Source organism: Lampetra fluviatilis, chromosome 58 (assembly GCF_964198595.1).
Source record: "Lampetra fluviatilis chromosome 58, kcLamFluv1.1, whole genome shotgun sequence".
In the NCBI taxonomy this organism is placed as follows: domain Eukaryota; kingdom Metazoa; phylum Chordata; class Hyperoartia; order Petromyzontiformes; family Petromyzontidae; genus Lampetra; species Lampetra fluviatilis.
Genome location: NC_136332.1, coordinates 842,208 through 914,296, shown reverse-complemented (window position 1 = coordinate 914,296; position 72,089 = coordinate 842,208). Strand labels below are relative to the sequence as shown.

The window sequence follows — 72,089 nt, the reverse complement described above, 5'->3', positions numbered from 1 at the left end:
ATAACATCAACAGTTATAACCAAATCTTATTCAAGAGTTTAATAAAACAAGTGCCATAAGTCCAAGTGCATTAGTGTGCTTTAGGCTTTTCACTGTTAATAGTGACAGATGTTACCGTTCAAAACACTCAATTTCAGATTGATCAAGGAACAGATAACTTGCTGATACTAATGAGAAGGGTGATACTGAGATCTAGATTTCAGTAAAGAGACCAGGTCTGGCTTGAGGGCAGTGGTTGAGATGCATAAAATGCCACGCAAGTGGGAGTCACTCATCCTTGACCTCAATCGGTTCTTGTTTAAGTTCATGACTGAGAATGTTTGCTCACACAAATATGTGGAGCCGAATAAGCTCAGCATTTTCTTAGTGAATGACCGCAATTCTGGAAACCTGCTTTTGTCCAGCTGCCGGTAAACGTCAACAAGAGAACACTGCTGGTGTTTTCCGCGGCACTCATCGTCACACTGCAGCTCAATGAGCTCCAGCTGCAGCTGTGGAGGAGCATCATCAGGGTCCACGGAGAAGGGAGAAGAGAAAAGCAACATGTCCTTTTCAATAACTGCAAAGTCCCGAAAGCGTTTGTTAAATTCCACAGAAAGAAATGCGATAGCTGTTGCATAACTCTTCATTTGCGCACCGATGTTGTCCTGTGGGTAACTGTCAATGACCTCTTTCAAAGCTGGGAAGTGCGCGGTGCAGGGCTCTGTTTTGGACAAGTGTCTTTGGAAAAGTTGCAGTTTGGTTTCAAAGGCCTTGATGTGAGCGGATAGCTGGCTCACCACTGCATCTTTTCCTTGAAGATTAACATTCAGCGCATTCAGATGCTTCGTTATGTCAACCAAAAAAGCCAGATTTGCCAGCCATACAGGATCAGACATTTCTTCCATTGGTTGTCCCTTCTCACCCAAAAAATATCCAATTTCCTCTTTGAGAGAGAAAAATCGCTACAGTGCGGATCCCCGACATAGCCACCTCACATCGTCGTGATATATTATGTCACCGTATTCAGCCTGGATGTCACGCAAGAACTGCTGAAACTGTCAGTGGTATAGAGCTTTAGAGTGAATAGAATTGATTACCATTGCCACTGGTTTCATAACATCGTCAAATTTGAGATGTTTGGCGCAGAGAACTTGCTGGTGAATGATACAGTGAAGTTTAAAAGCGTTGCCTGCTTCTTCGCTGACTTTATTGCAGATCAGTGTGGACAATCCACTTCGCTCACCAGCCATGGCAGGTGCACCATCGGTAATGATCCCAGAAACTTTACTCCATGGTAGTTTCATATCATCAACAGCTTCACAAACAGAAACGAATAAATCTGTTCCTCTGGTTTGCCCTTTAAGGCTTTTGAGGTCAAGCAGCTCCTCTGTCACGTTCATGTTGTCATCAATTCCTCTTAAAAAATAAGTAGTTGTGCAGTTTAAAGCTTTCGTGACTGCAGGGATTCATCTTCTTGGTTCTTTCGGTAAAGTCACGTAGAAGGGAAGTAATAAAATAATAAAAATAAAACATAATAAAATAATTCTCACGACGTTTCGGCCACAACGCAAGCAGCCGTCCTCAGGTGAATAATGAAACACCACCAAGCTTGGAGCGTATATTTAAGCTGGGTTGGAGGGGGGGAGGTGGGAAGAGAGCGCCTAGACAAAATAATTTGCATATCAAGAGGAATTTAGCATATGGAGAATGCGTAGGAGGTGGGCGGGGGGGTTTCAAATTAATATTATGCCCGTGCATTATGCAGGATTATCAGCATCAAAGGGAGGGGGGAAGGGGGGTAGCATTAACAAAGGAAAGGAATGTTAATAGTATGTAGCTGCAGTTGCTAAACAACCACGTAAAAAACTAAAGTATAAACTACATAAACAACTAAAGTATAAACTACATAGCATCATAAGTATACTTACTATACTCTACAATACGCTGAGTTAAAGTAAGTAATACATTACAATTCTACGTCGTAAAAGTTATATAGTATGCTTCCATCTAAACTTTGTTCTCTTACATCACACGAGTCTACACCGTACTATATACTGCCATAGACAAACCCAACATTAAATTGTATACTGTATTGCTATAAACCACCTTATACATTTTAATATAACACTATGTATTATTCTACCCACCCTAATGTGTATCACACTGCTATATGTTTACTATACAATTACCATACTATATATTACTTTGTACATTGTATTAAGCATATAAATGTTAAACTATTTGTTACAAATAGTATAACAAATAGTATAACATTTATATGCTTAATACAATGTACAAAGTAATATATAGTATCGTAATTGTATAGTAAACATATAGCAGTGTCATACACATTAGGGTGGGTAGAATAATACATAGTGTTATATTAAAATGTATAAGGTATAGGGTGGTTTATAGCAATACAGTATATAATTTAATGTTGGGTTTGTCTATGGCAGTATATAGTACGGTGTAGACTCGTGTGATGTAAGAGAACAAAGTTTAGATGGAAGCATACTATATAATTTTTACGACGTAGAATTGTAATGTATTACTTACTGTTAGTAACTCAGCTTATTGTAGAGTATAGTAAGTATACTGATGATGCTATGTAGTTTATACTTTAGTTGTTTATGTAGTTTATACTTTAGTTATTTACGTGGTTGTTTAGCAACTGCAGCTACATCCTATTAACATTCCTTTCCTTTGTTAATGCTACCCCCCTTCCCCCCTCCCTTTGATGCTGCTAATCCTGCATAATGCACGGGCATAATATCTTCTTCCCACCTCCCCCCATCCAACCCAGCTTAAATATACGCTCCAAGCTTGGTGGTGTTTCATTCTTCACCTGAGGACGACTGCTTGCGTTGTAGCCGAAACGTCGTGAGAATTATTTTATTATGTTTTATTTTTATTATTTTATTACTTCCCTTCTACGTGACTTTACCGAAAGAACCAAGAAGATAGTTGTGCAGTGTCAGATGCATTGGTGGTTTCATCGCAGGCTGATGAGAAATAATCAAAAGCCACTCCCCTGTCCCCCAGTTGTCTCTGAATATCTGACGATATGTCCTCAACTCTCCGTGCCACAGTGTTGCATGCCATGCAAACATTAATAAATTCTTGCTTCTTCTCGGGGCAAATGTTCTCCACCATTTTCATGACACAGTCTTTGATAAATGCACCTTCAGTAAAAGGTTTGCCATGTTTAGCTATTAACATGGCCACTTCGTAGCTGGCTTTGGTGATGTTTTCCTTCGACTCACAGGCCCGCGTGAAGAATCGCTGTTGCGATGCCATAGCAGCATGGAGCTGCTTCATTTTTTCAGCACGGTCACTCCCTGTTAGCTTGTCATATGTTGTAGCATGTTTAGTCTCGTAGTGTCTCTTTACGTTGAAATCCTTAAACAAGGCATCCGTCTCTTTACAAATTAGACAAACACAATTGCCTCGATTTCCAGTGAAGAAGTATTGTAATTCCTACCGCTCCTGAAAGCGGCGGCCCTCACTGTCAACTTTTCTCTTTTTTTTTGCAGTCGCCATGGCAGAAATTATTCGAGAAGGGTTCACGGCACGGATGCAGAGCCAGAGAGCATTAGAATGGTGCTGCCACCGTGTGGTGAAAGGAGGAATAACATCTTTAAAGTTTTATGATTTATTTATTCTGACAGAGCTGGCGAGCCATAAATATCACATTATAAGACTGAAGCTGCAGGCCGTATGAAATCTGACCGCGGGCCGTGATTGGCCCGTGCGCCGGACTTTGGACATGCCTGTCTTAAGGGAATTAAATGTAACTGCTAGTAGCCAGGGGAGAAAGCGTTACATCGTGTAGATTTACTGTCATAAAACATTAGTTAATGTGTACGCTGTATTATGAAAAAAACAGTAATATAAATTAGAAAAATAAGATAGATGTATGTTTGAAGGGAGCTCTAAATTCGTGTGTATTACCTAGATCAGTGTCCGCACAAAAGAGTAATGGCCCCTCACCCCCACCAAACGTGTGTAACTTGGTAGGGACAGTCCCCTCCACCGAAGGCGCGTGAATTGATATGGTCGAACACTAAATCGCTAATTAAACTACTTTAAAGTTGACGGACGGGAAAACAAAATAGCGCTGGCTCACCATGGTGCTTACGGCGTGGTACCTGGCTCCTTTTTTTATCGTAAACCCCACGGTTCGGGAGCCAAATCATTAGCAAAAGTTTGGGCCGTACAAAGACAAAGATCTCCCGTATAGCCTTAACAGACTGTAGGAGCAAGTGCTGTTAGTGAGCACCTATGAAGGCCATAACGGTACACGAGGGGGTGGGTGGCCAGCACAACGCCCGACCGCCTTTGTCTCCCCAGTGGCGATGTTTACACACTGTACTGGGTACTCATTTGAGGCTGAGTCGACCTAGGGGAGGCCCAGGACCGGTTTAGATAATCGTCACTGGCGTTGGCCATGAGCGGGAATCGAACCCGGGTCACCGGGTTCATAGCGCAAAGCGCTAACCGCTACACTACCCCTCCCCACACACAGACAGACAAACAATGACATTTATAGGTTAAAGAAGATAGAGTCAAGTACCCGGCATTGCCTGGACGAAAAAGACATACACATCGACTTACACACACTTACAGACATTGACCCACACACACAAACACATCGACTTACACACACACACATATGGACTGACACACAGACATCAGCTTTAGATACACACACATATCGATGTACACACATACAGCGACTCACACAAAGATTCCCCGTATAGCCTTGACAGACTGTAGGGGCAAGTGCTGTTAGCGAGCACCTATAAAGGCCGGCACGGCACATGAGGGGGTGGGTGGCCAACACCACGCCCGGCCGCCTTTGTCTCCCTAGCGGCGATGTTTACACATCACACCAGGTATTCATTTCAGGCTGAGTCGACCTAGGGGAGGCCCAGGACTGGTTTAGATAATCGTCACTGGTGTTGGCCGTGAGCGGGAATTGAACCCGGGTCGCAGGGTTCATAACGCAGCTCGCTAACCGCTACACTACCGCTCCCCACACACAGACAGACAAACAATGATATTTATAGGTTAAAGAAGATAGCGGGAAGCACCCGGCATTGCCTGGGCGAAAAAGACACACACATCGACTTACACACACTTACAGACATTGACCCACACACACAAACACATCGACTTACACACACACACATATCGACGTACACACATACAGTGACTCACACACACACACATCGACTCACACACACACATACATATGTAGTGGTGATACGCGCTGGGGTAGGGATCGGGTGCCAGCGCGTAGTGATTGGCTGTGTGTGTGGTGACGCGCGCTGATGGTGAAGGATCAGGGGTCAGCGCGGGGTCGTGGGTTATGTGGTGCTGATTGGCTGTGTGCCGGTGACGCGCTTGAGAGGGAGTGATCGGGTGGCAGCGCGGCGTGATTGGTTGACGAGTGGAAACACGCGCTGGGGGAAAACGGATCGTAGAGATAGCACGTCGTGATTGGTTAACTAAGGAGCGATGCTCACGTCGAGGTCCGCATCCGCTCCGTCTCCCGTGAGGAGGGACTATATAAGGTGATGCACACAGGCGTACGGGGAGAGTGTAACCAGCGAAGACTGAAGACGGAGAGGAAGAGATAGGGCCCTGTGGTACCCAGTCCCGCTGTCCTGTGGGGACCGGGACTCTGTGTAACCCAGAGGCGGAGTGTAGGGTGAGCATGCAGTGTGAGCATGCAGCGTGTGTAGCCAGAGGTATAGGGTCTACACGAGACGAGTGAAGCGTGTGTAGCCAGAGGCATAGGGTCTACACGAGACGAGTGATGCGTGTGTAGCCAGAGGCATAGGGTCTACACGAGACGAGTGATGCGTGTGTAGCCAGAGGCATAGGGTCTACACGAGACGAGTGATGCGTGTGTAGCCAGAGGCATAGGGTCTACACGAGACGAGTGATGCGCGTGTAGCCAGAGGCATCGAGTCTACACGAGCTAAGGGAAGTGTGGAGTCAGAAGAATAGAGACCACACGTTGTATCGTGACAAGTAGTCAGAAGAATAGAGACCACACGTTGTATCGTGACAAGTCAAGATTTAATAAAAAGTGTGTTACCCGTCAAGGAGTTTCCTGCCGTCATTTCCAATACTTCAACTGGCGTCAGAAGTGAAACAGTCTTCCAAGCATGGATACAAGGAAGACCCGTCGGACCCACGGGAGTGACCGCGAGGATAACCTTGACGACTCGGGCCAGCTAGCATCGGGGGGTGAGGACGAAGAGTGGCCCACGCTGCAGGATCCGCCGACGGCGCCGGGCGAGCGACTGGGGACCGATGCCGTGCTCCGCGAGGCGCACTCCCATCTGGCGGAGCTGCTGCTCGCCGCCGCGTCCATCCTGGCGGAAATCAGCTCGTCGGCAGGAGCGGGGACGGCGGCGGACATTCTACAGGGTTGCCCCGCAGATTCCCGCCAAAATGACTTGGCGATTCCCGCCATTTCATCTGCGCCGACTTTTGGCGGGAACGGCGACCACCACGTGGCGGCGGTTCTCCAAGCGCGCCCGCTTACGTCATCAACGCGCGCTGCGGACCGCCATCAGACACCCGCCACTGGGGCCGCCATCTTACACACCGACGGGGCGGCGGAAAGGAACCACGAGGCAGAGGACGACTTCATTTTTCAACAGCGCCTTCCCGCATTGTCAGCCTTCAAGGCGGAAGGCGGGGACAGGGGCCAATTTCAGCGCAGGTTTTTGGCGCATCAGGAGATGTCCGCCTGGTCCGACGCTACGGCGCTGCGGGCACTGCCTGCCATGTTGGACGACAACGCGCTCGCGGCCTTCATGTCCGCACGGAGGTCGGACCGCTCCACGCTTAAGGCAGCGCTGGGTCTCATGGCCAAGGTCTACGGACCTCCCTCGGCGTGTCGCCATCATTTTTATGCAAGGCGAAAGGCGGACACGGAGACCGCGCTCGCCTATCGCACGGCGTTGCTGGCTCTCGCCGATGCCGCATTCCCTCGTATGGACGAGGAGGGCCAAGATGCGATGGTTTTGGAGCAGCTGCTTAAGTTGGCGCAGGACCTGGGGGTCCCCATCAACACGGCCGACGAGATCGATATTTCTTCCTTGCGGGTCGCAACGAGTATACAAGCGCACGAGGTCCTTCAACGCAAACAGGGGGTCGTCTGCAACGCTGCCGCGGCCTCAGCTCCGGGTCCGGTGATCACCGAACCCCAAGTCGTCAGCCCACGAGAGGAGGCGTTCACCGCGGGACGACCAGGGGACTGCATTGAACTACCATCGGGTCGCCGTATTTCATTTTTGACGAACCCTACTGAAATTCGGACGGCGTGCGCTACGATACAAGCGTTGGCGACACAGACCGTGCACGTGCCCCCGGGTTCACAGATGTTAATTCCCCTCCGGTTGCGGAAACCATGGGTGGGGGGGACTTCGGAACAAGGCATGCTTTTGGGTCCTTCTAACAGGGCTGTCGGGGGGGGTCGATTTGTCGGTGGCTCACACTTTGGTTCGGGCTGACAAGGATCCGTTTGTGATGGTTTTAAACGCTGGGTCGCGGCCAGCCGTCATTCAGCAGGGCACCGTGCTGGCTCACGCGGCACGGGTCCCTGCGGATGAGCAGCTGGTTGCGCAGGTTGATCCGAGCCCCACGCAGAACATTGAACCGAGGGAGGACCTTGAATGGGTCCATTCGCTGTGCGCGGACTCGGACGATTTGTCAGCGGTACAGTTGGGTGCGCTGCGCGAGTTGCTAATGGAATTTTCTGATGTGTTCAGTAAACATAAGTATGACATTGGGTGCACGGATTTGTTACGCCACCACATTGACACAGGCGATGCGGCACCGGTCAGGCTAAATCCCTTCCGACTGAGTCCTGCTGAGAAGGAACATGTTCAGTCGGCCGTTAACGATATGCTAGAAGCCGACATTATTTCGCCGTCCTCCAGTCCTTGGGGAGCACCTATTGTGCTGGTTAAGAAGCAGGACGGGTCCTTGCGATTTTGCGTAGATTTCCGTCGCCTGAATAAGATCTCTGTGGCTGACGCGTATCCGCTCCCCAGGATGGACGAGTCCCTCGATGCATTGTCTGGTGCGCGATATTTTTCGACTCTTGATTTATTATCGGGATTCTGGCAGTTGCCATTCGACGAAGAGTCTAAACCTAAGACAGCATTTCGGACTCCAGGGGGCCTGTTCCAGTTTAACCGGTTACCCATGGGACTTCACTCCTCTCCAGCGACGTTTCAGCGCCTTATGGAGTTGGTTTTGTCGGGCTTGCAATGGGATACGTGCTTGATTTACCTTGACGATGTCATTGTTTTCAGTAAAACATTTGAGGAACACCTCCAGCGATTGAGAGGGGTGTTCTTACGAATGCGATCGGCTAAATTAAAATTTAAACCGGCCAAATGCCACCTTTTTCGTAAGTCCGTAAGATACTTGGGTCACATTGTCGACTCTTCGGGGATCTCTACCGATCCCGCGAAGACGGACTGTGTCAGTTCATGGCCGACACCCACGTCAGTTTCGGACGTGCGCAGTTTCATCGGTTTTGCTTCGTATTACCGCCGATTCGTTGAGCACTTCGCCACTATTGCAAAACCCTTGCACGCTCTAACGGCGAAAGGAGTGAAGTTCCGATGGGGACCGGAGGAGGAGGCCGCGTTCTGCTCCCTCCGGGACGCCTTGGTGGGTGCCCCACCCTTGCGCTATCCGGATTTTGCGAGTCCCTTCTTGCTAGATACGGATGCTAGCAACACGGGCATTGGGGGGGTGCTATCCCAAGTCGTTGGGGGAGTCGAAAGGGTGGTCGCTTATGGTAGCAGGGTGTTGTCACCGGCGGAGCAGCGCTACTGCGTCACCCGTCGCGAACTGCTTGCCATTGTTTTTTTTGTACAACAATTCAGACCGTATCTCTATGGTCGTCACTTTACGGTCCGGACGGACCACGCGGCGCTACAGTATTCATTGAGGGTCGCCCAACCCTCGGGCCAATTGTCACGGTGGTTGGAAGTCCTCCAGGACTATCAGTTCACGACTACATACCGTAAGGGGTTGCGACACACAAATGCCGATGCCCTGTCGCGATTGTTGCCTTGTCAGAAATGTGCGTGTCTATCGGGATCGGCGCGCTGTAAACCGCCGGTTGTCGAAGATATGGGGGCATTGGCTGCGACCGCGGGCGCACCAATCGGGGATGTCCCCGCTACCTCTCAGGATCAGGACTCGCTGCTCTCACTGTCGCTGAGTGAGTGGGGCCGTCTCCAAATGGCGGACAGCTCCCTGCTAGCATTGCGCCGCAGGGTGGGGGGTCCCAAAGAGGACCAGGAGCGAACTGGCTCCTACGTACTTAAACAAGGCATGTTAATGAGATGGGACAGTTTGTCCCGGCGGCACGCACTTGTGGTGCCTTCCGCTGTGAGGGGGAAAGTTGTTTTGGCCGCACACGAACGCCTCTTGCATTTGGGAGTAAACAAAACGCTTGCCCTGCTTCAGCGTGACTATTATTGGCCGGGGATGGGGAGTGACGTGGTGAATATTCTGAAGGGATGCGTTGAGTGCGCCAGGCGAAAACCACCGCCCGTGGCAGCTAATCCACCGCTGCAATCTATTCAAGTCTCGCGCACTAACGAGCTCGTTGCGCTCGATATTCTGGGGCCCTTTCCAGTCACGCCTAGGGGTAATAAGTACCTGTTGGTGGGGGGTCGAATATTTTACCCGGTGGCCTATGGCGTGGCCACTCGCCAACCAGTCGGCGGCGGCTGTGACGGACGCCTTTGTCCAAGGCTACGTCCTGGACAAGGGGGCTCCCGAACGCTTGCTGACCGACCAAGGGAAACATTTTTCAAGTAAATTGCTGCAAGAGGTGTGCGATCTGTTGGGTACTAAGAAGGTGCGTACCTCCCCGTACCTCCCGCAGACGGACGGGATGGTGGAGAAACTCCACAAGACTTTGACTTCTATGCTGTGCCAGCAGGTGTGTGAGGCACATGTTGATTGGGACCTGCAGGTCCCGGGGGTCCTCGCCGCGTATAAAATGGCCCCCCATGCAGCGACGGGATTTTCCCCATTCTATCTGATGTACGGTCGGGAAGCCGACCCGCCCATGGAAACGCAGCTTGGCCTGTCCGCACCACGAACTAATTCAAAATTGGCAGAACATATTAAATTTAATATTCATAAGCTGACAGAGGCAAGGGAGGCCGCACGGCTTAATTCGCGGGCTCGCCAAATTGCAAACGAGCGGTTGCGTGCACGGAAGGTGTCCGTGCACGACTGGAAACCAGGTGACAGGGCCTGGCTGCATTGCCCTCAGGCACCGTTGGCTACGTCGCCTAAATTGTTGAAGCCATGGCGGGGACCCGTGGAGGTCGTGCGTGTTGCACGCCCCCAGTGCGTTCAGATAAAATGGGGAAAGCGACGATGGTACGTCCACCCCTCCCGACTGAAACCGTTCTCGCCTCCATATGGCCTCCCCTTGTGTCGTGAGGGCCGAGCATGTGACGTGACCGACGACCCAAAGGGGGAAATGTCTCTGCCTGATCCTCACATGTTTCCGCCTGATCTCCTCCCAGGTGTCTCGGAACTGACAGCTGCCGACCACCGGCGGCCGGATCTTCGCGGCGGGGCCGGTCCTTTCAGGGCCGATCCTCGCCGTCTAGAGCAGCCGGAGCCACCGGACGGTCGTCAGCGTCCCGTCCCATATGACGGACCGGCCAGACGGACTCGCGCCAGGTCGCGCTACTTTTTATGACCTACCATGTGAGGAGTCGAGGAAGCTGGAGCGCCTCGTCACTGCGTTTAGTCACGGAGACGCTGGGCGCGTTCATTTTCTGGAAATCGCTTTTATTGTGTTGTTCGTCGGGCTGTACATAGCTTCTTATCGAGGTGTTGTGTGTGTTGTTGTTGACTTTTCTTGTGTTAGTTGTCAATTTGTACATAGGTTGCTGTTGTGTTGTTGTTGTTGCGTTACGGGGCACACTGGGGGGTGGGGTTTTTGTTGTGTTAACGTTGTGTTGTGTTGTTGGTTAGCAGCCGGGCCGGCTGCGAGCTATGTGGGAGGGGGTGATGTAGTGGTGATACGCGCTGGGGTAGGGATCGGGTGCCAGCGCGTAGTGATTGGCTGTGTGTGTGGTGACGCGCGCTGACGGTGAAGGATCAGGGGTCAGCGCGGGGTCGTGGGTTATGTGGTGCTGATTGGCTGTGTGCCGGTGACGCGCTTAAGAGGGAGTGATCGGGTGGCAGCGCGGCGTGATTGGTTGACGAGTGGAAACACGCGCTGGGGGAAAACGGATCGTAGAGATAGCGCGTCGTGATTGGTTAACTAAGGAGCGATGCTCACGTCGAGGTCCGCATCCGCTCCGTCTCCCGTGAGGAGGGACTATATAAGGTGATGCACACAGGCGTACGGGGAGAGTGTAACCAGCGAAGACTGAAGACGGAGAGGAAGAGATAGGGCCCTGTGGTACCCAGTCCCGCTGTCCTGTGGGGACCGGGACTCTGTGTAACCCAGAGGCGGAGTGTAGGGTGAGCATGCAGTGTGAGCATGCAGCGTGTGTAGCCAGAGGTATAGGGTCTACACGAGACGAGTGAAGCGTGTGTAGCCAGAGGCATAGGGTCTACACGAGACGAGTGATGCGTGTGTAGCCAGAGGCATAGGGTCTACACGAGACGAGTGATGCGTGTGTAGCCAGAGGCATAGGGTCTACACGAGACGAGTGATGCGTGTGTAGCCAGAGGCATAGGGTCTACACGAGACGAGTGATGCGCGTGTAGCCAGAGGCATCGAGTCTACACGAGCTAAGGGAAGTGTGGAGTCAGAAGAATATAGACCACACGTTGTATCGTGACAAGTAGTCAGAAGAATAGAGACCACACGTTGTATCGTGACAAGTCAAGATTTAATAAAAAGTGTGTTACCCGTCAAGGAGTTTCCTGCCGTCATTTCCAATACTTCACATAGATTGACACACACAATGACCTACACACACATATGGACTTACACACACACATGGACCCACAAACACACATCGACTTGCACACACAAACATCGACTCACACCCACACATACATAGACTGACACACACAATGACCAACACACACATATGGACTTACACACACATATTGACTAACACACACACATGGACTGACACACAGACATCGAATTTAGATACACACACATGGAGTTACACACACATATCGACGTGTATATCTGTACCACACACATCGACTCTCACACACACATCGACTCACACACACATCGACTCACACAAACAGACACATCGACTCACACACACACACATCGACGCAAACACGCACATCGACTCACACGCATACATGGACCTAGACACACACAAAAATATTTTAAAATGTACTAACTAAATTTTAAAATATTAGTTGTCTACATACACAGACCACGCACACACATTGACTAACACACACATCGACTGACACACACACATATCGACTCACACATACTAATGGCCTCACACGCACACATGGACCTAGACACACACATTATTATGTAAAAAAAGTAATAATCTCTTTGTTAAATTTAGTTGTGTACAAACATACACCACGCACACACATTCACTAACACACACACACACACTTCGACTGACACACAGACATATCAACTCACACACACACATCGACTTGCACACACATATGGACTGATACACACACACGGACGTACACACTAACATCGTCGCAGACACGCACATGGACTCACATGCACACAAGGACTTAGACACAATAATTCACCGAGTAAATTTAGAAATGTGAGTTGTCAGCACACAAACAAAATATAGTAATATTTCCAAGGTGATTATTAAAATAATAGGTTTCTATGTACGTGAGTTTAGAGAAAGAAGCAATAAGTAGAAATATTGTCTGCACACAAACATTATTAATGTAATATGCAGTTGTCAACACACAAACATTATTACTTTAATATGTGCAAAGTTATATTTTAGCACACACACACATATGGACTTATGTACACACACATGGACGTACACACACTCTAACATCATCGCAGACACGCACATACACTCACTCGCACACAAGGACTTAGACACAATAATAAAGAAATTATGATTTACTAAGTAAATGTAGAAATATTAGTTGTCAGCACACAGACATAATAAATGTAATATTTGCAAGGTGATTATTGAAATAATTATATTAATATATACAAAGTAAATTTAGAAATATTACTTGTGAGCACACAAACTAAAATATTGTAATATTTCCAAGGTGATTATACAAATAATAGGTTTCTATGTACGTGAATGTAGCAAAAGAAGCAAGAAATAGAAATGAGTTGTTCGCACACAAACATTATTAATTTAATATTTCCAAGGTGAATATTAAAGATTAGGTTTCTATGTACGTGACTTTCGTGAAAGAAGAAATATAAATATTCGTTGTCTGCACACAAACATTATTAATGTAATATTTGCAAGGTGATTTTTTAAATAATGTTTCTATTAACGTGAGTTTAGCGAAAAAAGCAATAAAAAAGTAGTTAACATTGCCGTGGTGAGGCCTAGTCCCCCCTGCCTCGCCTACATTACCCAGCCAGCCGAGGTAGCACCTTGGCAGGCTGGGGGTTGGGCCGCTAACCCCCCCCCACCATCCCCCCGCCCGCGCGACAATAATACTATCTAAGCGCTATAATATTAATATCTACCGACTGTATAGTAGTAACTGCACGCATCGGGGTGGGCATGAAACTTTTAAGAATTTACCTCAGCGTTTATTTGCATTATGAAGGCGAAAGAGAAATCCGCCCCCCTTCCACCGAAGTGCCTGTGCGTTGCCAGGGGCAACCCCCGGTCAGCAGAGTGGCGTAATGAATAAATAAATGGAAACTGCACTAAAACGCTAAATAAAGTACTTTAAAGTTGACAGATGGAACAACGAATATGGCTTGCTCACCACGGGGCTTACGGCGTGGTACCTGGCTTTTTTTTTTGCGTAAACCCCACCCTTTGAGAGCCAAATTCCTCGCAAACGTGCGCACACACACAGACAGAAGGACCAACAGACAGATAAAAATTGAGATTTATAGGTAAAAAATATAAAAAATGAAATACGTTTTTTGTTGTTGCTACTTTGTTTTTTAATGTAGTTACCAGCAATACAAATCATTTTTAAAAAACGCTTGTACAGTAGTCCCTTGGTTAACAGTGGCATCGGTTGACGGTTTTTTGGTTTACATTTCCCCTCCCATAGAGATCCCATGGTTTCCACTAACATAAAATTTCGATTCACGGTATGTTTACGTTGTCCACGCGGGCGCCAATTTCGGCCAATCCGAGCGCTCGTAAGTGGGGCTGATCCATGCCCACAGCCAATCAGCGACATCCATCTTTGAGTGTTTAGACCTCGACTGGATTTATTTACATTACGTTTTCTGTTTTGGCAGTGGAACACAGCTCTCTTTTCGATTAAGTTATTTCGGTTAACAGTAGATTTTGTGGAATGGATTAAAAAGATTAACCGAGGGACTACTGTTTTATTAATAATAATGTGAACTTGTAATGCGCCACTGCACAGTATTGGCTCACTCTCGATGAGAGAGAACTCAAGAGGCACGAGGAGGAATCACTGACAAGCAGGAAGCCAACCACTTTGTTCAACATTCAAGGAGTCAGCCGCTCAAAATAGAAGTTGCTGACATGGCCGAGTTCAGCAGTGGCTAGATGTTAACTACTTCGCTTGGTATACAGGAGAATGTGGGTTCGATCCCGACCCTGACGCCTGCTGTATATTTGGAGTTTGCATGTCTCTCTCCCTGTAATCGTGCGGATTTTTCTTCGGGTCCTCCGGTTTTTCCCTCCACATTTAGAAACATCGTGTTTAGAGTATTTGGCTGCTATAAATTTCCATATGATAAGTCATTTTCGTTGGGATATCATTTGTGGCCAGGTCGCACCTCCAATTGGCACTCTGTTTGCCAATAATACATCAAACTAATATATTATTTAAAATTTTACCAGGTAAGGCCCACTGTGCAATATAGCTCTTTTATCAGAAACGATCAATGCATGCTCAACAAAGTAGGTTATCATCACGTGGAAATTGACAGCAGCCAAAGACTAAATACGTTAAATGTGGAGGAAAAAACAGAGGAGTCGGAAAAAAATGCACGCGACCACGGGGAGAGGGAGACACGCAAACTCCAAATATATAACAAGCGTCAGGGTTGGGATCGAACCCACGACCTTCTGTATACCAGGCGAGGTAGTTGACATCCCGCCATGGTGGCACCCTATAGGAGTTACGCCTGCACCTTGTTGTATTGCATTTCCATGCTCTCCACGTCTATGCTCCCCACCCTTCCCCATACCACACTGATAGGTGTGGCGAAGCACGGCAAAGTCACCAATCCCCCAAGGCCCACACCAGCATGGCGATGGGGATGCCCCCCTCTCATCCAGCAGTGGCTCGGCATGGCGACATGGTGGCTGTGGTGCGTGCACCTGACACTCGCGGGGCTGCGGCTGCGCTTGTTCGGAGCAGCCTCCTCGCCATTGGTCCCAGCGGAGAGCGCACGAGGTGCTGGAGCTTCCCCTCCCGCCGGGCCGCCGGCCAGCCGCGTCGCCACAGGGGTGCTTGTGGGCAGCCGCCCTACCCCCCCTGCACCACGGTGACACGTGGAAAGACACACAGACGCACGTGCATGCGGAGACAGACACGCACAGTAATGCAATGTTCAGATTGAGCCGCAACATTCGCAGCAACTTTACTTGTATTTTATAGGTGGGGGGTCCCCTCCACATTTAATAGCCGGGCGGTGGTGGCTACGTTCACCTGTAATCCAGCACTGTGCAGGATGTCACGATATACAGGAGGTCGTGGATTCAATCCTGACCCTGTCGCCTGCATATTTGGAGTTTGCATGTTCTCTCCATGGTAACGAGTATTTGGCTGCTATAAATTTCCACGTGATAAGCCACTTCGTCGAGCTATCATTTGTGGCCAGGTCGCTTCTGAAAAAGAGCTACATAGCTCAGTGGACCTTACCTGGTAAAATAAAGAAGTACATATATTGGTGAAGGCGTCGTATTGTCTGTATATATTTATTTTGCCACTTGTATTCTCCACTACGATGCAAATTATTTTGTGTTCCATATTGCAGAGTTGTTTTTTTTTTGTCAAAACTAGGACCCATATCTAATAGAGAGTAGTGACATCGGGGATGTCACTGTATGGTGCCGGCCTGAGAGGGCTGTGGCATGCAATGCACCGTCATCGCGTACACCCCATGGACGGGTGTGGTACCAACCCTAGTGGAGCTTGGTGAGCGCTGGGATAGCGCGGGCACCACTCATAGCGTGTAGTGCGAGCTCCCACCAGGGGGTGTGGAAGAGTGTCAGCCCAGGGGCAGGGTTGCCCCGGGCCATGGCACTCTGGTTGACCCCATAGACACGTGATCCTGAGTGTTCACAGAGAGGCCCCCAGGTGGGGGGGGGGGGGGCTAGGGGGTGATCACGTGTCCGGGGAGAACTCTTGAGAGGGATCGAGAGGCAGCTAGAACGCTCGAGAAGGCGGGTGGGGCCAAGGGTGGAGCGGTCCCGACCTGGGGGGGGATATAAGGTGGGTCCTTGAGAGGAACCGGGGTCGCTGCATTCTACAAGCTGAAGCTCCACGTCTACAAGCTGGAAGCTCTACGTCCTACGAGGCATCAACATGTGGTCGGGGACCGGAGTGAGGGTCTGACCCTTCGTAGCTGTAATCCTACGTATAGAGTAGTTAGCTGGGTGGTCACCACCCTAGGTTGTACCAGGTGAAGGGGCAGTTGCCCCTCTGTGTTAGCGGGTTGATTTTACAATAAAAGTGTAGCCTCTAAAGAACAACGTCTGCGACTCAGTTGGACTCACTCAACTGGTGTCGGAAGTGGCCAACAAGCTAGTTTATATAGCTAGCTGTAGACTATGTCTACGCGTCGCAGACCACGTACCAGGACGTTGGATGGCGAGGACGAGGACCTCGTGTCACCTACAGCTTTGGAGGATGCGGGGGAGGGACGCTGCCAGCGGAGCAGGGTGCCATTCTGGCGCTCGACGCTTCACCGTAGGCGGAGGTGACCCTCCGGGAGGTGCACGATCGCCACGCGGAGCTCCTCCATGCTGCGACTTCGCTCCTCACGGTGAAGGAGGGAGCGGCAATGCCGCTTGTGGACGACGACTCTGCCGCTATTTCACAGCTGGCAGGAAACTCGGTGGCGCAGCCCGCGCATTCGGCCGCCATTTTTATGCTGAGCGCGCATCCCACCAAAATTGAAGACGCGCCTTTGGCGCTGAGGGACATCCTGGCTGTCCAGCGTCGGCCTCCCTTTGCTGGAGAGTTCGCAGCTACCAGTGGTGACTGGGTGGCCTTCAAGCGGCGGTTCCTCACGAACGCCGGCTTGGCGGGGTGGACAGAGACGGAGGCGCTATGGGCACTACCTGCCGCCCTCGACCACGACGCATTTCTCGCCATCCTGCCACCAGAGAGGTCCACCGTCACGCAGGCTTTTGACCGGATGGCATCTATTTACAAGCCTCCGGCGAACGCGCGCCACAAATTTGCCACGCGACGGAAGGGGGAGGACGAGTCGGCCCTCGCCTTCCATAACGCGCTTTTGGCGCTGGTGAAAGCCACCTTCCCGGAGATGGACAATGGCATCAACACGTTGGTCCTGGAGAGATTGCTGGCCTTGGCGGAAACCCCCCACATCATTCTTCCAGCCGAAGATGATGACATCTCGTCTCTCAAGATCGCTACGTGCATTCGAGCCCAGCTACTTTTACAACGGGACAGGGCGCAGGTGACGTGTGCCATGTCCTGCATGGGGCCGGGGCCGGGGCCGCCTGATGGAACGGAGCCGCTTTTTGCATGTGCGTCGACTCGGGGTGGAGGCGACCGGCGTGGTGATGGCGCGTGGCGGACGGTCGAGCAGCGGCGGCCAAGGTCGTCGTCTCACTCCGGAGGTGGCCGTGTTACCTTCTACAATTGTGGCCTGCCGGGGCACGTGTCATCGGTCTGCCGCGTACAACGACGGCGCCTCCCAGCATCACCGCCATCCTACGCTTCCCTATACCCTGAGGCAAGTCACGACGCATTTCACACTCGACCCCTGGCCTCACCTCACCCATCTAGGCATTTTGATTCGTGGCCCGATCGCGCGTCAGTACGGGGGAGTCCTACGCATAATCATGAGGTTGGTCAGCTCCGACCGGATCAGTGGTCGGAGCTGGCCCATCGAGTGGTGGCTGCGGCTGCGGGTTTATCTACCGTGCTTGGGTCCATTGAGGGTGTGGAAATAAGGATGCAGGTCGACACGGGTGTGTCGGCAATCATAATTTCAGAGTTGATTTTCAATATTTTGCCCCCTAAGTGTCAGGTTCTAGACCCTGTTGATGCGCCGTGTTTCCCGCTGACGGCGGCTCATTGCACATCATCGGTCGGATAATGGCTGAGGTGCGCATAGCTGACGTTAAATTATCGGGACACATTCTTGTCTCCTGTCACTGGCTGTTCCTTGTTTACTTAGAACTGATTTCCTTGGTAGGATGCAGTTGGAACTCTGCATTGACCGCGGCTGTTTGGAATTGCCATCCGGACGTCGTGTGGCATTTTTGCCTTCCCGCAACCCGGTTGTGTGTGGCCAACGCTACGGTTCAGATGTTTGTTCCCCTCTGCTTGAGGAAGCCGCTCGATTTGGGTGCTACGGGGTACGCAATTGTAGCTCATACGTTAGTGTCCAATTACCAGGAACCTTTTATTCAGGTTCTTAATGCTGGGTTGGACACCACGGTCACCCAGGAGGCTACGGTGTTGGCTCATGTGTCACCGGCACGTCTGGAAGGGGGCGTCATCGGAAATGCAGGTGCATGTGACAATCCCGGGGGTGGATCATCCTTCTCGCCTGGAACCGGTTATCGCGCCGCGCAAATTTATTTCATCTCCACGTTGCTGGGGCCGAGTGTCAAGTGTGTCTGGCAACCCGGGGTGTGTGCCAGCGGCGGTTGGTCCTGGGCAAAGCGATTCTGTTCCGCTCCCAGGTGCTGCGGGACTGACGTCCCCTGTGCGGCCGCGCATGCCCGCTTTGCAGGCTTCGAGCGCGGAGAATTCGTCGACCCGGCCTACTGCTCTCCGTGAGGAGCTGGTTCGGTGGAACATTTGCACATTCCCCCCGGGACCTCCAGGGTGAGCGAGCCCACCTCAAAGACTAGCGAGCCCACCTCAAAGACTAGTTTTTCGTGATACCCTTGCACACACGCTTCCACGCTGTCAGTTGCTTGTCGCGCTCGCTGTGTTGTGGCGGTGATTGGTTGATCCTGGCTGCCATTGAGCTCACGATTGTTGTTACATGGTGAAGTGGTAAGAGGGATCCCGAGGGGTTACGTGCATTTTTTTATATTTCTTGTTGATGGGGTGTTGTTATGTTCGTTGGTTTACACCGTTCTCCCTGTTGGTTTGTATATTTGTGGATAGTGTAATATTTGTACAGGTGGGTTAGGGTATTTATTTTTGATCTTGTAATTGTTGAAGCACACTATGTTTTCTTGCATTTCAATAATTTGTTCGTTTGGAGGGGGGAGTTGACAGCTGGGACAGCTGAATGCTCCAAAGGGGGGGTGGGGGTGATGTAGTGACATCAGGGATGTCACTATATGGTGCCGGCCTGAGAGGGCCGTGGCGTGCGATGCACTGTCATTGCGTACACCCCGTGGGCGGGTGTGGTACCAGCCCTAGCGGGGCTTGGTGAGCGCTGGGATAGCGTGGGCACCACGCATAGCGGGTAGTGCGAGCTCCCACCAGGGGGAGTGGGAGAGTGTCAGCCCAGCGGCAGGGTTGCTTCGAGCCATGGCACTCTGGTTGACCCCATAGACACGTGATCCGGAGTGTCCACAGAGAGGACCCCAGGTGGCGGGGCTAGGGTGTGATCACGTGTCCAGGGCGAGCTCTTGAGAGGGATCGAGATGGAGCTAGAATGCTTGAGAAGGCGGGTGGGGCCAAGGGCGGTGCGGCCCCGACCCGGGTGGGATATAAGGTGGGTCCCTGAGAGGGACTGTGGTCGCTGCATTCTACAAGCTGAAGCTGCACGTCTAAAAGCTGGAAGCTCTACGTCCTACGAGGCATCAACACGTGGTCAGGGACCCGAGTGAGGGTCTGACCCTTAGTAGCTGTAACTCCTACGTATAGAGTAGTTAGCTGGGTGATCACCACCCTAGGTTGTACCAGGTGCAGTTACCCCTTTGTGTTAGCGGGTTGATGTTACAATAAAAGTGTTGCCTCTAAAGAACAACGTCTGCGACTCAGTTGGACTCACTACACATGCAAGCCTTATTCCTGATGAGACACTGAATGTCAAAACTGGTACAAAGGTTTTTCTGTTAGGCCATGTAGCTGATGAGACCTGTACAAAATACTCTTATTTGTGAACGTGGATGGACATATATGGGCAGGGGGAGAGACAGCAATTCTGTTTCTGTGTGGGCGATATGGAAAGGCCAACGCATTATGTAACTCTGCTCCTCTGGCTCATTTGGGAGCCCGTGGCCACCATGAGTCTGAGTCATATTGCCGAGTGGGAAAACATTTCCCTGAGGACGGCTCAACTCTCTCTCTCTAACCAAGCCACTGCTCAATATCCCACTTCTTCTTTACTTCGCTGATAAAAAAAACGTGTAAAAAGGTCAAGAGTTATTTTCTGCTCAAATGGGCACTGAGGTGTTCCTCATCACCCATTTATAGACCTGAGTCAGTGGTGGCAATTCCACATTCCTACGGTGGGGGGGGGGTCTATACAACGAAACCACTGTCGACTTCCCCACAAAAGTCTTATCTTGTGAGAACATGCGACCAGCACAAAGGAAGTTAATCATTACCAATTCAAAAAAACTTTGGCCCTCTCTAGAGAGAAATATGGAGCTATAACACAATCATAAAACTATTGGAGGAATCTGATAGGAATAAACATGTGAGTTTTTATTTAGCATAATTCATGCAAACTGCATCTCACAATCACTGCACAATCCCCAACACACAGAGGTACGTGTATATGTGAAGATGTTTTCCGTCAACGACTTTTTACATTAGGGATTGACAGTTCTGATTAGCATGGTTGGCTACATACAGTGCGAACGAAGATCAATATACATTTTAGGAAACCGGAGCACCCATAGAAAAGCTTTGCATGCGAGGGGGCAACACTCTATCCCACGCAGTTGTAACAGATAATAGTCAACTTGATGTACCACCCTCTCCACGGTGGAAAGATGTTAACTATCTCACCTGGTATACAGGTCACCTGGTATACAGGAGATCGAGGGTTCGATCCTGGGCCCTGACGCTTGTATATTGAAGTTTGCATGTTTCTCTCTCTCTCCTCCACATTTAGAATCAAAATGCATTTAGAATATTTGGCTGCTATAAATTTCCACAAGATAAGCCACTTTGTTGAGCTTTCATTTCTGATGGCCAGGTTGCTTCTGAAAAAGAGCTACATAGCTCAGTGGGGCATTCTTACCTGGTAAAATAAAAGAAAACAGTTTAGTGGGTTTTGTAAGTTTTCCTGGCGACCCAAGGTGTGTATAGCACCTCGATCCCCACCGTAAGGGAGTTGAACAACATTTGTGCGATCCAACAACCTTCGCTGCATCCACAGCGGTGGATTACAAGCCATGTGGTTAGCCACCACCACTATTCCAGATGTCACACCTCAAGATGTAACACTTCCCTACACAGTGTAAAAAAGGGACAAGGGTGCTGGTACTGCTGGTGGGGTGAGCGGTGGTGCAGCGGTCAGCGCACTGCACTACAAACCTGGTGACCCCGAGTTCGATTCCCACTAACGGCCAACACACCAGTGACCATTATCTGAACCAGTCATGGGCCTCCCCTAGGTTGACTCAGCCTTAAATGAGTATCTGGTACGGGATATAACCATCACTACTAGGGAGACAAGGCGGCCGGATGTGGTGCTGGCCACCCACCCCCTCATGTGCCATGTGAACAGCACTTACCCCAACAGTGTGTTAAGGCTATATGGATTATCTTCATTCTTGTCTTTGGTAGTGGCAGTAAAGGAGAGGATGTGGCCCACTCTGTTACATGGTAAACCACAGCAAATATCAAAATGGCGAAAGCCCATTGATCATTGACTTTATGGTCAGAAGACCAACGTTTAAAGCCATCAAAAAATCCATCTCAGGGCTAAACCTTACATCAAGGACCTACAGATATCAACTGAACACCTGCGGGCCAATTCCACAAAAAAATATCCCACGAAGATATTGAAGATGAACAACATCTAAATTCTATCACTCGAAGAAACCCACATTTCCAGTGAGTACTAAGTGTGCGGTTATCGTACACATGGCTACGAGCCACTACCTAGCCCCTACCACTCCAAGCATGGTCCTGGCGATCTACCCGAGAGACATGACATCACCTGGCATTGACAATCCTCGAAGGCAGTGGAGTAGCCATCGACCATAGCAGAACATCAACAGTCCAATGTGCACATCTCCTTCATAAATAGAAACGAAAAGACACAAACCAGTCGTGTGTGTGGCCATGTAACCCAAACCGTGGGCAAATAAGTAAATCGCTGTAGTGTGCGCACACAAACCCTCTCCTGAAAACCTCTCACAACTGGCAGACCTTCGACATTTGCACTCAGCTCCTGAAGACAGATAATGCTATATGCAATAGAAAAGGACATCACCAAACTCAGCAGGATAAGGAGGCAGCAGCCCCCGCCGCCGAATCTGTCTGATATCGGTGAGCTCACCACTGCAAATGAGTATTATCAATCCAACGTGCGTACTGGGCCACAATCCACCGTGACCCAGTGCGCAATCACACCCACCACAGTGGGGGCTGTGCTGTCGGCGACAGCACGGGAGAAGGCAGACCTGTGTACACATACCAATCATCACCTGCAGAAGGACCTCCGCCTCCTGTTGGACCAACAAAGAATACAACTGCGCTACCTTTTTCCGGTCGGTCAGATGGAGGAGGGAATCATAATGCAGACTCTGACCTTCATCTCCACGGATGGCAGTGGTGCACTCCTCTACGCGCGGGGCCCCAGACTGTCCCTCACTTGACTTAGCGAGTAGCCATACATACCCATACCAATGTCTGCCATTCGCCACGAAGTGACGGTGATGTCACAACGGCGCCTGTGTCAGGCCAAGTGCACTTTGAGGCCACGTGAAGTGTCATAGGCTCACTGACAGGAGGTCACGGGATAGACCCTGCAGGTGCCATGGGTTGGCTGACTTAGATGACTGGTAGATGCACCAGCTGTACCCCCTACTGTGCCAACTCGCTGCATTTTAGCCAGCCGGCGATCCACTCCTCGTTGTGAGCGTTGCTCCTCTACCCTCCATTGTTGTTGAAGGGCGACTGCTTCCAACTGCCCAGTAGCGTCCTTCACGAGCCTCCTCCACAGAGCCATACATAGGCCAAATCGTGACACGCGTCGGAAATCAAAGTTTCTGTAATTTTTTGTTGAAGCCAGTCCGTGATGGAATGTCAGCGAGGCCAGATGTCGTTTTTTTTACCCTTGCCATCAGAAACAACATTTTCTTTTAGATCCCGCTGACACCAGACAACTTGAACCAGTTAAATATCCTTCTGATCTCTGCTGCGCAACAAAAAACCAACAACATCCCCTGTGGCTTCAGAAAAAAATGGTTGACAGACGCTTGACGGAGCGTGAGGCTTTGTGTTTCAACAATTCCAACCAGTCAGTGGGCAACCCACAGGTAATGAAAAATAAGAATATATTTTTTTACCCTTTCTGACAATAAAGCAGGTGTTAAGATGTTCAAACACCAAATAGATACCTTTTGCAAAGCATTAAGTCTGCATTAACCTTTCGAAAAACATGCAAACAAACATGTTCTCATAATGTTTTGTCTTTGAAACCGATTGGCATACACGAGACAGAGCCTTCTTTATGGCCTTGTCTATCCAGTGTTAGACCAGAGAACCCCGAAAGCAATGCAAGTATCAGAACACTTATAGCTCGGTTCGAGCAGTTATATCTATGGGACCTTTTGCCAGTATCCAAATATATAAAGAATACTTTTCTGCACGATTATCTTGGGAAATCCACCAGCTCTTGCAAGTCTGATGATGGGATGGGTATGCGTGCCAACAGCATACCGGTCTGCTGTGAATGTCGATGTGAATGTAATTTCCTCGATTATCTGTGTAGACACGCGCATGTGTTTTCAGAGATTAATTAAATATCTAACGTGAATGTTAATGGTGAAAAATTATAATAGGTTTGACCCTTTCTGGCAATAAAACAGGAGGTGTTAAGATATTCAAACACTAAATAGGTATACCTTTTGCAAGGCATCAAGTCTGCATAAATCACAAATCATACTTGTGTCAAAACACAACCCATAGGTAATAATAATTACATTTATATAGCGCTTTTCATCAAGGATCTCAAAGCGCTGTACAGGACACAGGAGCAGCAAAGGCTCCTTCAGAGTGACTGGGCCAGATGCCAGCGGTGGATAGGGTAACGAGGAAAAGCATCAATTACGCACGTTCAAGCCGGAGAGACCGAGGGGACTGCTGAAATGCCTGAGGTCTGAACATCCAGCATGGGTCTTGATCGGCAATTCCATAGCAGAGAGGCTCTTGGAAGACACAAAGGGCCCAGCTTGACAACAACCACAGAGAAACCGAGGGGGCTCCTGAAATGCCTGAGGTCTAAACATCCAGCATGGGTCTCGATCGGCAATTCCATAGCAGAGAGGCTAGTGGCAGACACAAAGGGTCCAGCTTGACAACAACCACAAGCTTGTAGCCATGTTCATGCCCCCCCCCCCCCCCCCCACAACGACTACCTTCCACCACTAGCGTTTAACTGGACACCTACTAATGCCTTCCCATACCATTACTAACCAACAACCCCCTTTCGACCACAACCACCTACTCCCCCAATAGCTTTTAACATGACTACAATCACCACCTAAAAAGACAATGACAATGATCCCGCCCCGTATAGCCTGTAACAGACTGTTGAGGCAAGCGCTGTTAGCGAGCACCTATGAAGGTCGGTACGGCACACGAGGGGGTGGGTGGCCAAAACCACAACCGGCCGCCATTGTCTCCCCGGTAGCAATGTTTTACACACCGCACCAGGTACTCATTTTAGGCTGAGTCGACCGAGTGGAAGCTCAGGACTGATTCAGATAATTGTCTCTGGTGCTGGCCGTGACCGGGAATAGAACTCCGGTCGCCAGGTTCATAGCACAGTGCGCTAACCACTACACTATCGTTTCCCACAATCACCTACCAACCACTACTATCACTACTACCTACCATGAACCGCTCACTACCAACAAAAAGTGAAGGCCGTCGTGAACAGTTGAGCTCTGAGAATTCCTGCATTCCAACCTCCACATTGATCACATGTGAAAAAAAAAGTTTTTTAGACAGAAACAAACATTGTTTTCCCATTCGATTGCATCTGCCAATTGTTGAAGCTATCATTCTACCACTTTGACTATGGTGATGCTGCTTACAGATCAGCTCCTCATGAACACTAAACCCACTTTATCATTCTGCTTTTCGGTTTGCACTGTACCATACACCATTTTGACCCCTACTTAAATTCCAATCTCAGATTACTTGATGCAACAAGAAATAAACATTGAGCCCTGTTCATCCATAAATTCCTTATTGGAAAATCTGCACTCTACTTAGCTAATTCGTTGATCACATTGTCAAACCCAAGAAACCTCTTATGACATCCATCTGATTGTCTTTCAACTATCCCGAGAACAAGAATTGGATTAGTTAACAAAGCCTTTGCCGTTACAGCACCAACGTTTTGGAAGAACCGTGTTTCCCCCCTTAACATCGTAAATCTTCCTTCAATACATGTTCTGAGGCAATACATTAGCACCAGATACATTTTGCCAATGTGATTTATAACTTTGAACCTTACCCGTGGATCGAAAGTTCAATTTTAATGTCCCAGACCACATAAGCCACGTTCAGCGCCACAAAGACGCCACCGCAATCAAGTCGTGGCACAACATCATAACAGAGCACTTCCGAAATTGTGGCGACCGACAGCGAACTCAGGGAACTGGATTCTCAGTTTCATCTCGACAACAGCAAAAGCAACATTGACGCCACTCTTGACACGACCTTCTGTGGCGAAAAGGTTCATGACACTTGACTGCACACTGATGTTTTTTAATGGACACCTGAATAAAAGGCCGCAGGAAAAACCACGATATGGGTGAACCTCATTCAAATGTTAGCTGGTATGAGACGGCGACAGATGCCTCGGTGCTTCGGATATGGAACGATGCCCTGGCGTCGGTCAAGCATCACGATGCAGATCGCAGGGAATGTCAAATCAACACCAGTGCCTTGACTTCCTGCGCTCTCAAATATCGCCCCTACAGATATTTGGCATGATCCTGCAACAACTCCGTAAGCTTCACCGATGAGAAGCCAACCCAAACCTGCCGATCAACCCTAACCTGAACAACATCCCGCGTCTTATGGACCGAGTTCCAGAGCCCGGCCATTTTTTTTATACAATGATGCACAACTCTGCATGATGCGAATTTAAGGCATGGAAACGGCACGGAGCAACTCATGGGCTTTAGGCATACCCAACAAACACGTGATCAGTGAGCTCACCACCACCACACTGCCTGGATGCAAATCTTCAACTGGAAAAAAATCGGCAGTGCTTAACTGGATCCGGAAAACCACGGAGCATGTGAATACCTAATGCAAAAGTGAGAAATCAAAGACTCTCTCCTGTGTGAGTGAACTTGGCTATGAACTCCAAACCATGGACCAGGTAACTTCGCACTGCCCCCAATCATGCACGTGAAGGTGATGAATCTGCAATTTACCAACTCTCACCGCAGCAGAATGGCCTAAATCACTTGGAGTTGCTCTTCATTGGCCATAGTAAAGAATACGACGTAGTGGTAGGCAGAAGGCGATGGTGGGTCTTGGTCGATGATGGCTCGCAGTGGTAGGAAGCAGCAGCGGTGGCAATATATTAACTCCCTTGCATGGTATACAGGAGGTCGTGGGTTCGATCTCGACCCTGTATATTTTGAGTTTGCATATCTCTCTCCCCATAGTCACGTGGATTTTTCTCTGGGTCCTCCAGTTTTCCCCTCTGCATTTAGAATCAATGTGCAATTAGAGGTATTTGGCTGACTATAATTTTCCACGTGATAAACAACTTCGTTGAGCTACCATTTGTGGCCAGGTCACACCTTGCTGTCTAAGAGACCTCCTGCTGCTGCTATGAGTGTGGGTCATTGTCTGTGGCTCGGACCACCCCCTAATCTAAAAGTCCCTCTGTTTGTGTGGATTTGCGTCAATTCTAATCAATTTAGAGTATTTCGCTGCTATAATTTCCACGTAATAAGGCACTTCGTTGATAAAAAAATAAGTTGTGGTTCTACCCTTTCTGGCAAAACAGGAGGTATTAAGATGTTCAAACACCAAATAGAAAACTTTTGCAAGAAATTAAGTTTTCATTAACCCACACGTACTTGTGGCAAAACATGCATCATCTTTGAGCTGTCATTTGTGGCCAAGTCGCTTCTAAAAAAAAACTATACACTGTATATAGCTCAGTGGGCGTTACCTGGTAAAATTAAAACAAGTTTAGATAGTAGATGTTGGTATTGGTAGGTGGTTGATAACAGTGGCAGCAATTGGTGGTGGTGGTTGTAGTGAGTCGTAATGTAGTTGGCAGTGACAGCTGGTGGCAGGTAGCAGCAGCAGCAGCGGTTGACGGCTGTAGCGTCATATCGTGGCTGTGTGCCTCTCGCCCTCTGTCTCCACCGCGGCCGCTTCGTCTCCGTCGTCCCGCTGCACGGCCGGTGTCGTCGCCGTGACCTGTGCCGCTGCCACCATCGTCGCTGCCACCACAGCCGCCGCGTGGCGTTTGGCTCCGGCTGCCAGGTTCTCGTACTTCTTACGGATCTCGGCCGGGCTGCGGGGCTCGAGTCCCGGGTCGCGTCTCGCCGCAAGCGCCGCGGCCACCTCCTGCCAGCCGCGCTGCTTCGCCGCGGCCGAGACCGCGGGGCCCGGGCGACTCGCCAGGACCTCGCGCCGCTTCCAGAACTCCTCCAGCAGCAGCGACTTCTCCTGCGCGCTCCAGTTCGGGTTTCGCCTCCTCTTCACCATGGCCTCGCGAAGGGCGGCCAGGGTGGTGGTGGTTGTGGTGATGAAGATGGTAACTTTTTGACCGTGGTCGAGGTGGGTTGCAGAGCGAGGTTGTGCTGCAGATGGTTATGGTGACAGTGGTGGTGATGTTGGTAGTGGTGATGACAGTGACTGTGGTGGTGGTTCTATTGAATATGGTGATTGGCAGTGGTTGTGCAGATAGTCGTGCGATGAAGATGGCAACTGTGGATGTGGTTGAGGTGGTTGCACAGAGTGTTGTGCAGATGATTATGGTGATAGTGGTAATGATGTTGGCAGTAGTGGTGATGACGATGGCGGTGGTTGCATTGGATATGGTGACTGCCTGCAAAGATAGGTGTGGATGTGATGACTGTGGTGGTGTTGGTTGTATGGGTGATTGTGGTGACTTTGATAGTGATGATTGTGGTGATGGTTGTTGTAGGGTGATTGTTGTTGAGGTATGTGTGGTTTGGTGGTCGTGGTGGCGATAGGTAGTGATTGTCGAGTGAGGATGGTGGAGGTGGTGATGGTTGTGGTGATGGAGGAGATAGTGTTAGTAGGGCTGGGTGGTGATGGTGAGGTGTGTGTGGTGGTTGGTCGTCGTTGTGGCGATGGTGGTGTTGGTAGTTCTGGTGGTGGTGGAAGGGATGGTGTTTGTCGAGTGAGGGTTACGTGGTGGTGGATGTGTGTGGTTGGTGGTGGTGGTTGTAGCGATGGTCGAAGTGTTGTTGGTGGTGGTGGTTGTGGGGATTGTTGTGGCTGTGGTAGAGCCGAGCGCAATAACAATACGCGCGATTGGCGGCGGTGATTTTGGTGGTGGTGGTGGTGGAAGTTCACCTCGCAGCGGATGCTGTGGTTGTGTATATTCTGGTTGATGTGGTGGTGATTGTTGTGGGAGAGGCGAGTGCAGTAACAGAGACCGCGATTGGGCCTCCTCCTCCCTCCGCCTCCTCCTCCCTCCGCCTCCTCCTCCCTCCGCCTCCTCCTCCATCCGCCTCCTCCTCCCTCCCGCGTCTCGGCCCTCACCCTGGAGCCATCGCCGCTGCTGCGAGTGTAGTGGTGGTGGTGTGTGTGGTGAGGGTGGTGTGTGTGGTGAGGGTGGTGTGTGTGGTGAGGGTGGCTGTGTGTGGTGAGGGTGGTGTGTGTGGTGAGGGTGGTGTGTGTGGTGAGGGTGGTGTGTGTGTGTTGAGGGTGGGGTGCGTGGTGATGGTGGTGTGTATGGTGAGGGTGGTGTGTTTGGTGAAGGTTGTGTCTGTGGTCAGGGTGGTGTGTGTGTGGTACAGGAGGACGTGGAGCTGAGTGGACTTGCCGATGACTGGTACCAGCGGTGTCAAGATCGGCCTCAGTGGAGGAGGCTCGTGAAGGACGCTACTGGGCAGTTGGAGGCAGTCGCCCTCCAACAACAACGGAGGGCGGAGGAGCGACGCTCACAACAACGAGCGGAGCGCTGGGTGGCTAAAGCACAGCAAGTTGGCACAGTAGGGGGCACAGGTGGTGCATCAGCCACTCGTCTCGGTCATCTCGGTCAGTCGACCCGTGGCACCTGGGTCTGCCCCGTGACCTCCTGCCAGCGGGCGTTCGACACTTCACGTGGCCTCAGGGTGCACATGGCCTGGCACAAGCGTCGTGGTGACGTCACCGCCACTTAGTGGCGAATGGCGGTTGTTGTTGTTGTTGTGTGTGTGGTGAGTGTTGTGTGTGTGGTGAGGGTGGGGTGAGGGGTTGAAGGTGGTGTGTGTGGTGAGGGTAGTGTGTGGTGAGGGTGGTGAGGATGGTGTGTGTGGTGAGGGTTGTGTGTGTGGTGAGGGTTGTGTGTGTGGAGTGTGTGGTGAGGGTGGTGTGTGTGTGTTGAGGGTGGGGTGCGTGGTGATGGTGGTGTGTGTGGTGAGTGTGTTTGGTGAGGGTTGTGTGTTTGGTGAGGGTTGTGTGTGTGGTGAGGGTTGTGTGTGTGGTGAGAGTGGTGTGTGTGGGGAGGGTGGTGTGTGTGGGGAGGGTGGTGTATGTGGTGAGGGTTGTGTGTGTGGTGAGGGTGGTGTGTGTGCTGAGGGTGGTGTGAGTGGTGAGGATGATGTGTGTGGTGAGTGTGGTGTGTGTGGTGTGCGTGGTGAGGGTGGTGTGTCAAGATCGGCCTCTGTGGAGGAGGCTCGTGAAGGACGCTACTGGGCAGTTGGAGGCAGTCGCCCTCCAGCAACAACGGAGGGCGGAGGGGCGACGCTCACAACAACGAGTGGAGTACCGAGTGGCTAAAGCACAGCAAGTTGGCACAGTAGGGGGCACAGGTGGTGCATCAGCCAGTCATCTCGGTCATCTCAGTCAGTCGACCCGTGGCACCTGGGTCTTCCCCGTGACCTCCTGCCAGCGGGCGTTCAACACTTCACGTGGCCTCAATGTGCACATGGCCTGGCACAAGCGTAGTGGTGACGTCACCGCCACTTAGTGGTGAATGGCGGTTGTTGTTGTGTGTGTGTTGAGGGTGTGGTGATGGTGGTGTGTGTGGTGAGGGTGGTTGTGTGTGGTGAGGGTGGTTGTTTGTGGTGAGGGTGGTGTGTGTGGTGAGGGTGGTGAGTGTGTTGAGGGTGGGGTGTGTGGTGAGGGTGGTTGTGTGTGGTGAGGGTGGTCTGTCTGGCGAGGATGGTGAGTTTATGGGCTGAGCGGTCGTTTATCGGTTCGTGAGTTGTGCTACGAACCCGGCGTCTTGAGTTCAATCCCCGCTCACGACCAATAACAATGGCGAAAATTTTAACCGGTCCTCGGCCTTCCGAAGTTGGCTCGGACTCAAATGGGTACCTAATGAGTACCATGGTGCTGGCCACCCACCTTCTCGTAAGTCGTCACCGGCCTTCATAGGTGCTCGCTAACAGCATTTGCCCCAACAGTCTGTTAAAGGGTTCAAAAGTGAGTGGGCGGCAGAAAGAAAGAGCTGCGGTGGAAATAGCTACCAAAAATCCATAAAGAAGGTACACCCCTTCGTTCCATCGTCTCCACCATTGGCTCACCCACCTACAAACTGGCCCAGTATCTGTCTGAGACCTTGCAGCCATTCATTGGTAAAACCACTTATTCTATTTTTAACTCAGCTTACCTGGTATCATCAATTAAAGACATCTCACTGTCCGCAGGTGATTTGCCCGTTAGTTTTGATGTACTTTCTCTGTTCACCAAAGTTCCTGTGCCCGATACTATTGCAATAATTTAGGATTTGGTCCAACAAGAACTTAATGCTGATGTACCAGCCCTGGTGAGACACGGCCTCACCAATCCATACTTCACTTTGAATAGAACATTCTACAAACAAACTGAAGGCACCCCAATGGGTTATCCCTTATCTCCGGTTGTGACAAACATTTTCATGGAAAAATTTGAGATGGATGCCATCCAGGCATCCACTCTACGCCTGTCCTTGTGGAAGAGGTACGTGGATGACACGTTTGTCATCTGGCCACATGGCCGAGCGGCTCTGGAACAATTCCTCAACCACATCAATTCCATACACCCAGCAATCAAATTTACCATGGAGGTAGAAAAGGATGGCATGCTACCCTTCTTGGATGTCTTCATCAAAAAGAGACCAGATGGCTCAATGAGCCACTCTGTCTAAAGGAAAGTAACTCGTACTGACACCTACCTAAAACCTGATTCCCACCACCATCCATACCAGAAGAATTCCCTCATTAAAACGCTACACCATAGAGCTCAATGTATCTCCGACCATGAACACCTGACCAGTGAACTCAAACACGTGCACCAGACTCTCAAGGCGAATGGATATTCTGACTACACCGCAAAGCCATCACCCCAACCGTGAGGAAGGAGCCATCTGAAGATCCAATCAAAACCATCACCTTACTTTACATAGGAATAACCAAAAAGATTTCCAAAATCTTGAACAAGCTCAACATCCAGGTCCGATTTAACCCAAAATTCGTGACCTAATCCCATCTGTGAAGGACAAGATCCCGGCGTCTACAAACTAAGCTGTATCTGCGGCAGCAGTTACATTGATGAAACCAAACGACATGTTTCGGACCGTGTTCGTTAACATAAGGCAGATCTGAAACACGGGAGGACCAATACTTCTGCCGTGGCTGATCATTACTTTAATGAGGCTGGCTCACATGAAATAGATTTCTCGAAGACGATGGTACTTTGCAAGCTAACTGGATATCAACAAAGATTCGTTCACGAAGCCATCTATATGTAGGGGCGTGTATGGGTTATGTGTAGCGACATAAATGAACTGTGTACACTTACCTGTAAAGGCTGACATAGTCCAGTAGGGGCAGTCACAATAGCCCTAGCCTCGGAGAAGGAGGGGGCTGTGGGGTGTCCTGGGATCCCTCGGGACCCCACCCCTCGAGTGGGAAGGTGTATATAAGCCGGACCTCTCTACAGGCTCGGGGCCAGTCGAAGACAGAAGCAATAAGACTGGCCCCGCTGCCCTTGTCAGGGCCGGGACTCTGTGCGGCTCAGTGGTGAGACCCTGGGAATCCCCGGCTCGATGTCCTTGAAATGGCCGGGTCTGAGTGGGCCAGTGGTTGGAACCCGCACCCTGGCTAGGTCGGGTTAGATTAGCCTCCCCTAGGCACCCGTAGCTGGAGGACCTAGAGTAGCAGTCCCATATCGGCTGAGTTAGCCCGGAGGCAGCACCTCCCTAGGCAAGGGTAATAGAAAGGCCGTTGCCCTGAGTGTGCCGGGTTGTACTGCCAGATATTGTGTTGAATAAATTGTGTTGCCTCCAAGACCTGCGTCCGACATCTCCAGAATCCACAACACTACACATACATACAGACACAGACACAATTTCAACCGAGATGACGGTTTTAAACTCAGCAATCATTGGAAAGATGTCATCAACCACTTTGGGTCATGACTTGATTTGTGTTTACATGTCAACCTCTCCCGTCAGCAGCGTGGATGGGTGTAGCGAAGTGCAATGCTCCTGCCCATCTCTACCCCCCCCCCCTTATCTCTGCCCCACCCCCTCTCTCTCCCTCTGTCTCTGCCCCCTTCCTTCCCCCCAATTGTCTGCTACTGGCTGCCCCGCCCATGCTATTTGCGCTGCACAAGCTCACCACCGCCCTGCATTAGCGCGCTGCTTCCGCAGCTCGTGTTGTTTGCGCAACTCTTTCCGCCGCAGCTCTTTCTTTCCTCCGCAGCTCTTTCTTTCCTCCGCAGCTCTTTCTTTCCTCCGCAGCTCTTTCTTTCCTCCGCAGCTCTTTCTTTCCTCCGCAACTTTCTTTCTTTCCGCCGCAGCTCTTTCTTTCTTTCCGCCGCAGCTCTTTCTTTCTTTCCGCCGCAGCTATTTCCTTCGCAGCTCTTTCGTTCTTTCCTCCGCAGCTCTTTCCTCCACAACTCTGTATTTCTTTCCTCCGCAGCTCGTTCTTTCCTCCGCAGCTCTTTCTTTCCTCTGCAGCTCTTTCCTCCACAACTCTGTCTTTCTTTCCTCCGCAGCTCTTTATTTCCACCGCAGCTCTTTCTTTCTACCGCCCACTCACTTTGGAACCCTTAAAAGCAGCTACATTTGGAGGCTTGCCCCTCTTTTCTCTCCGCCTGATGAAGACCGCTTTTGTTGCGATCGAAACGTCGTGGGTTTTTTTGCTATTTTTTATTATTTTAATTTTATTTCTTTTAATTAAAAAAAATTATATTTATTTTTTATACTTACGTGACTTTACCGAATGAACCAATAATGTGAATTCCTGCAGTCACGAAAGTAAAAATTGAATCTGTTAAAGGCTTTACGGGGGGGATCTTTGGTGAGGGTGGTGATGGGGTTGGTGGATGACATTGGGACCACCAACTTCACACACTAGTCCCTTCAAATTAAAAGCAAAGTATTTCTTTATATATCCCATCAGCTCCCACGGCCTTTCAGCACAAGCACTCCCGGGACTGGTTTCGATATTCAGTGTCTCATCAGCAGTCAGGCTCTCTCGAACAAATGCAGGTTGAACTGCCCCGTTTCTCCAACCCAATAGACAGAGCTCAGTGCAGAGTTACCGGTTTATTCTCGATGTATTTATTGTACTTTTCTGGAGGGGGTGATAGTTGCAGTGAGTGGTTTGCGATCTGAGCTATGCATCCAGTTTCCGGCCATGGCTACCATCATGTGGCGAGTGACGTATTGAACCGGTCCTGCCCATCCCTGCCCCGTTTGATTAACCTGTGCACTTAACCAATGTGGTGAAGTATGGTCAAACAACGAACTCGTGACCGACAACGACACGGGGAGGTCTTTATATTCATCCACCAGTGGATTGCTACAGAGTTGTAATCTCTCTTTTTTTCAATGAGTTACCGATTGCATTAATTCAACGGGCACAGCGAAATCTGTCGTCCGTCGCACCCTCCCCCCCCCCAGGTACCCCACCTCATGCTCCATATTTCGACCAATGGCATCACACGTCATGCAAATCCCGGGATTCCCCTCCATGGCGCTGTCGATCGTCACGTTCCCCCCCTCGTCGGCGCTCTCGTCATCGTCGTCCGTCGTGTCCCCCCCCCCCAGCGGGGTCCCCGCGCCCTTTCTCGTCGCTGTCGTCCGTCGCATCCCCCCCGCCTCCAGCGACACGCCCCCCCCACCACCCCCACCACCCCCACCACGTGGGGCCTGTGTCGTCACGACAGGAAGCCGTGAGGAGGAGACGGGGCCTGCAGCGCTGGTGATGGAGCACAGACAGCAACAGTACACCGCAGCTCACTATAGTACACAACATGGAATACTATATACACAGTGCTATACGTGCACACAATACGACACACAGCATAGAGACCTACTGTGCCTAGTACAATACAGGATATTCGGTAAACTGCAGTGCTACACAATACATTGGAGTACACACAAAACTCAACACATTCGTCAATTACGCTGCCTTGAAATTATCGAGTACAGGTCCTCTACTTACGATGGGGATGCGTTAAGACGACCCCATCGTAAGTCAAAAATATCATAAGTCGAAGATGACCTAGCCTACCCAGGAGTCTTAAAGAATGGTGATAATTTAGCAAAACAGAGCAATTTACAGTACCGTACTGTATAAACTATATACTGTATGTCTTTAGTAATGCCAATACTGTAAGTTAAAACAAGGTAAATTCTTAGCCTACCTATATGAACTGCAATTTAATAGAACGTTTTTTCAGGAAACAATCCTATCTGCATCACACAAGGCGGGAGATGCGCATGTAATTACCAGCGAAACTTCGTACTCAAATTCTAAACGTTGTGGATTCATTCTTCAAACACCGGTAGGCTGAATAAGTCACTAATTGGCGTTTTGTTAACATGACACATTTTTTACTGATTGGCCGTGTCGGGTGGTGGAGGGTTTCGACATTTAGAATAATGCGATCTAACCCAAAAATCTTTGATGATCCAGGGCCGTTGCCATGGAGTCAACATTGGGGGAGACCAAATCTTCCAGGGGGTCTGGAGGGCCCCCCCCCCCCCGAAAAAAAAAATCTAAATTTGAAAACGAATTTACTGCCTAAATATAAAAAAAATCACTAACACATAGGATGGACTTTTTATTTATATTTTACAATAATGTCTAATAGTGTATTGTATTCCATTGCTCTGTTTTTTTTACCTTTTCTTGTTTCATTGTATGTAATGGCAGAGATTAGGGATGAATAAAGTACAACCATAACCACAATCATATAGACAGAAATCTATTTTATAGCAATATATTGGGGGGGACATTTTATAATATATATTATAATTACGGCATAGTTATGAACAGTGCACACTACTACACAGGAATATAGTGCGATACAGTACAGCAATACGTACGGGAGGCACACAGAGTTTAAACACGTGGGAGCGAAGACGGAAATCGCTGGGGTTAATCGCTGGCAGTAACGTCGATGAGTAATCCCTGGAGTAATTTGTAGGGTAATCACTCGAGTAATCTGCAGAGTAACCACGAGAGTAATCCACTGGTCATCACTCGAGCAATCTGTAGAGTAATCTATCGTAACATAGTAACATAGTGATTGGAGTAATTACTCGGGCACTCTTTAGAGGAGTGACTAGACCAATATGTAACTACCAGAATAATATGTAACGTAGTAACGAAAGTAATCGGCAGAGTAATCCATTGTAAGTAATCTGTAGAGTTGTGACTATAGTAACCCCTAGAGCAGTGGTTCTTAACCATGGAATGCACGCACCTCTTGGGGTTGCGAGATATGGCCAGATTTTGTTTTAGAAGGTAAATCATCAACAACTAATTAATTACGGGCACGTATCGTCAAGCGTATGTATTTATTTACATTAAAAAATACGATTGCGAATCAAAGGGGTGCAAAGCTGCAGGTAAAGATTAAGAACCACTGCCCGTTTGCGCATCAGGCTATCGGAATTACTGTTGCACATGGGTTTGTGCAGTGAATGCGGTTTAGGGGGTGCACCATGAGCTGAGACATGTGCGCCACACGGAGAGAGGGGAGGAGAGAGAGGAGGAGAGGGAGGAAAAAACAAGGGGGAAAAGGAAAATGAGAAAAAGAAAATAAGGAAACAAAGAAATAATAGAAATTAAACAAAAAAGAAATTAAAAAAAGAAAAGAAAAAAGAAGAGAGGGGGGAGGCGAGAGGAGGAGGGGGAAGAGAGGAGGAGAGAGGGGGGAGAGGAGGGAAGAGAGAGGCAGAGGAGGAGAGTGGGGAAGGGGGAGGGGAGGGAAGGGGGAGGGGAGGGAAGAGAGGGGGGGGGACAAGATGAGAGGAGGGGGGAGGCAGATAGAAGAGAGGAGAAAGGGGGAGAGGGGGATAGCGGGGGGAGAGGACGAGGGGGGGGGACGAAGCAAAGTGCCGACTTCACCGAGCATCTTGTTTCCACTGATCGTAAAAAAAAACCTTTAAAAAAAGGGCGGGGAGATGGAGGGGGAGAGAAGGAAAGGGGAAAGATGAGAGAGAGGGGAGAAGAGAGTGGGGGAGAAGGTAAGAGAATGGGGGGATAGAAGAGAGAAGAAAAGGGGGGCGAGGTAGGAGGGGGGTACGAGAGGGGGAGGTGAGAAGGGGGGGAGATTTGGGGAGGTGAGCGGGGGAGGAGGGTGTGCGAGGTGGGGGGGTGCGAGGTAGGGGGGGGTGCGAGGTTGGGGGGAGACGAGAAGGGGGGACACGAGAGGGGGGGCGAGGTGGGGGGAAGGGTGCGAGGTGAGCGGGGGAGACGAGGGGGGGCGAAGTGAGCGGGGGAGACGAGAGAGAGGGGAGGGGCGAGGTGGGAGGGAGACGAGAGAGGGGCGAGGTGGGGGGGAGACGAGAGAGGGGGGAGGGTGCAAGGTGAGCGAGGGGGGGGGAGACGAGAGAGGGGGGGGGAGACGAGAGAGGGGGCAGGGTGCGAGGGGGGGCGATGTGGGGGGGGAGTGATCCGAGTCTGCGCGTGCGGACGAGAGCAGCAGCCGCGCGCGATCGTAGAGAAGTGAGCGCGCGTGCGGCGAGGGTGAGAGATTGATGAGCGAGCAGAGTGAGAGGAGTAATTGGCGAGCAGAGTGAGGGGAGTAATGAGTGAGGGGAGTAATGAGCGAGCAGAGTGAGAGTGAAATCATTTGCGAGTTTGGAGGGGGAGAGAGAGTGGAGTGATTATCCTGGAGCTGCGAGCGAGGCGGCGGCGTAAGCCTGGGCCTACAGGTCGGGATGCGGAAACCACGACCACCACAACCACCACACAATCAAAACGACTACAACAACCACACAAAACCCACCACAATCAACACGACTACAACAACCACGACGATACAGTAGCCACAACTACACGACAACCAAGACGACCACCATGCAACCACAACAACGGCTACCATTACAATAACCACAGCAAGTCACAACCTTACAACTACCACCACAGCGATCAGAACCACCACACTACACACAATATGAACATTGCAGTTACCACTGTATCACAATGCAGCACGCATAGTAAGGGCGGTATTGTGGCGTATGGCAGTGGTGGGTAGATACTGCTCTGTGTAAAAACAACAACGTCCGTTCCACTACAACATTCCCGCAGCAGACGTGTACGCGACACACTGCTACTACTACACACTTACTACACACTTACTACTACACACTGCTACTACTACATTGCGACAGTGTGACAACAACTACACTGCAATGTGACAATACCGTATAATAACAACACGACAGCACCAACACTCGGCAGAGCTGCGTGTGGATGGACAGTGCCAGGGAGGAGACGTGTTCCCTGCCGATCTGTGCCTTTTATATTTGGTGCTAAATGTTTCGCTTTGTTCTGCCACACGACATTCCTACAACACAGCTACAGGATTACGCCGACAACACGGCCACAACACAGCAAGAGCATTACACATTCCTACAACATCGCCACAACATAGCTACAGCAATACATATCCCTACAATACAGCTACATCATAACGTCTACACCACAACACAAACAACATAGCTACAGCAATACATATCCCTACAATACATCATAACGCCTTCAATACAACCACAACACAAACATTATAGCTACAGCACACACATTCCCATAATATACCTCAAGCGTTACACATTCCTACAATCAACACAGCCACAACACAGCTACAACATTACACTAATGCAACACAACACAGCTACAGCATTACGCCTACAACACAACCACATCACAGCTACAACATTACATACTCCTATAACATAGCCACATAATTACACATCCCTACCACACAAACAGAATTGCACACCCCTACAACACAAACAGAATTACACACCCCTACAACACAAACAGAATTACACACCCCTACAACACAAACAGAATTACACACCCCTACAACACAAACAGAATCACACACCCCTACAACACAAACAGAATTACACACCCCTACAACACAAACAGAATTACACAGCCCTACAGCACAAACAGAATTACACACCCCTACAACACAAACAGAATTACACACCCCTATAACACAAACAGAATTACACATGCCGACAACACAAACAGAATTACACACCCCTACAACACAAACAGAATTACACACCCCTACAACACAAACAGAATCACACACCCCTACAATACAAACATAATTACACACCCCTACAACACAAACAGAATTACACAGCCCTACAGCACAAACAGAATTACACACCCCTACAACACAAACAGAATTACACACCCCTACAACACAAACAGAATTACACATGCCGACAACACAAACATAATTACACATTCCGACAAAACAGCCACAACACAGCTACAACATGACCTCTCAAACAACACAGCTACACTTTTTCAACACAGTCACTGCAACAAAGACAACCACAATACTAACTACACACAACTATACCACACGACACTACTTCCTTGAGCACTGCTTCCTTACTCGCTGTGAACTTACCCTTTTCTGCATAGGCAACGGTGCAGCTTATATAGAGATTTACAGAACAATGTTCAGTGCCACTGAGTTGTGTTAAGCAGTCACCAAATCCTTACGCTCTATCTGCAATGTTACTTGGAACTAATTCACAGTGTCTTGTCAATCCACTATTCTTAGGTTTTTTCGGTAAAGTCACGTAGGTAAAAAAATTAAATTAATAAAAGTAAAATAAAATAAAATTCACGACGTTTCAGAGGCAACACAAGCTTCCGTCTTCAGGTGGAACCGTCACAGCACGATAGCTGTATCAAGTGAGAGAAATTCCAAGAAAACAGTCCTTGTATATATACTGGTTGAGGGTGGGAGGAGCCAAGGTAGGCCCTGAATATTTTTGTGAGGTTCGGTGCGGCTGAAGCACGATGTTAGGAATTAGCCTTTGTTGTGTAAACTAGGTGCGGATGATGTAAAGGGGTGTGTAAATGGGACTGAGCCTTTTGTTATGTAGAGGTGATGCGGCTGAAATCGCTGCCAGGAAATGAGTGTTGTGTAGAATGGTTGACTGAGCCTTTTGTTATGTAGAGGTGGTGCGGCTGAAATCGCTGCCAGGAATGCTTCAAATGTGTAGTTAAATATTTTTGCATGGTTAATAACATCTTTCGATTTAAAGCTTTCGTGGCTGCAGGGATTCATCTTCTTGGTTCTTTCGGTAAAGTCACGTAGAAGGGAAGTAATAAAATAATAAAAAATAAAACATAATAAAATAAAATAATTCTCACGACGTTTCGGCTACAACGCAAGCAGCCGTCTTCAAGCAGCCGTTTGAAGACGGCTGCTTGCATTGTAGCCGAAACGTCGTGAGAATTATTTTATTTTATTATGTTTTATTTGTATTATTTTATTACTTCCCTTCTACGTGACTTTACCAAAAGAACCAAGAAGATAATAACATCTTTCCAATGATTACTAAGTTTGTACCCATCACGGTGGAAATTATGTCTGTGTTTGTATATTTGGATGGCCTCGTGTACAAACCTTTGATGTTAGCCAGGAGGCTTTCAGAGCACCGGAAAAAACAATTTCATGAGAGCCCACAGTGTTGTAGCAATGATAGGCAACGGCGGAAGAATCAGTTTTGCAGTGTTTCAGATCTGACTTGTGCTCGCGGACACGATCAGAGATATGACGTTTCGTTTCTCCAATGTAGCAATCACCACAACTGCAACTCAGTTTGTAGACTCCAGGGTATTGTAAGTCAGGAATGACATCTTTCACAGATGGAATTAGATCACGGATTTTATGTACTGTACTGAATCGGACTTGGATCTTATGTTTTTTTAGAATTTTGGAGATCTTTTTGGTCACGCCTACTATGTATGACAAAGTTATACAGTGATCCCTCGTTTATCGCGGTTAATGGGGACCGGAACCCCTCGCGATAGGTGAAAATCCGCGAAGTAGGATTGGCCCCCTAGGAATTTCCGTATATGTGTGTGTGATTACCAGAATGTTTAAAATATGTATATTTCTACTTTATATTTTACTTACATCTATTTAATTATAAAACCTTAATATTATACATTCACTCTCTCTCATACGATACGTATTATGGTGTTCTACACTCACCGATGACAGTAGTATCTTGAGACTTGACTCCAGTAATGACGACGACGACGATGACAACGATGATGCGCAGCCAATCAGCTCACGGGATACATCCACTCGTGCTCTCATTCGTCGATCTCGCGCCGGGAACCAATCACGTGCCTTGTCTGAGTGCCCGTGGGTATGTACAAAGCCTCTGAGAGAGTTTCTCTCTTTGTCTGGCATCCTGGGAAACCGTTTCTCTCGCGCATCACGATGAAACAACGCTGCTTTCCACAATACGGCTGCCGATATGGCGGTATTTTTGAATTTTTTTATGAATATTTTTGAAAAATCCACGATGCACTGAGGCCGCGAAACTTGAACCGCGAAGTGGCGAGGGATTACTGTATTTTTGATCGGAGTTTCATGTGGCTGTTTCTGTATGGTGGGAGAAACAGCTTGGCGGATGGTGCGGTCAGAGTATCCGTTCATCCTGAGGGCCCGATGTACATGTCTTAATTCACTGGCCAGGTGGTGTCGGTCAGAAATGCCATGATCTCTGTGGTATAGCATTTTGATGAGATAATTATTTTAAGATGGGTGGTGGTGGGAATCAGGTTTCAAGTAGGAATCTGTGTGGGTGGCTTTCCTGTAGACATCTAAGAATGGTAGTTTACCATCTTTCTCCACTTCCATGGTGAATCTGATGGATGGGTGTCTGGAATTGATGTAGTCCAAGAAGTGGTTCAATGCTGGGAGGCCATGTGGCCAAATGATGAAAGTGTCATCCACATACCTCTTCCACAGGGAAGGACGCAGGGTGGATGTCTGGATGGCGTCTGATTCAATCTTTTCCTTGAACATGTTGGCTATCACTGGTGACAAGTTGGAGCCCATAGGGGTACCCTCATTCTGTTTGTAGAAGGTGCCATTCCAGGTAAAATAGGTGTTGGTGAGGCAATGCCTAACCAGCGCAGTACATCCGAATTCAATCCATGTTGGACCAAGTCCTCAATTATTGTTAGGGTGTCAGGTACTGGGACTTTGGTAAATAGAGATAACACATCAAAAGAGGTATGTGGATGACACTTTCGTCTTTAGTGCAAGTTACTAGTTGTTGAATTTTGTGTACTGTACCAAATCTTACTGTCATCTTTTGCTTTTGCAAAACACGGACTAATTTGTCAGTTACTCCTGAGATAAAATTACCTAAATTATCAACAGAAGGTGTATATCGGATTAATTGTTTATGTGGCAGATGCTATATTGGTAAGACTAAAAGAACACCAGAGAAATATTAAACTATCGCAAACACAACTGTTGGCAGTGGCAGAACATGCTTGCCAACAGGGACACTCAATTGATTTTTACAACGTTGAAGTGTTGTGTAAAACTAGTTACTTCTGGCAAAGACTAATTAGAGAATCCATTGAAATTGAGAGAAACAGAAATAACTTTAATCGCTCAGAGAGCTACAGGCTTAGTGCGGCCTGGAAGCGTATTATTAAATAAGATACATTACAATTCCTTATAGGGAAATAAACACTGATTACTAATGTAGCATAATCACAATAAAACAAATTCCAACTGATTACTAATCTACAACTCGCATCGTAACAACTGCCTGATTACTAATCTAGTATATAATTACAATAACCCCCCCCCCCTCAAATCGTTGCACCTGATGAGTTAATTAGTTAATGATGACGTCACCCTGCTGCTGCTCTATATAAGAACGGGAGACAGAGCAGAGCCTCACCATTCTGGCACATTTCCCGATGATGCTGGATGCAATTACCAGCGAAACCTCGTACTCAAATTGTAAATGTTGTGGTTTCACGCTTCAACACACCGGTGGGCTAAAGCAGTGAACTATTTGTCTTTTGTCAACGTCACACTTTTTTACTGATTGGCCGTGTCGGGTGGTGGAGGGTTACGACACATTTATAAATAATGCAATCTAAACCCAAAAACGTTGATTATGAATAGTCACCCCTCTCCCTAACACCAGCACTAACATCGTCACCCCTCTCTCTAACGCCAGCACTAATATCATCACCCCTCTCACTAACACGAGCACTAACATAGTCACCCCTCTCACTAACACCAGCACCAACATCGTCACCCCTCTCACTAACACCAGCACTAACATCGTCACCCCTCTCACTAACACCAGCACTAACATCGTCACCCCTCTCACTAACACCAGCACCAACATCGTCACCCCTCTCACTAACACCAGCACTAACATCGTCACCCCTCTCACTAACACCAGCACTAACATCATCACCCCTCTCACTGACACCCGCACTAAGTCCCCCTTCTCCAAGTGGATGGGTGATCAACAGGCATGTTGTGTTATGGGCCCTTGCAGGGCTATGTAGAACTTGCTCAGTGGCAGCGCGTTCCCTGCTTTTTGCAGAGGTTTGTGGTTATAATCTGGTAGGCGGCCCCGATAAATGAAGTGAATTGTATATTAGCTTTAAAAATTCTACGCACTGTCCGCTTCCTAGTTAGACAATCGAAGAAGAGGGTAGGCCATTGTGTGCCACTTACACGGTCTGGATTTGCCACATTTGAAAAATTATGCTGCAAATAAGTTTGATTTGGGAAGCGAATTAACAAATTGTCTGGTCTCTACTGCGATAATGCGGCAGGACCCACCTAAAAGAGTCTCATGACTGAGACTCTCCAGGTAAACAAGTGGAATTGTAATAAAATAGTAAAAGGGTTTGTGTGGTGTGGATTGTGAGCTACAAGATCCCTGTTTGTGTACGCTGCTTCACTGATGCCTACGCGTTGTACAGTGCCCGTTGTAAAAACACGTGACGTCTTTTAGCAGTATGGTCTGTGGTCTCAGTGGAAAGTTTCGAAAACATTGGACTGCAGAGTCTCAAATATTTAACAGGGTGCTTCATATTAACATGGTGCTTCATATGGTCGTGAATGCCATGGTTATTGTCCCCATGAGCTTCAATCATTGATCCCTCCACTCATGTTGAGGACTCAGTCTACCAGACAGACTGTCTCGTCTTATCCACCACAGTGTTCAACCACCACAACCACTTACACTATAGGTGACTACCACACACTACATACTCGTTCAGGCACTAATCGACTCGCCTACCCACTTAAAAACTCGCACACCCACTCACACTCGCCCACTTTCTCACCACACTGCAGGTCACAACAACACACTTACCTATGTTATGGACGCAGTCTACCAGACTAACTGCCATATCGCATCCGCACTGTTTAACCACCACCATCACTGCAGATGACTACAACACACTATACCCAATCACTCACACGTTCACCCACCAGCAACAGTGCAACACAAAGATAAAGATCTCCCATATAGCCTGTTAGTGATGACCTATGAAAGCCGGCATTGCGCACGAGATGGTGGGTGGCCAGCACCACACCCGACCACCTTTGTCTCTCTAGTAGCGAAGTTTACCCACCGCACTAGGTACTCATTTAAGGCTGAGTTGACCTAGGGGAGGCCCATCATCGGTTCAAATTATCGTCACTTGTGTTGGCCGTGAGTGGGAATCGAACCCGTGTCGCCGGGTTGGTAGTGCAGCGTGCAAACCACTACATGACTGCTCCCCACAACACTGCAGGTAACAACACACCCGCTCGCCTTCCCACGTATTCACACACTCGCCCACCCACGCGCTCACTGACTGACCACTGCAGGTCACCTCACTTGCTGCTTCTTTCCTCACACACTGCTCGTCTTTGGAAATCCCTCCCATTCATCCCTTTACCCAAGCTTTTCTGATAACAATCTGGCCCGATAACAATCTGGCCCCTATTACAACTTTTATACTGCCCTTTGTTCCTGCCTGCTTGACGTTTTTGGGTCTTTAGTACTGTGCTCATCGACAGTGTGAAGTGTAAAAAAAAGCAGCGTTTGTCACAACATTTGCTTCGAGCCTGGGCGAGAAAGAGAGAAGGAAATAATGTGTGAAGTCCAGAGTGACTTATATAGGTAAACGTGTGGGTGTCTTGGTAGGTAGGTGCCCTCCTTTTGTGAAGGGGCATACGTGCTCATGCGTCAATAACAACCAAACTGGTTTATCGATGTGAAGGGCGCGATGTGACATTACCGTGGCCATACCTTCGTCACAAAGCCTACTTCCTGGCCATTCTGTGATTAGTCACGGTTTAAGGGTCATTTTAAATAAAATAAAACAGACTATTTTTTAACAGTCAGTGTCTTATAGACTGAGTCTGAACATGGGTGAAGGAATCGACCAGTGAAGTTCACGGGAACAATAACCATGGTAGTAGTGGCATAAGAATGATAGGGAGGGGACTTAGGGGCCATCCATTTAGTACGTACGCAAACATCTGTCAACTTGACCCCTCCCCCCCCCCTGTACGCACGCGTACTTTTTACACGCCCCCCCCACCTGCGTACATACGCTTGACGCACCCCTCCCCCCGAAAATTATAGAACGGTCGATATTTAATCCACGCAGAAACTATAAAGATTCATAATATTAACGTGTTCTTGTGTACTAGCTTGCGGCCTAGCTTTACACACAGCTTTGTACAAAGTTATACTTGACCGTGTTATCCATCCTGACTAGTTATTCAAAAACACGCCTATTATGATCTTAAAACACAATTAAAACTCGGTGAACTAGTCTCTAAATAAAGTGCGTCGATTGAACATCTGCTGTAACAGTAGACCGATGTACAAACAAGTGTTAGTACTGAAGTCCGGGCAGCAGCAGCACGAAAAAAGCACCGCGGCAGCTAAAATCTTGAGCCGGTGGCAGTCTGCAGCGAAGTCAGATTGAAGGATGTGTAATCTATGGGGCAGGCCACCAGACTGTCAGACTGTCGGACTTACTGCTGAGCTGTGTGATAGCTATCAGTCAGGGGTACGGTGGCATACAAGTGACACATCTCCCCCAGACCTACTTCTCCCGGTCGTACTTGTCTAACAGCTAAGGAAAAACTGAACCGGCTCATTTGAAGGCCAATGTAGACAAATTATTATCGAGGCTTCACCCCCCCCCCCCCCCGTTTCCTATGCGTACGTACATTGTCAGTAGACCCCCCCCCCCTATACGCAAGTGTACGCATTTGGGTTAACCCCCCCCTCCATGCGTGCGTACGTACGAAATGGATGGCCCCTTAATGCTGGTGAGCGAGGGAATCGGCGAGTGCTGGATCATCAATCACCCCGACTGCTTTGTTAAATTATTTCTGTATTAGTTGCTGAGATGTGCATGTTTAGTACTGACACCTAACAACTCTCCTGTTTATTCCACGTAGTTTTCATTATATTAAACTATAAACTATTTTTTTATTTCACCAAGTAAGGCCCACTGATTTATATAGCTATTTTTTCAGAAGCCACTTGGCTATCACAAATGATAACTCAACGAAGTGGAAATTTATAGAAGCATATTTCTAAATGCGGAGGGGAAAAACCAGACGACTTAGAGGAAAATTCACATTACCACGGGGAGAGAGAACACGAAGACTCGAAGTATACAGTCGTCAGGGTCAGGATCGAACCCACTACTTAATTTAACACGTAGGCTTTCGCGACCAATATTATTCATAATATAGGTTTTTTGGGTCATATCGCGTTATTTATAAATGTGTCGTAACCCTCCACCACCCGACACGGCCAAACAGTAAAAAATGTGTCACGTTTTCAAAGGACAAAATAATTCACTTCTTAAGCCCACCGATGTGCTGAAGAGAGGATCAACAGCATTTTAAATTTGAGTACCACGTTTCGCTGATAATTACAATCAGCTTCATCGGGCAAGAATGGTGAAGCTCTCCTGTTGCTTCCGTTCTTAAATAGAGCAGCCTCAGTGTGACGTCATCATTTAATTCAATTCAATCTGGTGCAGTGATTCGAGGCAAGGAAGGGGGGGGTATTGTAATTATATAGATTGGTAATCATTCAATTGTTATTCATTGGTATTTGTTTCCCTTATAAGGATTTGTAATTGTATTTATTTGATAATACGCTTCCAGACCGCACTAAGCCTGTAGCTGTCAGAGCGTTTGAAGTTATTTCTGTTTCTCTCAATTTCTATGGATTCTCTAATTAGTCTTGGTCAGTAATAATTTGTTTTACACAACACTTCAACGTTATCAAAATCAATTGAGTGTCCTTGTTGACAAGCATGCTCTGCCACTGCCGACAGTTGTGTTTGAGATAATTTAATGTTTCTTTGGTGTTCTTTTGTGCACTGTACCAAATCTTACTTTAATGTTTTGCTTTTGCAAAACCCGGGCTAATTTGTCAGTTACTCCTGAGATGTATGTATACCGGGCGGGGCAGATAACATCTCACCACCAGGGCTTATTCACAGCTGAAATTTTGCCAAATTAAGTGATGGGGTTTTTTGTGCAATCTTTGGTGACCAGACTGACCATCAACTCATGGTGCTTGAGTACCCAGTTTAATCACAATTCAGTTTGTGGGTCTGTGGGTCTCCATGTTAGGATGGATGTCTGTGAGTGTTTGATGACCAGGCTTGAGATGATGAACGTACTACAGTAGTCCCTCGGTTAACAGTGACATCAGTAAAAGTTTTTTTCTATTAACATTTTACCTCCCATCGGGACCCCACGGTTTTGATGAGTGTTAACATTTTGACATGGTACGTTTACGTTACGCACACCTGTGCCAATTTCGGCCAATCCGGGCGCTCGTAAGTGGGGCTGAGCCATGCCCTCAGCCAGTCAGGGACACCCATTTATGTGTAGACTTCGACTAGCTTTGCTTAAATTACGTTTTCTGTTTTGGCAGTGGAAACTGCTCCCTTGCAACTTATTTTGGTTAACAGTAATTTTCGTACAACGGATTAAAGACATTAATTGAGGGACTACTGTACTGCACTGCGTGTGATAACCGGTGTAATCAGGCAGTGTGCTGAAAGCTGGATTCGAACCCAGGCTGTCATCAGTGCCAGCTCAACACTGACCTCTGAGCCGCCTGGCCACCTCTCAAATCTGAAGTAGTGAATTCTTACACGTGTTCAATTCATTAAATGAATAATGTTTTTATATATACAGCAACCTTCATTGAAAAACACAAAGCTCTTTATACGTGATAAATTATTTAGATTTGATTTTGATCAATGCCATTGCTAGATTCCTGCTGCAAACCGCACGCTGCCACCATGAGGCAGTGACTTGTGCGTTGTGGGCTCTGGAGTTTGGTGTGGGTGGAGGCGTAGAGTTGGGATATCCGATTGTTAATCTATTTACCAAATAAGTAGAGGTGATTACTTTTTTTTTTATTCCAAAACTTAAACGAAAGCATGTAATAATACTTTGTAGGTTTAATTCATTCAGTTACGTAAGACATGCTGACTATTTATATAATCTATGCTAACGTGTCGTTAAGCCAATGAAACATACAAAATTGTACATATGAGACTAAAAGTTTAATACGATGCAAATGAGACCAAAATAAAATGTTAATTAGACAAAAGATTGAACCCTAACTCATGGCCATCTTTTACAATTGCTGAGCTGTCGAATTGCTGCTGCCTAATGTTTGCATTGTCTACAAAAATGCAGCTCACACGTTTGCTTTGTGTTTTTTGCACTCATAGTTGTGCTGTCAATAAATAACACGTGATGCCATGTGTTTCTGTATTCTCTCTGTCTTTACAGAGTTCCAGCTTGAGGAAACTGTTGTGGCCTTGTGCACCGTGTAATTTTGGAAGAAAAGACAAACATTGGATTTTAGAAACAATAATGTGATTTTGTAAGAAATAAAACCAAAGTGCCCATTGACCTCCCCAACAATGAACTGAGCACTCAACGTTTCACAATACAGAAATGTCCAAAAGCAAGGAGAGCCGGACCTTTAACATAAGTGTTGTTGGACTTTCTGGAACGGAAAAGGACAAGGGGGCTTCTGGAATTGGCAAATCATGCCTCTGTAACAGATTCATTAGGCCCAAAGCGGACGACTACCACACTGACCACATCACAATCCTGAGCCAGATCGACTTCAGCGGAAGGGTTGTGAACAATGACCACTTTCTCTACTGGGGCAAGGCCACGAAGACGACGGAGGAGGGCCAGGACTACGTCTTTAACGTCGTGGAGCAGACAGAGTTTATCGACGATGCCACCTACCAGGCGCACCGGATCTCCGTTCCTCAGCACTACATCAAGCGAGCCGCAGCGACCAGGCTTGCGTCAGCGGAGAAGCTCATGTACATCTGCACCGATCAGTTGGGAATCGAGCATGACTTTGAACAGCAGCCGATGCCAGACGGCAAACTGATCATCGACGGGTTTCTGTTGTGTGTGGATGTGAGCCGGGTTGCTCAGCGGAGCATGGCGGACCAGCTGAGGTTCACCGATAAGTTGTTTGTGCAGCTGAACAAATCGAAGAAGCCCATTCTGTTGCTTGCTACCAAATGCGACCGAGCCGACGAGCAGTTCCTGAAAGACGTGCAGGCCTTCGCCTCAAGCAAAAAGGTGAATCTCCCCCTGCTGGAAACGTCTGCGCAGGAGAACATCAACGTCTCGTTCGCGTTTGTGCTTTTGGCACAGATGATCGACAAACTGAAGGGGAAGCAAAAGTTGATTCCCTACTGCGAAGCGGCTAAGCAAGCCAAAGAGTTCACTCAGGCGACCACGCAGAAATACGAGGCTCTGCTGAAGCATCAGGTTAGAGATTACCACGCACTTTGGAATTTCACTCGTAGGAAGATGGAAGATTTCCCCGAGTACAAGCAAATGGTTGATACTTTGGGGCTGAAAAAAGCAGAGGTGTCCTTCAAGGAACATCTCAGAAGATTGAAGATTGAACATATTGAGCAAAAAAGGGAAGAATACCTTCAGACACTGCCAAAGGCTTTCGAGTCACTTGTCCCTGACTTAAACGAAATCGAATCCCTGTCATTGGCTGAGTTTCTGCCGCTGGTGCAAAGCAAACGTGAGTTTGGGGTGTGGTTCATTGAGCTCTCCGACTTGCCGTGGAGCGAGAGCAGACACATTGATTTGCCCAATGACAAACGTGTCCCCCTGGATTTTCTGAAGGAGTGTGGGTCTAATTCCTTTCACTCGCACATACAAATGCTGCAGACCCTGAGGAAGAAGGCAGAAATGAAAGAGAAGTTTAAGCAACTCCTCGAAAGTTCCAGCTGCATCTTTCCTGGAAAACCTTGGGAAGAGGTTTATTCATTGTCCGCCATCTACACCAAGGAATGCTACCAAACGATATCTGAGAAGGAGAGAATCGACATCTACCAAGACATCCAGAAGCATAAGATTGAAAAGGCGAAGAATGACTACCAGGAAATGCTCCTGGAACACTCGGAGACATTTGCGGATGTGGATAGGAATGAGGCGTTCAACCACGACAAGATTGGAGAGATCATGCAGGACCTGGAGGACGACCTCAGGTACAAGGCATTGCGCTTTGTGCCAGCGGAGCGCGACGCCCTCATCCTCAAGCACATATTCTTCGTGCATCACCCGACCAAGGAGTCCTGCTTCAGTCGACTGGGCTGCGTGGATCTGCAGGTGGAGCAGCTTCTGTCCAACGTCGTCTCAAAGGTTGGCCAGAGGAGCACGGAGAATCTCTCGGATTCCCGCGGCGAGGACAAGCTCGGCGTGTTCGTGTTCGGGAAGGATGGGCTCGGGCACGAGCTGTCTAGAGAAATATCCAGACAGTCGACGGGCAACAAGCTCAACATCAACGACAAGATCTACGCACTGGACCTGAAAGTGGTTGACGGAGATGTCGCTGCCTTCACAACTGCGATGCAAAATCCCTGCTTTAATGGTAGACCCGGTGGATACCTGTGTGCTTTCAATTCCTTGGATTCTTTAAAATGTTTAACAGAGTCTTTAGAAAGAATGACAAACGTCTCAACTGGCAACAGAAAAGACGGTCTCTCCGGAAATATTCCCATCGTATTGTTGTTGGCCAATCACAAAGATGTGGCCAATAGAACATACCCGCTGCTCAGGCAGCAAGCACAGCAAGCGGCCAACAAATACCAGATCGCCTTCGTTGACAGCTCAGGTGACTCGGTGCTAAAGGCCTTCCAAGAGGCTCAAGTCAAGCAGGCGCTGGTCCATATCGCCATTTCGTGTCATCAGGAAGTGGTGCCGCCGAAAGTGATCGGGCGCAGCGACCTCACCGAAGCAGATCTCTACGTCACGATGTGCGTCATGTGTGGGGACCCCTTCACCGTGGACCTGGTACTGACGCCTTTCTTTGAGTCTCGCTTCTGTACCTTCGGGCAGCCTGGCCAGGTGGATTCCGTGAGCTTGGAGATGTTCCTTGGGGCCCACCGTAAGAAGATTAAGATCACAGTCATGTCCTATCACATGGCGACACTGAGGAGGGACGACCTGACCCATGGCCACATCCTCGTTTACTCGGCGAAGAGAAAGGCGTCCATGGCAACGATGCGCGCCTTCCTCTCTGACGTGCCCGATGTCATTCCTGTGCAGCTCGTAGCAATAACCGAGAGCCAAAATGAGTTTTTCGAGAATGTCATAGCGAAGGAATTGGTCAGCGAGGGGGAGCACATTGCCAGTGAAATCGGAGGGAGGTTCTGCACCGTTCCTGCCCAGTCGCATTTCCACCGTCAAACCGAGGTGTTCACACCTTTCTTCGCGGAGGCCCTGGAGAAACGACCTCTCGTCGAGGAGGAATTCCGCTTTGATCCCACAATGAACGTTAGCAGTGAGGCTCTGAACCAGAGCGGCACATTTTCATCATCGTCCTTATCTGATTCCGACGACGACGATTGCCAGCCGCCCTACAGCCCTGCCAGCGATGAGACGCAGCTGCTTCCGAACATATCCAGGAGCAGACCGATGGATTTGGAAGGGAACAGCCTCCCAATTAGTTCTGCTTCACTGCCGCACGATAGCGAGCGCAATCGTAAGGTGCTTCCGCCGAAGCCTGCGAAACCCGCAGAGCGTTTGGGGGTGAGCAAACTCGATCCTAAGCTAATAGAAAAAATAAATGAAACTATGAGTAAAGGCCCCACAAAGGCGCAGCTGTCTCGAGCTCCTCTAGCTCATGCCGAGGACACCGAAATCGCAGACGTCCCCGCAGCAGCAGCCGCCGACACCAAGACCTGGTCGATGACGAAGCTGTTCACGCGCTCGAGGGCGACTCTGAACGGCTCTGACACGGAGGAAAGTGCGACGGAGCAGGAAAGGAGGAAGGGCCAACCGGTGGTGCGGAGGCGGTCGTCCTACAGGTACAGGTCGGAGACCCTGCTGCGGAGGCAGGTGTACCCGTCGGAGGTGCTGGGGAACGGCGAGCAGGGACGCGGTGGTGGGGCAGTAGCGCCGCGTGACGGAGGGCGCAGGGCGGTACGGGGCGGGCACCATGCAGACTCGGCGCCGCTGCTCTCTCCGGGCGCCGAAGTGAGCAGCTGCGGCATCGACAACCCCGCGGCCGACCTCGACGATGCTCCGCGGGTACGGGCAGCCGAGAGCGGAAAGAAGAAGGCCGCCAAACTGAAGGACTCGAAGCTCAAGGTGAGTCGCAGAAGGCATTGGCTTTCATTGTTTATTTACCTTTACCCCCTGTACTCCTCACTATCACACTACTACACCGTGCCTACACCCCCAGTACTCATCACTATCACACACTACCGTTCTTACACCTTCAACACACCCTCACTGTCACGCACTACCATGCCTACACCCCCAGTACTCCTTACTCTCACACTACACCATGCCTACACCCCCAGTACTCCTCACTATCACACTACACCATGTCTACACCCCCAGTACTCAGTATCACGCACTACCATGCCTACACCCCCAGTACTCCTCACTATCACGCACTAACCTGCCTACACCCTCAGTACTCCTCACTATTACACTATACCATGTCTACACCCCAGTACTCCCTCACTATCACATGCTACCATGCCTACACCCTCAGTACTCCTCTCTATCACACACTACTGTGCCTACACCCCCAGTACTCACTATCACGCACTACCATGCCTACACCCCCAGTACTCCTCACTATCACACACTAACCTGCCTACACCCTCAGTACTCCTCACTATTACACTATACCATGTCTACACCCCAGTACTCCCTCACTATCACATGCTACCATGCCTACACCCTCGGTACTCCTCTCTATCACACACTACCGTGCCTACACCCCCAGTACTCACTATCACGCACTACCATGCCTACACCCCCAGTACTCCTCACTATCACACACTAACCTGCCTACACCCTCAGTACTCCTCACTATCACACTACACCATGTCTACACCCCCAGTACTCCCTCATTATCACATGCTACCATGCCTACACCCTCAGTACTCCTCTCTATCACACACTACCGTGCCTACACCCCCAGTACTCACTATCACGCACTACCATGCCTACACCCCCGTTACTATCACACTACACCATGCTTACACCCCCAGTACTCCTCACTATCACACTACACCATGCTGCCACCCCCAGTACTCAGTATCATGCACTACCATGCCTACACCCCCAGTACTCACTATCACACTACACCATGCCTACACCCCAGTACTCCTCACTATCACACTACACCATGCCTACACCCCCAGTACTACTCACTATCACGCACTACCGTGCCTACACCCCCAGTACTCCTCTCTATCACACGCTACTGTGTCTACACCCCCAGTACTTCTCACTATCACGCACTACCGTGCCTTCACCCCCAGTACTCCCTCACTATCACACACTACCATGCCTACACTCCCAGGACTCCCTATCATACACGACCTTGTACCGACTACCATTGCTCCACCTGCTCTCCGTGACCTGGCCAAGTTGATAAAAAAATATATTTTTTTTTGTTTTCTCCTTGAATTTTTTTAGCCCAAAAAGAAGAAGGGCAAGAACAAAAACGCTTACTTCGGGGTGCCACTCAAGGACCTCGTGGATCTACCAGACCAGCCCATCCCCGTGTTCTTGAAGAAATGTGTGGAGTACATTGAGCGGAATGGTGAGAATGTTGTTCATGTGGGAAGAAATGCCCGCATAACGTTCGTGGCTCCGTAATTGTTTCATGCTCCTTTTTGCGGATGTTTCCCCCTTACGCTCCGAGACGCTTGCAGATAACACAGTGATGCCATGTCATGCCGAGTCAGATTTGGATGTCGTGTGAGGCTGGCATAACTAACTAATAACTAACGAACTAACTTTTATTTTATGATGTAAGAAGGCCCACCGAGCCGCCTTTTTTCAGAAGCGACCTGGCTATCACAAATAATACCGCAACAAAGTGGTATATCATTGTGTGGAAATATACAGCCATATTCTTTAAATGCACATTGATTCTAAATATGCAGGGAAAAATCCGGGGGACCCGGAGATAAATCCACGCAAACCACGATGAGAGAGACATGCAAACTCCAAATATACAGCAGGTGTCAGGGTTGGGATCAAACCCATGGCCTCCTGCATACCAGGTGAGTTAGTTAATATCTCGCTACTGCGGCTCACTTGTAGTTCGGCTCTGTTACATGGCAGTGGGAAAAAAACACCCATATCTTGCTGGCACAGTACGGTTGGGCAAGCAGAACGGGGTGGTGGGGCAGTGAGATATGTATGACGAGATGCTGCTCCAGGTTTGTTACCTAGTAATTCCAATGAGGCATTGGCTGGTGGTGGCTGTGGAGGCAGCGGGGGTTGCTGGATCACACAACCGTTGTGAAACTCCCTTCTCGTGCGTATCGAGGAGGTTTCCACATACTTTGGCTCGACCACGAGAAGACTGTATAGCAAAAATGTGGACACCTGTTCCAGCTGTAGGGGACAAGAGTGTTGCCTCCTCGCATGCGTGGGTTTTTCTCCCATCACTCTTGTTTCCTCCCCCTATATAATCACTTGTTAATTATCGGAGAACACATTAATATATATAGAGGACCGCAGAGCTCAGGGAGTGGTGGTGGGGAATTTTTATGCAGGCTCATTGCCTGGCTGCTGCTGCCACCTTTCCAATCGTCAGCGGTTCATCCTTGTCCCTGTTGAATAATAATGCAATTTATAACGCGCGCAAATTTGCGGACGTAACGGCCGCAACTCATTATATGAGAATGTGCGAGTACAGCAATCCCTTGCCAGCCGCGGGGGGTTAAGTTCCTGAAAACCCCCGTAGTAGGCAAGCCCCAAACGCTTATGGAGAATAGGGGGTTAGGTTCCTGAAAACCCCCATGGTTGGCAAAACCATTGTACTATGTGGCGGCGGTGGTGGTGGCGCAGTGTTACAAGTTGGAATTGTTATTCTGGCTATTGACAACGCTTCACGCAGGGGCAAAGTCGGCAGCAATCATTCCATTCTATTCCCACTGTGCAAGTGACCATGTAAGTGTACTTGGTTATTACCTCCGAGCCAGTGCAGCATTTGTGTGGTGATTTACAGGGTGTGTGAATAGAGTCATTGGGGTATGCCAAGTTCATTGATGAGGTTCCACCAGTGTCTTTGAAGAGGAATGGCAAAGCCAGGAGGTATGCGACGATGTTTGGGTCTCAAATTGGGTGTTAATTCTGGACATCCTCGTAAAACAGTTTTTTAGTGCAGGCACAAAACGTCAAGTGGCCAACAACAAACAGTAATAAATAAGAGTTAACTATTTCCTTAATTCGTGAGTGGGTTATTAGATGCAGTATGTATGTTAAACTTCTTTCGAACTGTACATAACCAACCGTGCTAATTAGACGTGCAGGGAAAAGGACAACAAACGAAACACAAAGCAGTTTTAAAGAAATTAGTTTTCAATCTAGATTTAAAAGTGCATAGCTCCAGTGGCTTCTTAATTTCGGAATGAAGAGCTTTCCAAATTGCCACAGAAGCGCATCTGAAAGCATGCAATACAATGACCCTCTTTGTTCGATGGCTCCCAAAAGCCGATGCAAGGATGACCCGAGTTCGCGTGATGGTTTATGCTCGTTGACGAGATCGGCAAGGTATCGTGGTTCATTTGTGGCAAACATGTTGTGTGTACAGTCATGAGTGCAACCTTAGAATGTATTCGTTCGGGCAACCGTAAGCCAATGCAGCTCAACAAAGATTGGACAGAAATGGTCAGATCTTTCAGTACCTGTCATGACATTTGCGAAATTATTTTGTACATGCTGCAGCTTGGAAATGTTTTTGACCAATGTCCCATAGGGTAATGAGTTTCAATAATCGATCATTGCTGATACTATGCTGCATGCCACCATGTTGGCTATTTCACTACTCAATAGTGGTCGATATGAAAAATGCAGAAACTGTGACTATATTTTGTACGTGGTGATCAAACAACATATTCTGGTCGAGTATGGTGCCGAGGCTCTTTAGATACAAGTATAAAACTGAATGCTGGAGTCTGTGACCACCACACCTCATCCTCCCACAAATATTTTCGCCTGAGTCTTGAGTGCCAACCAACAGACCCTCCAATCGGTTAAACAGCATCTTGTTTCGTGCAAACCGCATTTGCGCCGCTTTGTGTGCAATCTTCCAACTTTGACTTCACTGCGGTGTACAATTCTGTACACCACAGCGTGTTGTTTGTGTGGTGGTTGAACACAGTGTGTAATGGAAGACAACAGTCAAGTGTCTTCTAGACCGACTCAAGATGGGTGAAGGCATCGATGAGTGAAGTTCACGGGAATAGTAACCATGGTAGTAGCGGCATAAGAGTGATAAGGAGGGGACTTACTACTGGTGAGTGAGCTAATCAGTGGGTGCTGGATCATCAATCGCCCTGACTGCTTTGAGGTTTGTATGTTTATTGCTGACAACTAACAACTGTGCTGTTTATTCCATGTGGTTTTTATTATTATTCTATGAAACTAAACTAAACTTTTATTTTACCAGGTAAGGCCCACTGAACTATTTAGCTCTTTTTCAGAAGCGACCTGGTCACAAATGATTGCTCGACATAGTGGGTTATCATGTGGAAATGTATAGCAGCCAAATACGCAAACTCCAAATTTTCAGCAGGCATCAGGGTCGGGATTGAACCCACGATCCTCATGTATACCAGATGAGATAGTTAACATCTCACCATCGTGGCACTTTCTAATGTTGAAATCTGTTTTTTGTGTGTTTTTTAGGCCTGCATAATGAAGGGCTGTATCGAGTTTCTGGGAATAAGGTCGACCAGAAAAACATATTACAACAGTTCGAGAAAGGTGGTGTTACAATTTAAATTAACCCGCATGCACAGCAAGTGTCGGTCTAAATGTTATGTTACCGGTTGAGGACATGTCCCGGGTTTGAATCTGGGCAACCACGCTTGTTTAAAACCGGATCCTCAAGTGTAGAGAAGAGTAGATGCTCTCAGACCGATCGTCAAGAGTGCACTTCAGTTAATTTCCATAGGGGCACGCACCTCGACGCAGTGAATGGGGAAAGAGTTCTGCCCTTAATAAGAATAATAATTACAGCTTATGTAGCACCCTTCATAAAATCTCTAGGCGCTTAATGTTAGTGATTGAATATTTATACAGGGTTTGTTTATTGTTGACATGAGCATGCATTGTAACGTGTGGAATTGAAGGGCATCGCCTCTTCTGCTGAGGAGCTCTCAGTGGCTGTGATTCCATAGCATCACTGCGGAAGCAGGAAAGTCTGCGTCTTTTTTACAGTTTATGAGCACAGGGCACAATGGCAAAAAATATTTAAGCAAACAGCACTTTGTAAATTGTAATAGATACGAGTCAACCACTCCTGTTGGGTTTACAAAGGCATGGTATTCTTCTTGCCCTTGCGGATGCAGAACATTTAAGCCAGGAGCTTAAAGGCAGGGAATGGGAATTTGAGGATGGATGGTCCCTCATTCCTGCAGAGCCGAGTGTGTGATTTACAAATAACTGAGGGGGTTCAGGGGGGGGGCAGTAAGGATGCTGGGAGTTTTTTGCCCCTCCTCCAGGGGTGGACAGGAACCAATTGCTGCCATTCCGGGACTTTAATCAGTAATACTTAGTTAATGTGCCCTTCTTCGTATGTCACCGTTTGGGCTCTGTATTGTTGAAATACAATAAAAACATAAAAAGCAGGTTACTTTGCGCGTCGTAAGCATTGTTCACACGCTGCCTTTCCCCTACCCCCACTGTGCTCCAGATCACAACTTTGACATCTCCAGCCTCAACGTGACGGTGCACACAATCACTGGAGCACTCAAGTCCTTCTTCACGGAACTGCCGGATCCGCTTCTGCCTTACAACATGCAGAAGAGCTTGGCTGATGCAGTCGGTAAGAGCTTTCGGCAATTTGTGTGAATATACCTTGTTAGTACTGCAAATAGTAGTCATATTGACTTTTAGACATAGCGTTTTTATACAACTGCATCATACGACACCGTGCAATCCGCAGACGTAAAGACACGTAGATTAAAATCTTGAAAATAAGAATAGGTTTTACCCTTTCTGGCAATTAAACAGGAATTGTGTTCAGATGTTCAAATGCCAAATAGATACATTTTGCAAGGCATCAAGTCTGCATTAACCACATATCTGTGGCAAAACATGCAAACAAACATGCTCTGGTAATATATACATTGTGTGTTAATGCAGATTTGATGCCTTGCAAAATTTATCTATTTGGTGTTTTAACATCTTAACACCTCCTGTTTTATATCCAGAAAGGGTAACACCTATTCTTACTCTTTTTCATTATTTTTAATACTGGCAAAAAGGTCCCATAGACATAAGGAATGAGTTTTCAATCTAGATTATTTCAAAGTGTATAGCTCCAGTGGCTTCCTAATATCTGAAGGAAGTGCATTCTGAACAGCCGCAGAAGCACATTTGAAAGTGCACAATCATGGTGACCATTTTGCTTGATGGTTAGCGATAGGGCCTATTGGTTGCGAAAGCCTGTCCGTGTATTTTTCATGCTTTATAATCACCAGTTTAGTGCTGAGGCTTTCGCGACCAAAAAACCCCTTGTGGATTTATAACTGTTGTGCCCAGGATCTCACTTTGTTTGATATGAACATCTTATCTTAATGTAATTTACATAGCGCCTTAACTAAGGCGCTTAACGGAGAATTAAGAACGGTACAACAACGCGTGTGTGAATGTAATAGTGGGGATGAGGTGAATAAAATAGACGAGAGGAAGGAATGGGGGCGAATCTGTGATGATGCGTGAATTTGGTGAAAGTTAAATCGATGACAGTAAATGATGAATGGATTGAATGAATGGGGTTAATGAGCGATAGCCATATGATGAGAATATGAACCTCATTGTTGGCAATTCCGTCCCACCGCGCACATAAACGCCGCGACCCACCTGGCGCAGATCATTCTGTTGTCATGTCGTCCAAGCGCAGCGAGGACGAATACGCAGAAGAAACAAAACTTTTAATTTTTATTAGCGCATCATGTAGAGCTCGTCGAGAGGAATACATTTCTGTATCGTTCATCTTCAACAGACATAAAATGATGTCGCAATGTAGTTTATCTGAGAGCCGGGGGCTTATGGGACCCCGGAGTCCTGCCATAAAGTTCATATGAAGAGGAAACGATCACGGTGGTGGTTATGAGGGGGAGATTAGGGGGGTCATGGGGTGAGCTAGGGAACAAAAGTAAGTTTTTAGTGAGGAGCGGGAACTTGTGAGCGAAGGTGACTTTCATGCACTCGTGAGATGAGCTGTGTGTGTTTTTTTGCAGGCATCACCGTTGAAAAGGAAATGCTCGCATCTCTTCAGGAATTTGTGAAAAAGCTCCCGCTTGTCAATTACGAAGTCTTCAAATTCATTATTACGCATTTCTACAGGTGTGTGCTCTTGTGGTTTAACTCATGTGTCTTTCGTGATGCCACTGGTTAGAAGTGCACTGCCGTGCGTTTCGCTTTATAGATGGAACTTTTTTGTTGTGGGAAATTTCACTCTCATCATCAATGACTGTGTCTCTCATTTCACTCTCATCAGAAGTCTACTCGGATAAAAACTTTGTTCGTTCGTTTCTCAGTCCACTTGTCCTGGTGAGGGTCACGACGGGAGTTTGTTGAGTAGGGCGTCCAGACCCTCCTTTCCCTGGCGATGGACTCTAGCTCTTCCTGGGGAATTCCCAGGCGTTCCCAGGCCAGCAGAGTGACATAGTCCCACCAGCGTGTCAGAAATAACAGTCATGAATATTTTGTACCTGACCAGATGGCCATCGCCTTAATGCCACCCGGGATAGAGCACCCAATTTTTTCCTCACTGCACCTGATAGAATTCAACGTAAATCCGTCAGGGTGATTTGATGACCCAGCACTCGCTGATTCACTCCAGTCACCTCCCTATCACTCTGCTATCACTACTATCATCTTTACCGTTGGCGTTAACTTCCCTTGATTCCTCTAACATGTTGAACTTGGTTTACCAGACACGCACTGTTTTATCTCATCAGTATTGTGTCCAACCACCTCCACTGCAGGTCGCAGCAACGCACTCACCCACTCACATGACAACAACGACCACCATTCGCCATGAAGTGGCGGTGACGTCACCACAGCGAGTGTGCCAGGCTAAGTGTACTTTGAGGCCACGTGAAGTGTTGAAGGCTCACTGGCGAGGTTACGGGAAAGACCCCAGGTCCCATGGGTTGATGAGCTGAGATGGCTGGCAGATACGATACCTGTGCTGCCTACTGTGCCAACTTGCTCCTTGTTATGAGTTTCGCTCTTTTGCCCTCTGCTATTGTTGGAGGGCAACTGCTTCCATCTGTTCAATAGCTGCCTTTACGAGCTTCCACAGGGGCCAGTTTTGACACCACTAGTTCCAGTATTCGGAAAGTCCACTCAGCTCCACATCCTCCTGTACCACATCAGCCCATCTCTTTTCTAGCTCGTGCCGTACCCGTTTAGCCCCCTCTTATCCGGCTAAACAGAAGCTGCTTGGGCACGCAGTGGTTGGGCATGCGGACTGCATGACCCAGCCAACGCAGCCTTGCCTGCGAGAGGAGTTCACCAATGGGACAGTTTCCACATCTTTCAAGGATCCAGCCTGGTTAAACCCACGTTCAGGGCAACCACCAGTCCGCCTGACACGCCCTGACGGACTTCACAGGTGGTGACGATGGTGTGCCATGGTCCACTAGCTCCCCGAATTCACACAGCAGGCTGTCACATAGTAGTTCGCCCCATCGATGGTTCGGAAGCGGCACATGCCACCCCCTGGTGACACTGGAAGCGGTTAAACTGATGTTCCCTACTCCGATTAGCACGGTTGGCTTAGTACAGTGATAAATAAGTTCAACTTACATATGTAATGAGTAGCCTATTTTCCCACATATAACCCTCGGGGTCAACCACTTTTTACAAACAAAACAAGACCCTGCGGGGTATGTGGAGGTGCGGGCTATCCCAAAAATATTTTACACATGTGATATGTCATAACTCGTTTAATGTTTTCATGGTAGGACTATCCACTATGCAACACTTACCTTTGACTAAAGCACTGCTGAATAAACCACTCACACTAAAATTGCACATGTTATCACGTTTTAAATAATTCGAATTGTTTGTACAATGAAACGACAATGTTTGAAGTGGGTGCACTTGGTTTACCGTAATACTTTCAGTGGCTGTAGGGGGGTGCGAAAGTTTTAGCTAAGGCTATGGATTGCACAATGGGAAGGGCCTTAACAAGCGTCTACCAGAGGCGGAATCATAATTGCCGAGTCCCTTAGGCCGCTGCTATTGGCTGAGCACTGCCGTATACAGTCGCGACCATGAGCTTTGTTTCACACTTCCAATGGCTTTGTTGCCAGGAGGCAATGGCGTTACCGTAGTGCCGCTATTGTCTGCGCAGTATGCAATCTACCAGCGCTAAAACTGTACAGGGGTAACTACCGGTCCAGTAGCTGTAATATGATGAGGTCGAATGCTGCTAAGCCTAACAGTACGCTTACTTATGGTACTTATCTACCAGTTATGTGTTACTTATTTATTGGATATTTACTTTCGTTACTTATTTACTGTTTTAAGTTCACTCGTTTCCGGTTAGTTTGTTTTCTTTGTGCACGTTATGATTTTAATGTTAACAATTGATGGTGGAATGGATTATAAATGTAAACTTTGTATTAATATGATGGAATTAAGCTGCGGTAACGACGTTAAAGATATGAATGCATGCGGGGTATATGGAGGTGCGGACTATCTGAAATTTGTTTTACACAAAATGCAGTTTTTGCGGGGTATATGCGTCTGTAGGTTATATGCGTATGCGGGGCTATATGCGGGAAAATACGGTAGTGCAGGAAACGGCCAGTGACAAGCTATGCGCGTGAATTCTAAACGTGCATCTCGCGTGCAGGGTGTGCCAGCACAGCGCCACCAACAAGATGTCCGAGGAGAATCTGTCCATCTGCTTCTGGCCCACGCTGATCAAGCCCAACTTCAGCGACAATACCACCATCATGGGGAAGATGGTGAGCCGCACTCCCATCCGGCCTTTCATCGTCCACTGCCCTCGCATCTTCCACGGCCGCGATGATCTCCCGCTGGGACCGGACGACTCCGTGGCTGCCGCCGAGGCCCTGCCGGCCGAGGGAAGGCTGGTGGACATCGAGGGATAGAGAGCCCAAAGTGTTGAATTGCATTCGGACATATTCACCGGGTTCAATCCGTTTGCAAATGTGCGCACGTGTGTGTGTTTTGCGGGTAAGCGGTGGTCAAGCAGTTATTTAGCGCACTGCACAACGAACCTGGCGGCCCGAGTTCAATTCCCGCTCACGGCCAACATCGGTGACGATTATCTGAGCCGGGCCTGGGCCTCCCCTAGGACGACTCAACCTCAAATTAGTACCCAGTGTGGTGTGTGAAAACATCGCCAATGGGGAGACAAAGGCGGCCAGGCGCGGTGCTGGCCACCCACCCCCTGGTGCACCATACCTGCACAATGAACCTGGCGGCCCGAGTTCGATTCCCGCTCATGGCCAACATCGGTGACGATTATCTGAGCCAGGCCTGGGCCTCCCCTAGGACGACTCAACGTCAAATTAGTACCCAGTGCGGTGTGTGAAAACATCGCCACTGGGGAGACAAAGGCGGCCAGGCGCGGTGCTGGCCACCCACCCCCTAGTGCGCCATACCGGCCTTCATCGGTGCTCGCTAACAGCACTTGCCCCAACAGTCTGTTACAGGCTATACGTGGTGGGGGGGTGATCTTTGTTTTTGTGTTTTGCGGGTACAGAGTGGGGGTTGCGAGTGTGCGTGCTTGAAACGTGGGGCAAATGTGTGAAAGCTGCCTGTATCCGCTGCCCCCACGTGAGAAGCAGTGTAGAATGTAAGACGAGCGTTGCACTTCTCTCGGGGAGTTTATGACAGCCAACAGGGTACATTTATAAGCTTCACTTTGCCTGTCCGTGGTACTAAACAGTTATTTTTGCTCGAATTTTAACTAGAGGCCCTCTAGTCGAATGTGGATTTCATATTTTTAATGTTAAAAAGTGGAATGTTTGTCAAGAAGCTGATGTTGTGGTTATGTTTCACCGTGGCGGATAAGGTCCTGGGGAGTAGCATAACATCTGAAATACTGGTTTCAATGCTGGTGATTTGTGCTTTTTTTCATTGTAGATGTGCAGACTGCTCATTGTTCGTCATATATGTTCTCTCCCAAACTGTTAATTTTGTTTGTAAACATTGATTTGAATTTATATCTATATTAATGCTAAGTTTTCTCAAACTTTTGATTTCAAAAACTATTGTGTATCATAATGTTGCCCAGTTTTTTTGGAGATCTATACTTTCTATTTATTTTTCTCTTTCTTTTTATCAACGTGTTTCTACGTTTTATGCCAAATGCTTCGGGTTTGCGCGCGAGGGAAGCAACGTCCTACTGATCTGTAAATAGGTCACGATTTCGTATTATTACACTTGGCTGTGATGAAAGCAGGTAACAAACTGAAAAACCACCACACGCATGACTGATTTTCTTATGAATTTGAATCTTAAAAAGGTGTTAATTTGCCCTCGGTAATCTGGGTAAAGATTGGGGCGCGAAGGTGGCGAGATGTTAACTGCCTCAGAAGATATGCAGGAAGTCGTGGGTTCAATCCCAACCCTGATGCCTGTATATATTTAGTTCTCCCCATAGTCACGTGGATTTTTCTCCGGATCTTCCGGTTTTTCCCTCCACATTTAGAATCAACATGCATTTGGAGTATTTGGCTGCTTTCAATGTCCACGTGATAAGCCACTTTTCATTTGTAATAGCCAGGTCGCTTCTGAAAGAGAGCAATATAGCTCAGTGGACCTTACCTGGTAAAATATTTGTTTGAATTGTTTTTGTTTAAAAGCAAATCTCCGTTTGCAGAACCACCCCAATGGCAGTGGGCGCATGGTGATGATTTTCTCCAGTGAAGCGATCATCGCTCTTTCGCACTTTTTCATTCTGCATACAGCTGAGCAATTGGTTCGGCCATTTTTCCCGTAAACTCTACAGTAGCCGCCATCTCGCCACTGCTGGGTCATCAAAACTGGAGAATAACTTCTCTGCCGTGACCAAATAAACATACAATAGTTGTAAATTGTAGATGCGGTGGAAGTGCGACAGAGGGACCATGCTCTACACTTGAAATCGTGAATCTCCTGAGTCCTGCACGCAGTCAATTTCACAAGTTGAGGAAAACGGATGTACTGTAAAAGAGTTGACAATTATATATCTAATGATACTCAGTATAATTCAACACAATCTTAAATTAACTTGGAATTGTCCTGTACAATGGCTTAAACAGACTATGGAGTTACTTATTCTCAAGCTAACAATAGGTGCATTGAGTTGTGCGGTTCTCCAGTAATTGTGAGTACCGCGGTTCTGATTGATATACTGTGTACAGGCTATACCACTGCAGTTCATAGTCATTATACCACTAGAGTCCATGTGCACATCAAGGGCAATAAAGCACGGAAGTGTGTGACTCATGCGATCACAGTTTGAGCGGCGGACCCGATTACACCGTGCGTCGCCTCCACATGACAATGTGATGCGTGAGGGCGTGATGTGACGCGTGACAATGTGAAGCGTGAGGACATGACGATGCGTGATGATGTGAGGCGTTAGGAACGTCCGTGCCACGTGGGGGTTGTCCTGTGTTAAAGCTTTACAAACCTAATTTTTGATCAAAGAGTGGAAGTAATAATGATTATCAATAACATAACCCTTTAGCTGATACACTTACAGTGGTTGTATCAGTGTTTGACTACTATGTAAAACCTTCAATGTGATTTAACCAACTGTTTCAGGTTGTTCAGCGAGAGCATATCATTTTTACAGGTGCACATATTATTCATGAGTTTTTTTGTTGGGGCGTTGCATGTAGTGATAATTATATAAATTCTCTGCATTTTTACGCTTTACTGAAATGCAAACCTCTTGAGTTAAGTAGACAAGTTACTTGAATATAAATGTTGTGAACTGTTGTTTCTTTGTATTATTAAAAGGTTAACATGCAAGTCCACGGTTGTCCATGTTTATAGATCATGTTATTCCTATGCCAATTACGGTTTGCTATATTGTTAAAAAAACTAGTTTTTGATAAACTATCCATTTGTGGTGATGATCATTAAAAAAAAAACATTGCCATTTGTGTTGCTATTTTGAAATTGGGTAAATACACTTGATATGATTTAAGTGAAAATGGTAAGTGCTTTAGTAATGTGTTTAGTCCCACGTATGGGAATGCTATCTATGCGTATTGAGAAGAAAAAAACGTATTTTGTATTTAGAAGCTTTACAGATTTAAATTGTATAGTTTTGGTTAAACGAGTAAAGTTTACTGTTTTGATGTTCTGTAAACGCATCTCACGAATGCCTTCATCTCATTTTATTAACATTTGCCTGTTTAATCGGTTTGGTGTATAATTTCTGGGGAGGGGGGGGGTGACATGCCTGCTGTATAATCAAACTGTACAAAAATAAAGTTAGGTTTTAACGTGTTTTTTTTCATTTGCCATTTTGTCCGGTTTGCAATTTGACCTGCTCACTGCCCAATCCCATCTCCAATGCGTGTGCCCCCTTGTGTTTCCGCTCGGCTATCTGCCCACGTTGAGCCACACCACTCCTCCCTGCCCGCTCACAACTGAACATTGCCGTGATGCAGGTAGCATTTATATTCTTTAAGTTTTTATTATTAATTCATAGCTGATCGAAAAAAATAACTTCCCTCGTGCCCGACCCCATCAGATGTTAGAAGCTCAGCAGAATTGAGCCTGGATAGTGCCTTGGATGGGTCACCACCATGCATACAATAGGTATTAAAGGAAGCCCTTCATGTGTATGTACAGGCGTGTCTCTAATGAGCGTTCGTGCGAGAATTCGCTGTCACGGGCAATTTGAATTCGGACCCATTTGTTTGCGAAACGAGCAAAATGGAGCGATCGATTTAATGCGTACCGTGGCGGCAGGGGGCGCACGGTGTCCCGCCGCTGTTTGTTTACCAGTTGTGCTGTGTGTTACGCCTGTTTTGTGGCACTACGAACCCGACTACCCGAGTTCGATTCCCGCTCACGGCCAACACCAGTAACATCTGAACTCGTCCTGGGCGTCCCCTAGGTCTGCTCTGCCTCAAATTAGTACCTGGTACAGTGTGTAAAAATCGCCACAAGGGAAACAAAGGTGGCTGGGACATGGTGCTGGCCATTCAACCCCTTCATGTGCAGTACCATAAGTGCTCGTTAACAGCAATTTCCCCAACAATCCGTTAAGGCTATACAGGGGGGATCTTGCACTGTGGTCCTTCATGTGTGGTGTTACATTTATTACTCTTTAAAAATATATATTTTCATGTAAAAAAGGTTGTCCAAGAGTGGAACATTTCTGGCCAAAAACGTAGCTCAGCTTTTAACGTGGGAGTCAATGGGGAAAACGATGATTGTTTAACACGTTTTTCGCTTACCAGAGCAATTTTTCGCGGAACATATCTGACTCCTTAAGCGAGACACGCCTATAGAGAAGAGGGAAAGTATAGCAACTGAATGCAAGAGACTGCTGGAGAGCTCCCTCGAACACCTGGCAAGGCAATGATGAAAAATAAGAATAGGTTTTACCATTTCTGGAAATAAAACAGTTGTTCCGATGTTCAACCAAGGAATCTGCCAAGGCAGCATGCTCTCTACCTTTAAATGGCACTGTATCTCTATCGATGACCCTGTCTCTCTACCTGTAGATTGCCCTGTCTCTCCATCTCTATCAAAAACCCTAAATTCGTACAGGAGGGGCTTCCGTCCCACAACGGTTACAATGCTAAACATCCAGTGAATAAGAATATTTATACTAGAGTCCAGTCGGAGGGGGGTGAGAACGTTACAACAAAAATACGCAAAACACGACACGAGTGCAAAGTATATGAAAGGTAATTAGATCACTAAACATGCAATTCCAAAGGGCTGCAATAATTTACAGCCCTCTGTTAATCCACTGCTGGATGAAGGCCTCTCCATAGTGTTACCGTCAAGGTGAATGTTTGAAACTAAACTACTCAACTTTTTCTTATACCAGGTAAGGTTTACTGAGCTACGGAGCTCAATTTCAGAAGCGATCTGGCCACAAATGACAGCCCAACGAAGTGACATCACGGGGAAATGTACAGCGACCACATCTATTATAAAAGCCCGGTGGACCCCCCCCCCCCCTTTACTCGCGGAGGATTGGGGGGGGGGTGACATGAGCATAGGGGTCACATGACAGAGATTATTGCGCCCCCCCCCCCCCAAAAAAAAATACAAAAGTCTATTTTTATACGTTTTGCATGGTGTACAGTCTGGAAAGTACCCACATGGCAAATTTAAAGTTTGTTGCATGTCGGGGAGTACGCTCAACTTTTTGAACAAACACACATTCACAAAATTTCCCTTTTATATATGTAGTGGTGGTGTTGACGGGCGCCGACTGTGACAGTGATGGATCACGGGGCGGCACGGGGTGCGGGGTTGGGCACGCGTTGTGGGCGTGGTATGGACGCGCGCGCCGGGAGTGACAGATGACGGGGCGGCGCGGCGTGGGTGGTGAGGCACGCTGAGATGTGGGAAAACAGGATCGTAGCCAGCGCCCAGTGATTGGTCGAATAGGATGGGTGCTCGCAGCGACGTCCGCAGGTGGGGTATAAAGGGGGACGCGCGAGAGCACTCGAGGAGAGTTATCCAGTTGAAGATCGAAGACGGAGTTGAAGACCTAGTGCCCCGAGACCCCTAGTCCCGCCGTCCTTGTAGGGACCGGGGCCCTGTGTGGCTCGGAGGCGAGACTGTGGGACCCGGGGTCCGACGCCCACGTGGGTCGGGCTGGGGACCCACAGTCAAGACGGACACCCCGGGCAGGGAGTGTCCAGAGTAGCTCAGTGGGCGTTAGTCGCCAGAGTAGCTAAGTGGGTGTTGGTCACCCGAGTAGCTCAGTGGGCGTTAGTCGCCGAGTAGCTAAGTGGGTGTTGGTCACCCGAGTAGCTCAGTGGGCGTTAGTCGCCGAGTAGCTAAGTGGGTGTTGGTCACCCGAGTAGCTCAGTGGGCGTTAGTCGCCAGGGTAGCTAAGTGGGTGTTTGTCACCCGAGATACTAAGTGGGTGTTAGTCACCTGTGAACGAGTTTGGTGAAATAAAGAGTGTGCTACCCGTGAAGTCGTCTCCCGCCGAGTTACTACATTACAACTGGCGTCAGAAGTAAACCTGTCTTCAAGAAGAATGGACATGAGGAAGACTACCCGTACCCACGAGCGAGGTCGGGAAGACGACGGCGTACCGGGGACACCAACCTCGGGAGGAGAGGACGAGGAGTTGCCGCCGATGCAGCACTTCGCGGTGATGGCCGACGCTCCGCTCGCCTCCGACACCAGCCTCCAAGACGCACACTCCCGGTTGGCGGAGTTGCTACTCGCCGCCGCCGCTGTCTTGGCGGACATCTCCGTTCCGGCGAGCGAAAAAACGGCTGCGGGGTTGGTGGAGAAAGCGAGGTTGGAGGGATCCCGCCAAAAGGCGCTTCGCGCCAAAAGTCTTGAAGTTGCCGCCGTTTTTGAGGGGCCGCCATCGATTGGCGGGAAGCACGGACACCACGTGGCCGGAGACCTCCGCTCAGCGCAGCCCACGTCATCAGCGCGCGCCGGAGCTCTCCATTTTGCGCCTGACGACCGAGCCGACATTTTACACAACTACAGCGGAGCGCGGGAAAATCTCTCCGACGTCGACGACGATCGGGTCCTCCAGCAAAGATTGCCCGCGCTGTCGGCGTTCAAGGCGGATGGGGGCGACTGGGGAGCCTTCCAACGAAGGTTCCTCGCTCATCAGGAAATGTCGGGGTGGTCCGACACCACTGCCCTGCGTGCGTTGCCAGCGATGCTCGACGACGACGCGCTTGCAGCCTTCACATCTGCTGCAAGGTCGTCCCGCTCTACGCTCCAGGCCGCACTACACCTGATGGCGAAGGTGTTCGGGCCGCCCTCCACCTGTCGCCACCAGTTCTACGATCGGCGAAAGGTGGCTGGAGAAACGACGCTCGCCTATCGCACGGCGCTGCTCGCCTTGGCGGACGCAGCTTTTCCCCGCATGGACAAGGAGGGGAAGGACGCCATGGTGACGGAGCAGCTGCTGGCGTTGGCCCACGAGTTGGGGGTCCCCATCAATGTGGCGGACGAAATGGATATCTGCTCCCTGGCGATCGCCACGAGCATTCACGCGTACGAGGTCCTCAAGCGCAAGCCGGCGGTCGTCTGCAAATTGGCGAGGAACGCGGCACTGGCCGCCACGATCGCCGAACCTCAGCCAGCTGCGGATCAGGAGCAGGCCTTCGCTGCATCGCGTCCGGGGGAGTGGAGAACGGGAGGTCGTTCGCCCACACGTTCATCCCGCAAGCTGGAGCAACCGAAACCTACGACGTCCCTCGTCGTCTGCTACAACTGCGGCCTTCGGGGTCACGTCGCAGCCGGGTGCCGGGCCCCGCGTCAGCGCGCCACAGGACCACGTCGGGACGACGACCAGGCCCACAAGTCATCCCAACAAAACCCGGCAAGTCGCGGCACCTCACACGCTCGGTCCACATACACGGCACGTTCGGGTCGCCGATTGGCGGTGGGGGGTTCGCGGCTGGGTGCCGGGGGTTCACTTCGGCGAGGGGGGTCCGTACACGGCCCGCAAGCAGTCGAATGGTCCGAATTGGCCCACAGGATAGTGGCTGCGTCGGCCGGGTCGTCCGTGGTAACGGGGTTTATTGACGGGGTTGAGGTCCGGGTGCTTGTGGACACGGGTGCGTCGGCCACTATCATTTCGGACCTTATTTATAACATTCTTCCCGTCCAAAGTAGACCCCTTCTGCCAGTGGACGTGCCATTTTATGCGGCGAATGGGGGATCCCTGGGGATCATCGGCCAGATTCGGGCGACTATTTGCATTGGTGACATCAAATTGGCGAGCCCTATTTTTGTATCATCATCGCTGGCCGTTCCCTGTTTGCTAGGTACGGACTTTTTGTCCAAAATGCCCATCAAAATTCTCATAGATCAGGCCTGCATTGAGCTTCCGTCGGGTCGGCGGGTTGCGTTCTTGACGAGCCCTACCAAAATACGCACGGTTTGTGCGACGGTGCAGGCGCTGGCAACTCAGACTGTACGGGTGCCCCCGGGATCGCAAATGTTGGTACCCCTTCGGTTGAGGAAACCACTCGAGGTGGGTGCGGAGGCACAGGGAGTGCTGTTGGGGCCGTCTAACAGGGCCAGAAGGGGCCTCGACTTAGCGGTTGCTCAAACCATGGTGAAAGGGGACAGTGAGCCGTTCGTAATGGTCCTGAATACGGGGTCGCGGCCGGCCGTAATTGCGCAGGGAACGGTGCTGGCTCACGCCGCGCCGCTACCCGTTGAGGAACGGCTCGTGGCTCAAGCAGATTTCACTGTCGAGTCGCATCCTCCAAGTGATGAGGGGACAGAGTGGTTGGACTCGTTGTGTGCCGGTTCTGCTAACTTGTCCAAAGTGCAATTGGGAGCATTGAGGGGTTTGCTACTCGAGTTTGCTGACGTGTTCAGCAAACATAAGTACGATATCGGCTGCACGGACCTGTTGCGCCACCACATAGCTACAGGGGACGCGGCCCCTATTCGACAGAATCCCTTCCGGCTCAGCCCAGCCGAGAAGGAGCATGTGCAATCGGCGGTTAATGATATGTTGGCGGCCGATATCATTTCGCCCTCTTCTAGTCCGTGGGGTGCTCCTATTGTCCTAGTTAAAAAACAGGACGGGTCCTTGCGGTTTTGTGTCGATTTCCGCCGCTTAAACAAAATCTCGATGGCGGATGCGTATCCGCTCCCCAGGATGGATGAGTCGCTGGATGCCTTGGCGGGAGCACAGTTTTTTTCCACACTCGATCTGCTTTCCGGATTTTGGCAATTGCCACTCGATAACGAGTCTAAACCTAAAACCGCTTTCCGGACACCTGGTGGCCTATTTGAATTCAACCGTTTGCCCATGGGCTTACATTCCGCTCCCGCCACGTTCCAGAGACTCATGGAATTGGTTTTGTCGGGCCTCCAATGGGACACCTGTTTGATTTATCTCGACGATATCATCGTTTTCAGTCGGACTTTTGAGGAGCACCTCCAGCGACTGAGAGCGGTGTTCCTCAGGATGCGTTCCGCTAAGCTTAAATTTAAACCGGCTAAATGTTTTCTGCTTCGGGAATCGGTCAGGTATTTGGGCCATATCGTGAGTCGTTCAGGGATCTCGACAGACCCTGCTAAGACGCACTGCGTCAGCTCATGGCCAACGCCAACCTCGGTCACGGAGGTTCGCAGTTTTATTGGTTTCGCCTCCTATTACCGTCGTTTTTTCAAGCAGTTTGCCACCATAGCCAGGCCCCTGCACGCTTTGACGGCTAAGGGTGTGCGGTTTCACTGGGGGGCAGAAGAGGAGGCTGCGTTCTGCTCCCTTCGTGACGCCTTGGTGCAGGCTCCCCCCTTGTGTTACCCCGATTTCACACAACCGTTTTTGCTTGACACAGATGCCAGCAACACGGGTATCGGGGGGGTGC

The 72,089-nt window shown here is 48.8% G+C and overlaps 1 protein-coding gene across 3 annotated transcripts; it reads left to right on the top strand.

The window, feature by feature from the left end:
- The first annotated feature begins 34,822 nt into the window (after positions 1–34,822).
- On the top strand, positions 34,823–65,964 carry LOC144950580 (rho GTPase-activating protein 5-like). 3 transcript variants are annotated; one of them, XM_078880723.1, is made up of 7 exons: positions 34,823–34,868; positions 48,790–52,641; positions 53,989–54,115; positions 57,217–57,294; positions 58,226–58,357; positions 59,778–59,883; positions 62,408–65,964. In XM_078880723.1, the coding sequence occupies exons 2-7, from the start codon at positions 48,958–48,960 to the stop codon at positions 62,667–62,669; spliced, it is 4,389 nt and encodes a 1,462-aa protein (XP_078736849.1). In that variant the 5' UTR covers positions 34,823–34,868; positions 48,790–48,957; the 3' UTR covers positions 62,670–65,964. The 3 variants fall into 3 exon arrangements, with proteins under 3 accessions (XP_078736849.1, XP_078736848.1, XP_078736850.1); XM_078880722.1 differs by lacking the exon at positions 34,823–34,868 and adding an exon at positions 37,571–37,834; XM_078880724.1 differs by lacking the exon at positions 34,823–34,868 and adding an exon at positions 37,577–37,646.
- Positions 65,965–72,089: the final 6,125 nt, after the last annotated feature.

Excerpts from the sequence above, each read along its gene's own strand:
- LOC144950580 (XM_078880723.1), top strand. The coding sequence starts at position 48,958 with ATGTCCAAAAGCAAGGAGAGCCGGACCTTTAACATAAGTGTTGTTGGA. Across the intron at positions 57,295-58,225 it reads ATTACAACAGTTCGAGAAAG|ATCACAACTTTGACATCTCC; the intron begins GTGGTGTTACAA and ends ACTGTGCTCCAG. Across the intron at positions 58,358-59,777 it reads GAGCTTGGCTGATGCAGTCG|GCATCACCGTTGAAAAGGAA; the intron begins GTAAGAGCTTTC and ends GTTTTTTTGCAG.